This window comes from Rutilus rutilus (genome assembly GCF_951802725.1).
Source record: "Rutilus rutilus genome assembly, chromosome: 4".
NCBI classification, from domain to species: Eukaryota; Metazoa; Chordata; class Actinopteri; order Cypriniformes; family Leuciscidae; genus Rutilus; species Rutilus rutilus.
In genome coordinates, this window is record NC_140212.1 from 43,119,465 (window position 1) to 43,191,553 (window position 72,089).

At 39.6% G+C, this 72,089-nt stretch overlaps 1 protein-coding gene across 1 annotated transcript; it reads left to right on the forward strand.

Moving 5' to 3' along the window:
* The first annotated feature begins 42,032 nt into the window (after positions 1-42,032).
* LOC311289277 (tripartite motif-containing protein 16-like) lies at positions 42,033-53,065 on the forward strand. Its single transcript, XM_084407117.1, has 6 exons — positions 42,033-42,699; positions 48,150-48,245; positions 48,332-48,565; positions 49,012-49,171; positions 49,325-49,372; positions 51,741-53,065. The coding sequence occupies exons 1-6, from the start codon at positions 42,130-42,132 to the stop codon at positions 52,307-52,309; spliced, it is 1,677 nt and encodes a 558-aa protein (XP_084263243.1). The 5' UTR covers positions 42,033-42,129; the 3' UTR covers positions 52,310-53,065.
* Positions 53,066-72,089: the final 19,024 nt, after the last annotated feature.

A 72,089-nucleotide genomic window follows, 5' to 3' on the forward strand; every position in this document is an offset into this window, starting at 1 on the left:
AATCAATAAATAAAATGTAATAATATTTAATGTACTTACCAACTAAGCTGCTGTCACATAGCCGCAGTGAGCACGCTTCAGCCAGCAGATAGATCTCTCAACTGCGCATGCACGTCAATAACCAATCAGACAATCGCCCGCCATTTCAACTCGGCCTATGGAAACGCTCTCATCACTCCAGTGTGACTGTACATGTCTTCAAATGTACTGTTGTACTGTACTCTGACATTACAAACCAGGACAGATACTTAAAGTATTTGGTGTGCCTTTAAATATTGCTGCTCAAGGGACTGTATGGATGTGCAACTTATTAGATTTATGTATTTGTAAATATTTTTATGCAGTGTTTTTTCATTCTGTTTTTAAAATACTATACCTTCAACTCTGCAGATACAAGAAATGGAGAGTGGCTCGAGGCGACACAGGCTAAAGCCTATGCAAGACGCAGAAGACCACATTAAGTCAAGAACTGACAAGCCAAATCTTGAGCAGCAATACATCCCAAAATACTGTCCAACATGATGCTCATTCACATCACATGTTTTGGAGCACAGCGGTAGAGTTACACTCATGTGACATTGCAAATCTCCGCCATCATGAAAGCTTATTGTTTGCATGTGTTTTAAAGCCTTGCCAGTTAAACTCTTTATTCACACGCTGATCTAACATGCGCCTTAACTGTCAAATACCTGCAGGGTTTCCATAAACACCATAGTTTAATCTTAGTTAATCTTAATTGAATGTAAACAGTTACGTGTCAGTATATTAGATCACTGGGTTGTTCATCTATCTATCTATCTATCTATATATATATATATATATATATATATATATTTATATATTAGGGGTGTAACAATACACGTATTCGTATTGAACCGTTCGGTACGAGGCTTTCGGTTCGGTTTTCGGTATGCATTTTCAAACCAAACCGTTGGACCATTTTTTTCTGCAGACCAAAATTTCGTTATTTCAAATGTAGGCGCGTTGCGCGTGGCAAGCACGCTCATAATGTGAAAGATGCCGGCGCAACCACAACATTGCCAAACATCAAATGGCACACGTAATGCAAGCGGAACGAAACTGCTCGTTATTGTGTGGTTGACGGACCGTTTATCAGTTTGGACCAAAGCAGCGCGAGCCGATTGTGATCAAGCGACACTGTTACTACACAGCGCTAATAAGAGATCCAGTAAAGAAAGCATTTGAATTCGCCACAGAAGTAATAACATCGCTGCGAGATCTAGTGAGAAACATTCACATTTCTCTGTTATTAACGGATCAAACAGCGCGTGGAAACCAGGAAGAAACATTGTGCCATGAATGAACTATCCAGTGTCCTCAGATCTGCAACATTCACCATGGATTTACTGTAGTAACACTAACTGCAACCATGGAAGTTTGGCAGGAATAGTAGGCATAATGCCTTCAAGTAACATTACGTCGGTTTTATTTTGACATTATGAATACAATTGCTGCCCTCAAATGTTAATCTGAACTAAAATAAACCTTTGTTTACAACTACTACAATATTACATTTCATTTTTTCCAAGGAGCTGTTTTGTTTTATATGCTCCTAAGAAGAGTCAATTATAGCTCCAGAATTGCTCAAAGTAAAAAAAATCATACTTTATGATGTTCATTTTGTTGGTAGTTGTAGAACAGGTTACAGTGCAATGTTAAAATGGTAAGACAATGAGACTCTTATATTAAATATGTTTTTTCATCTTTCAGGACGAGGAGTGTTCACCAAGCAATTCATTTTAAAAGGGGATTTTGTGGTTGAGTATAAAGGCCTATTCACACAGGAACAAGAATCCTCTGGAGTGTTTCTTTTGACTTTCCATGGCAAGGAAAAATGAGTTGGTAATTCATTTTTATCCTTGATTGATACTTTGATAATGCATTCTAATATATGCATAACATAATGGCAAAAACTTGCAATATAGGCCCTGTCCCAAATGGCACACTTCATGCTCACATGTATCTTGAGGGCTTACAATGGCTGCCGCGTGTCCGTTAAGTCCACAAGACCGTAGGGTGTCCCATTCTTCATTTGCTTGTGAGTGCCCCCTATGCGTCCTCGATTTGCACTTCTGTTGAGCCTGTGAGCTCCACTGCAGACTTCTACCCAACAGTCAAAGCGGAATTACATCATGAAAGTGTGGACTCGGAGGAAGAACGCATGGGTTTAGGGTGCCATTTGGGACAGGGCCAATGTTAAACATGTTTAGAGTAGTTTTTTTTTAGAGATGCACCGATTGATCAGCTGGTGACCAGAATTGGCTGATTTTCACATGATCAGTCTGACATTTTCAGCATGCATGTTAATCACTGAGCGCATTCACACCACGAGCAGGAGCAGCGCATGAACGTCAAGCAGGAGCGTCGCGTAAGCAGCAGTGAAGTGGGGTTTCGGCACGAGTCTATTTGTGCTGCGCTTCTCACTCTCAATTAAAGTGAAAGCACACTTTTGATGGACAAAATACAGTGAGGAAAATAAGTATTTGAACACCCTGCTATTTTGCAAGTTCTCCCACTTGGAAATCATGGAGGGGTCTGAAATTGTCATCGTAGGTGCATGTCCACTGTGAGTGACAATCTAAAAAAAAAAAATCTAAATTTAATTTTTTTTTAAACTATTTATTTGTATGATACAGCTGCAAATAAGTATTTGAACACCTGTCTATCAGCTAGAATTCTGACCCTCAAAGACCTGTTAGTCTGCCTTTAAAATGTCCACCTCCACTCCATTTATAATCCTAAATTAGATGCACCTGTTTGAGGTCGTTAGCTGCATAAAGACACCTGTCCACCCCATACAATCAGTAAGAATCCAACTACTAACATGGTCAAGACCAAAGAGCTGTCCAAAGACACTAGAGACAAAATTGTACACCTCCACAAGGCTGGAAAGGGCTACGGGGAAATTGCCAAGCAGCTTGGTGAAAAAAGGTCCACTGTTGGAGCAATCATTAGAAAATGGAAGAAGCTAAACATAACTGTCAATCTCCGTCGGACTGGGGCTCCATGCAAGATCTCACCTCGTGGGGTCTCAATGATCCTAAGAAAGCTGAGAAATCAGCCCAGAACTACACGGGAGGAGCTGGTCAATGACCTTAAAAGAGCTGGGACCACCGTTTCCAAGGTTACTGTTGGTAATACACTAAGACGTCATGGTTTGAAATCATGCATGGCACGGAAGGTTCCCCTGCTTAAACCAGCACATGTCAAGGCCCGTCTTAAGTTTGCCAATGACCATTTGGATGATCCAGAGGAGTCATGGGAGAAAGTCATGTGGTCAGATGAGACCAAATTAGAACTTTTTGGTCATAATTCCACTAAACGTGTTTGGAGGAAGAAGAATGATGAGTACCATTCCAAGAACACCATCCCTACTGTGAAGCATGGGGGTGGTAGCATCATGCTTTGGGGGGGGGGTTTCTGCACATGGGACAGGGCGACTGCACTGTATTAAGGAGAGGATGACGGGCCATGTATTGCGAGATTTTTGGGAACAACCTCCTTCCCTCAGTTAGAGCATTGAAGATGGGTCGAGGCTGGGTCTTCCAACATGACAATGACCCGAAGCACACAGCCAGGATAACCAAGGAGTGGCTCTGTAAGAAGCATATCAAGGTTCTGGCGTGGCCTAGCCAGTCTCCAGACCTAAACCCAATAGAGAATCTTTGGAGGGAGCTCAAACTCCGTGTTTCTCAGCGACAGCCCAGAAACCTGACTGATCTAGAGAAGATCTGTGTGGAGGAGTGGGCCAAAATCCCTCCGGCAGTGTGTGCAAACCCGGTGAAAATTGTATCCGGCGACTCAAAACGGGGGTTGGAGGTAACGGAACAAAAAAAAATTACACTGCCTACGTAGCTTCTCTGCAGGGACAGCGCCAGAGAATTTTTAACGCATGTGCTGAGTGGGTGCTAGATCATTGACGGGGAGCTGCGCAAAACTTGGCCACTAAATATTTAATATTCAGTTATGTTAATGATCGCAATTAAAGTTTTAATTTTATTAAATTGAACAAGCGCAACATTCAGCATTCAATCAAATAGGCCTATTCTAAAAGATGTAGGCTATTATTAATAATCATGTTATTTCAACACAATATCTCGTTATTTCGAAATAATATGTGTGCGTGCATCTGTAAATCCGGTGACGCGTGTATTGATTTTATTAATAAACAAGTGTTTTCTCTAAAAGTGTCGACTCGGCTGCAAAGAAGAAGTTGACGATCGCCATCTCCGTGTGAACGCGCTTATAGAGAGAAATGCACATAAATAAGCCTAATGGATTACATAATCAGAGAGTAGCCTTTTTCTTTTTTCGTTTTGAATTATTTAGTTTAAAGACATTTCAAGTTTTGTGTATTTGATGTATTTGTCATGTCTGTGTGAGGCATACACTGGGTTTCGTTAAGTTAGGATGAGCTCTAGTTCACGTACAATGCAAGTGAGCGCGCGGGCGCCTCCGTTATATTTGTTTCGTAGGCCTATTCATTAAAGTCCCTGTAAAGTCAAAATTAAGTATGTGTTCTGAGTTTGTCATACCACCGAAAAATGTGTTATTAGCCACCCAGCCCAATTTCAATGATTAAAAAAGCCGCCAAGTAAATAAAATAAGCTATCAAAATCTCGAAAAAATGAGCAGTAGTCTCAGCTCTCAAACGCTGGGGGCGTGTCCGCTGGCTGCGCTGAAACCACGCCCACTCGCGGGAAATATGACTCGCGCACAGCTCGTGCATGTCGGCGCGACGGGAGGATGAAGGCCGAAGCGGACAGCGGGAGATAGTCGGTTCGGCCCCATTCACCAGTAACAGCGGATTATCAGTGAATTACAGTTGTCTCCAACGAAAGTAAACTATCCTGATCTCTACAGAGGCGGGTGTGGTGGTGATCATCAGCTCTCCATCAAGGTAACGTTAGCTCTTCACAAGATAAATCCACCTCTTCTTAATATGATCATTTTTCGGAAATTTAAATAAGGACACCGATCTGTTTTCTAAGTGATTGCATCCAGGGAATACGCATTTACATGACGAAGGCATAGCCAGAGCCGTGGGCATAGTAGCTAGCAAACTGTAGGCTGTCTGATAGTAACTCGCGATTGAGCGATAGGCTTAGTGACTCCGTGCGTCATCAAGTAGGGGCCCAATCAAGCTCAGGGGGTCGCAGTGCGTCATCGAGCCCCCGTTTTAGCCCCGCCCAAAAATTCCGGCTCACAGCAAGGGTGAAAAACTGTTAAACGGTCTAACTCCACAATTTAGTACTTCACAGTTCTCAGTCTTTGTAACATGTTTTAGCAATACATTTCTAGCACTTATAATGTGTTTAGAATTTTTTTGTAGAATTGCCTTTACAGGGACTTTAAATACAGGCAATTGGTTGATGAAAAATTTATTAAAATTAAGATACAATTTATACAAAACGAAATTCACTTTAAAGAAAGGCTTTCTACAAAACAACTTCAACTTCAACGGTCAAAATCATGTCTGACCCGCTCCATGTCTCATATTGCGCATCCTATCTTACTCGGTCGTGCTATTCACTTTTCATAAATCAACATAAATGGAAAAAAAAATAACATTATAATATTTTAACAAATATGAAACTAAATGCGCTTTTTTAATGGCTACAACAGTATAGTAGGCCTACATACTCTCTATTTGTACAAATTTCTGCACATTAATTTAATTCTGAATTTTGCACACACAAGTTGAAAGGCATTTGTTCAAATCAAGTTCACGGATAATTGTGCGTGCATTTATTAATCATTATGAAACTAAAATCCTAACAAATAGGCTATGCTATGTACAAAAAATCAGATGAGCCCATAATATGAACGCATTTACACGTTAAGCATTTTCCTCCCATAGAAAACCATTATAAGAACGCTTAATGTGGCTTAATGCAGATTAGAATGTCCCCTTATTATGTCGAAATAACGAGATATTATGTCGATACTAGGCTACTGTGTCCACCGTGGTCTCCTTTTTGATCAGCGGAAACGATTTTTGCTTGTTTGGGATCTGACTGGTCAGCGTATTTGAAAAAGTTAAGCAAACTTTCCTGTCTTTTTGACATTTTTCCCCTGAGTGAAACGATCGAGGCTAACAGCAATCTCAACTCGTACAACAAGCGCGCAAGTCATGTGTCACAAACATTGAACACTACACAAACAGTAATTTTATTTTTTTTCATTTAGGCAATTAATTTTAGTGACACAGGAGGTGCCGGATCCAATAAAAAAGGTTCCGGATCCAATATCGGAGGTGACGGAACATGTTCCGGCGTGTTCCGGCTCAAATTAAGCCCTGGGTAAAAGTATATGGTGGTTTATAAAAACAAAACAAAAAGGGAATTGGCTAAAATCGGCAGGTCAAACTCAATAAGGAATCGAAATCGGCCTAGAAAATTGTAATTGGTGCATCTCTAATTTTTTGTTTTTTTTTCTTTCTCCAGAAGATGAAGTTCGTACATGTTCATCTTCAAACATCATTGTCATGTTCTAATATTTGTCATTTTATTTATAATGATATGGACCTTTTTTATGCAGCATGGATGCATCTGAGGAGGATGTCAGCCTGGGAAGGCTAGTAAATGACAGTAACAAACCTAACTGCAAAATGAAGGTTGTAACTGTCAATAACAGCCCACACTTGTGCCTTTTTGCTATTTTGGATATTTTTCCTGGGGAAGAAGTCACCTACAACTACGGACCATCAGAATGGCCGTGGAGATCTCAGGCAAAGAATGTTCTCCCCCAATATGCAATAGAGCATTTTCTCAAAGTATTTTCAAAGAATCTAGACAATGTAGGATTGTTGTTGTGTACACATTTGTCTTTATATTCATTAGTTTGCAGAGTAACATTACTATCACAGCTTGGATGTCTGAATAACATTTACATGAAGAAAGATTTCCTTTACATCAAACTTTGCTTCAGTGGTCTGAAAGTTTGTTGATATTGATTTTTAGTGGACCTTGAATTTAAATTTTACTTCAAAAGTGATGTGCGCGCGCGCGTGTGTGTGCTCGCCTGTTTGGGAAGTCAGTTTAAGTTTCAATGGAGTAAAGCCTGTTTATGCCATAAAGAAAAGGAAAATCTGTCAAATAAATTTTGTTTTAAAGAAATGTTCATTTAGGCAAGGCAAGGCAAGTTTATTTATATAGCACATTTCATACACAGTGGCAATTCAAAGTGCTTTACATAGAAGAAATTAAAATAATAAAAAGAATAAGAATAATTAAAACAGTTTATACAGATAAAAATAAAATACAGTACAGTTCAAACAGTCGGACGAACATTGGCACAGTGCTCATTCATTAAATGCATAGCTAAACAGATGTGTTTTGAGTCTGGATTTGAATGTGATTACTGTAGGAGCACATCTGATCTCTTCCGGAAGCTGGTTCCAGCTGCGGCTGGCATAATAGCTAAAAGCGGACTCGCCATGCTTAGAGTGAACCCTTGGTATTTCTAGCTGATATGATCCTAGTGATCTGAGTGATCTGTTGGGTTTATATTCAGTGAGCATATCTGCAATGTATTGAGGTCCTAGGCCATTGAATGATTTATATACCAGTAATAATACTTTAAAATCAATCCTAAATCTAACTGGGAGCCAGTGTAAAGACCTGAGGACTGGTGTGATATGTTCATATTTTCTGGTTCTGCTCAGAATCCTGGCGGCAGCGTTCTGTATGAGCTGCAACTGTCTTTTTGGGAAGGCCAGTGAGGAGTCCATTACAGTAATCCACCCTGCTGGTGATGAAAGCATGAACAAGTTTCTCTAAGTCTTGTCTGGAAACAAAGCATCTAATTCTTGCAATATTTTTTAGATGATAGTATGCTGATTTAGTTATTGCTTTGACATGACTACTGAAACTAAGGTCTGACTCTATTGTCACACCAAGATTCCTGACTTGATGTTTAGTTGTTTGACCCCTAGAGTGAAGGTATGCGTTCACCTTGAGAACTTCATCTTTGTTTCCAAACGCAATGACTTCAGTTTTGTCTTTGTTTAACTGAAGAAAGTTTTGACACATCCAACTGTTGACTTCATCAATGCATTGGCACAGGGAGTCAATGGGGCTGTAGTCGTTAGGCGATAGGGCTAAGTAGAGCTGTGTGTCGTCTGCATAGCTGTGGTAAGAGATTTGGTTCTTTCTCATTATTTGGCTCATTGGGAGCATATACAGGTTGAACAGGAGTGGTGCAAGAATTGAGCCTTGAGGGACTCCGCATGTCATGGATGTCCACTCAGACTTATGGTCTCCTATACTCACATAATAACCTCTCCCATCTAAGTATGACCTGAACCATTTTAGAACTATCCCAGAAATCCCCACCCAGTTTTCCAGTCTGTCAAGAAGTATGTTATGATCGACAGTGTCAAATGCAGCACTGAGGTCGAGTAGCACCAGCACTGATAATTTGCCTGAATCCGTATTTAAGCGAATATCGTTTATTATCTTTATGAGCGCTGTCTCTGTGCTGTGGTGCGGTCGGAAACCAGATTGAAAATGGTCAAAGGATCCATTCAAGCTCAAGAATTTGTTCAGCTGATTGAAGACAACTTTTTCAATGATCTTGCCTATGAAAGGAAGATTTGAGATCGGTCTATAGTTGCTTAATATGGTCTTATCTAGATTGCTCTTTTTCAGGAGGGGCTTGACAACTGCAGTTTTCAGGGAGTTTGGAAAACTCCCAGAGAGAAGTGAGGCATTTACCACTTCTAGAAGATCTGCTTCTAAACTGTTTAACACACTTTTGAAAAACGATGTGGGAAGTGTGTCGAGAGCGCAGGTTGATGTTTTAAGGTGCTGTACGGTTTCTTCCAAAATGTTGCCATTAATTTCTTTGAAGTCAGACATAGTAACTACTTTCTCAGGTGGTCTGATCTGTCTGACCCCAGTGCAACTCAAGGATGTGCTGATCACCTTTCTGATATTATTGATTTTCTCAGAGAAGAAAGAAGCAAACTCACTGCACTTGCTGTCTGAGAGCATTTCACTGGGAATCTGGCTTGGGGGGTTTGTCAGTCTCTCTACAGTAGCAAAAAGAGTGCGTGTGTTGTTTAAATTGCTGTTTATAATATTTGAGAAGAAAGTCTGTCTAGCTTTGCCTAGTTCCATATTGAAAGCATGAAGGCTGTCTTTGTAGATGTTATAATGGACTACAAGTTTTGTCTTCCGCCACATGCGCTCTGCTTTTCTGCATTGTCTTTTCATATTTTGCACTGCTGTTGAGTTTCTCCAAGGTGCTTTTTGTCTGCCACTCTTCTTCCTGACTTTCACAGGAGCAATATCATCAATTACACCTTTAACTTTTGAGTTAAAAGAATCAAGGAGAAAATCAACAGAGTCAGCAGATATGCTTGGTGTTAAGGATATAGCCTTCATAAATAGGACACTAGTGTTCTCATTTAAGCATCTCTTCTTGACAGACACAGATCTAGCTTCAATGGCAGGAGAGATCAATATATCAAAGAAAATACAGAAATGATCAGACAGTGCTACATCCTTAATAACAATCAATGAAATGTTTAGACCCTTACTGATAAGTAAATCTAGAGTGTGTCCGCGATTGTGTGTGGGTCCATGTACATGCTGAGTCAGATCAAAAGTTTTTAAAACAGTTTTGATTTCTTTTGCCATATTGTTTTCTGCATTATCTATGTGAATGTTAAAATCTCCAGCAATGGTAAAACAGTCAAACTCTGAGGTAATTGCTGATAACAGTTCTGTAAAGTCCTCAGCGAAGGCTGGAGAGTATTTTGGAGGCCTGTAAATAATGATGAGTAAAATGCGTGGAGCACCTTTTAACACAATACCCAGATATTCGAAAGAAGGGTAATTCCCAAATGATATTTGCTTACATTGATAGATATCTTTAAAAAGAGCAGCTAGACCCCCACCTCTCTTAACAGCTCTGCAGACACTCATAAAAGTAAAGTTAGGAGGGGCTGCTTCATTGAGGATTGTTGCACTGTAGCTGTCTTCTAGCCAGGTTTCATTTAGAAGCATAAAATCTAGGTTGTTTGTGGTTATTAAGTCGTTAACTAGAAGTGATTTATTTTTAAGTGAACGAATGTTTAAAAGTGCTAACTTAACAGTCTTACTTTTTGTCCCCACATCAATCTTACTTTCACATGTAATAGGCAGCAGATTAGATGGGTTTGCTGTACGGCTATTGAAGGCCTTAGACTTTCTATCATGTAATAGAACAGCAATAGAGAAAGATACAGGCACACTGGGTTCCCGCTTGTTTTGTAAACATTTGAGAAAGTTACTGTTATCAGAGCGGGCACCCGACACATATCACTGAGAGCTGGTATCAGTTGTTTTTGGTTCACCTCGAGCAGAAGGAGGAGGGTGTGGGCCCTGGCGTTGTGGCAGAGGCCGAAGAGCTCTCACAGGAGGGGGAGGGCGAGCTGGGCCCGCAGGCTTTGGTGGTAGCGGTGCCTGTCGTTTTTTGGTTGTTATCTGGGGGCTTGCAGCAAAAGAGTGGGATAGTTTGGTTCCAGCATACACCAGTTCTTCCATTTTCTGTGAGAAGCACAGTAGTGGCGTTGCTGGAGAGAGGGAAAAGGTGTCTGGTGAAAGGGGCTGTTGCTCTGGTGTTATAGGAGGCTGTGATATGCTGTCCTGGCTTCCCTGGCTGTTTTCCAGGAAGTCGTCCTTGGGTGCTGAATCTTCGAGCAGCTCTAATATGTCTGTCTGTGGTGAGCTCTGTGGGCAGGGCTCAGCTGAGATTGAGTCCGTGAGCAGAGGTTGTTGTGGCGGAGTGGTGTTATCATTGTCCTTGTGTGATATGTCAACCGCATGTCCATTTTGCTGCTGAAGTGAAGTCCCATGGTCATTCATACTGTGTCCAGGTGTGTGTGTGCCGTTCACATTGAGTGGATTGGAACACATTGCAGAAGGATGATTGAGGGAGAAGTAGAAATTGTCCTTTAACACTCTTGAACCAAGTTTGTTTGGGTGGTGGCCATCCCGATGAAAAAGTTGTCTCTGACTCCAGAAAAGATTGAAATTGTCAATGAAGTTCACTGCTTTTATATTGCAGGTTTTTTGCAGCCATGTATTTAGCCCAAGCAACCGTGAACACCTGTTTGTTCCTCTTGCTGGGAGTGGTCCACTGATGAATGTTTGAACTTTCAGTCTTTTAAGTGTTTCAAAAAGTTCATTGAAATCCTTCTTAAGGAGTTCTGACTGCTCTTTATGAATATCATTCTTCCCCACATGTATGATGAGTCGATTAGCAGTCTTATGTTTCATCAGAATGTTCTGAAGTTCCCTGTTTATATCAGTTGTTGTTGCTTGTGGAAGGCAGCACGTAGTTGTATCCCTGCTGCTAATGTTTCTGATTATGGAGTCCCCCACTATCAGAGTCCTGGGCCCGGCTGCGCTCTGAGCTGAGTGCCGCTGTCTGCTCGACCTTGAGCGCCAGTTAGCATCAGTGTTAGCTACTGGCCCATTCAGTCTGTTTTTGATCACATTCATCACATTTGGGGATTCCTCATTTACATTCATTAGTACTTCAAATCTGTTCTCAAGATGTATAGGCGGTGGTAGGAGACCAGTGTTTGCAATTCTTGTCAGAGCTGTATCTGGGGTAGAGCATGCTACTGCGGCAATATGTGAGGCTTGTGACAATCTGATGTCTCGAGTGCCTTTGGGTTTCGCTCCCTGTATGTGCCATCTATTTGTAAGTCGATCGGCTTGTTTCTCTACCTGTCGAGGAGCACTAGTTTCATGGGACTCACCGGCTGTATGCTGAGGCTGTCCATGACGAAGCTCTGTTGTGTGCTCCGTCTGGTTTGGTGGTCCCGTAAGTAACTTTGTTTCAAGAACTGCAATCCTTTGTAAAAGTCTGTGGCAGTTAGTGCAGCAAGTAGATTCTTGAACCTGAAGAGGCATTTTCTCTCTTATCCTGAATGTAGGCAGTTGTGTTTTCCTTTCCCGGAATGTAAGCTGGTCGGGTAAAAGAATTCTGCGTTTTTGTAGTAATCCAAACTTTGTTCTCTGAGCACTGTGCTGTTTGCTGAAGATAAAATTAGGTGATAAAAGGAAATAAAATATAAAAATATAGGAGATAAAATGTAAAAGCGATAGAGCAAAGCGCGGAGCAGTAAGCAAGAGCGTCCGAACAGTAGCTGAGCAGGAAGCTTTTAGAAAATTTAAACATTTTTACATTTAAAAGCAGCGCTCATTAATCAGTGTATTATGTTACCATTAAAGATGCGCGATCCACCGTCGCCGAGTCCGCTGTTGAAGGTGACGATCATCCATTTATAATCACGCGTAACAACACATAATAATTGTAATTTGACCAACGGGTGCGGATTCTTAAATCAGAGAGAGTTATTGGGGTGGGTGGATGATTTGTTTTTGGCTGTGGATTTGGGTGACGTTGTATGACGAGTGGATAGTGCCACGGATAACTTACCGAAGTCGACAGTCGTGTACTTTTACGTGACAGAAGGGGTACGCCGCACCACAGACGCGTGGCACCAACGTGTGACTCCAACGTCGCACCACAGCACGTCGCATCACAGATGCGTGACACCAACGTGTGACTCCAACGTCGTATCACAATAAATTAATATCTATTTCCCCCCTAGCTTTTCTTATCTTTCCTTTGTTATCTTTCTAATCAATCATTCTTTTCTTGTGTTCTGATGACATTGAAAATATCATTGATACAAATTTTGTATTGTATACAAAGTTGTGTATGTCATTAATGTCATCTCTGAATGGTTTATGAACATAGTATTTTTTTTTTTAAATAATTCACTCATTTTCTACTGGATATGAGGACTATGCAAATTATACACCATCAAAGTCACAACTTTTTGCACAATTATTAACAACAACTTTAAAGTTGAACAGATAAATTCATTATCTATAAACATAATATTCTGGAATGTGTCATTCTGAGTTTTTACTTTTGAAGGTGGTAATAATTTTAATTAACACAGTTGACCATAATGGGCGAATACACAATATGAAACTATTCACGATATTGTTTACAGGAGAAGGTGACAAATTGACAAATTTGAATAGCCTATTTTCAAGAAATCAACAATGAAAAAATATAAGACAGGGAAATAGTCTTTTAGTCACAAAATGCAAAACAATGTAGGTTCATGTTCAAAATAGGGCTGTCAGTGTCGACTATTTTATTTATATATTTTTTGGTCATAAAGATAGATCTGAAGTGAACAATAGCCTTTAGTATGACTTAAATACATATTACAAATGAGGCAATATAATTGGTTCAAATAAAATAGGCTATTAAAAGTAATTAATTATTTTATTTTATTTAACAACACTATTAAAATACATGAAGAAATATATAAACAATGAACATATATTATGTACAAATGCCAACAGAGGGCGCAAGAGGGCTGACGATAATTGTTACACTTTACATCAAGAGCAGTAGGCTACTACGGTGCCACATACATATTATTTTTCCCCCTCAATTATGTCCTAATAACGAGATCTTATGTCGTTTTAACGTCATCTTTTCTCGTAATAACATGATCTTGTGTTTTTCGACATATTTTTCTCGTAATAACGAGATGTCGTTAAAACGACATTTGTTTTTTGCCTTTATAAGGACATGTGTAGTCATGTACAAAATATGCCTTTATCCACATAAATTTGACAGCCTATCGCGCCTTTATCACACTTCTACATTCAAAAAGCTTAAGCAAATAGTAGCAGCCCCCAATCAGGCAAAATTAATCAATGAGGCCATTTCTAAAAATGAAATCAACAAAATTAAGTAAAAATTATAGTAAACTGAAAAAGGTTATAAAAATATGTTCTTTGTTTAAAAACTGCAGTGATGTGTGAATATGACCATAGTCTGTTGGAAAGAAGTAAAGGTAAATTATCTGTAATACCAATTTGTAGCCACTAGATGCCTGTATATGTCTCTATATAAATAGATGCTGGACTGTTGGCTGAGCTTGTTCTCTTCTGTTTTCCGGTTTGTATTTTTCTTCAGCTCTCGCCATCATAAAGGTACGATCCTATGGTTTTATAGGTCTGACATGTTATGACATCCACTTAAAATATTACAATGCTCATGATCAGGGCCGGCCCAAGCCCTTATTTATTTGTGGGCCCCTCTGTGTCACCAATACACGATTGACTATTGTCAATTCTTGATAATTCGGACACCCATTATAATTTGTATTAATTGTAGCTGTGTTGCTTACATCATACCAATGTCTGCCTGTCATGTTTTTTCCTTCTACGGTTTCTAATTGTAACAGTAGCAACCCCACTAGAGTGGTCAGGTGTTCATATTCAAAGTCTTACAGTACTGCAGTTCAGACTGGGATATGTACAATTTTTCATTATTTTTTAAGTAGTCTCTTATGCTGAATATGCTCACTTTTCCCCAGGATTATTTGATGAATAGTTAAAAAGAACAACATTTATCTTAAATAGAAAGCTTTCAAAGAATCCTAAAAAATAATGTTTACACTGTTTTCAAAATTCAGCTTTGATCACAGGAATAAATGCCACAACCTGCCACATGAGCTGCAGATTCAGTTCTACTCAGCCATCATTGAGTCTGTTTTATCCACTTCTATCACTGTCTGGTTTGGTTCAGCTACTGAATCAGACATCAGGAGACTACAGTGGACAGTCCGGACTGCAGAGAGGATTATTGGTGCCCCCCTGCCAACCCTCCAGGACCTGTACTCTTCCAGAGTGAGGAAGAGAGCAGGTAAGATCCTCACAGACTCCACTCACCCTGGACACCACCTGTTTGAACTGTTACCGTCTCCGATCACTGGCCACAAGAACATCTAGGCACAGGAACAGCTTCTTTCCACAGGCCATTTCCCTTCTGAACAGTTAAATACCCCGCCAAGGCATATTCCTGTAAGTGCAATACTCCCACTGTTTAGTGCAATACCTCTAAACTCAGGTGATATTTATATTTATTCATACTATTCAAAATACTGTAATATGTTCATAATCTGTAAATGTTTATTCTGACTAAACCTTTTTATATGATATTCATATTTTATTCTTGGAATTTGTATTTTTATGTTTCTTGTTGTATTTGTATATGTGCACTGGAAGCTTCAGTACCAAGAAAAATGCCTTGTGTGTGCACTGTGCAAGCACACTTGGCAATAAAGCTATTTTCACATAGAAAACAGCTGCTTTACACTGGAATAATATTTCACAATATAACAGTTTTTACTGTATTTTTGATCAAATAAATGCAGCCTTGGTAAGCAGAAGAGGCTTCTTTTAAAAACAATAAATGTTGATTTCTTTCAAACATTAAACAGAGGTTTTATTTTGGCGAAAACACGCAGGAAGACCTTGAAGTGCTTCTCTTTGTTGACAACAACAGATTTATAAATTATTCTCATTATGAATTTGGGAAGATGTTTGACACATGTTGTGTTCCCAAATGATAATCGACTCAAGCATATCGCCACCTTGGAATATGTGAATAACTCAATTTTGACAAAAGGGGACGATAGGCTATAGCACTTGCAGAAAAACATTTACTGAGAAACTGAAAGCTATGATGTACTCCATCCAAAACATGCAGCACGTCAGATAAGATATTCGCTCTAAAATATCACATTCTCCTGATAACATTTGTTACCTACGCAATTAGTAAATCCACTTGACCAGTTGATTACCCTCAGCGATGCCACAGAAATATGGTCCCCATAATAATGTAGGGAAGTTTAAATTCAGGGAAATTAAGTTTAACAAAACTTTAATGTTTAACAAAAAAAAAATTACAATTTCCAGTAAAAAATAACATCCATCCAGCAGGAGAGCTATCAGCCACATGGCAAGAGTGATAAGGGTTGGTAGAATGGGTTTTTTAGGCTACCCCAAACATTGGCGATTGCATAACATGAAATGGCAAAACTCTTCATATTCCTGGCCAATCGGCAACTTCAAAGTAATGGTGCATCATGTGTTTGCTTCTGGGATCATCCGCCGGTTGCCATTTATGTTCTCATGGAGAAATGTGATATTTGGATTCTCTTTGAATCCAAATACGGGTATGGCAGATGCCCCAGAAGCAAACACAAGGACACTCTGTAGGGTGACTTTAATTGTGTCCCCACCATCCACCTCCACTGCTGCATCTCCATCTGCAACAGAAAAAGCAAAGCATCAGTTAAGAAAAAGAAAAAGTGACACAAAAGGATTCTAATCATAAATACCTCCAATCACTATAATAAATACTTGATTAGCTTTATACCATTGTTTGAACTAACTGCATGCAACAGTTGCTTACCTGGTGATGCAGTGTGCTTTGTGGCTTTCAAGAACATGCAATGCCACTTGTTGTTTGCAGTTCACGCATGTTTGCTGCAAAGATTCCCCCTCTCACACTGTCATCCTAAAATGCAAATCACACAGAGAATATAAGGGAGAACATATACATAATACACACAAAGAAGTAACTGATATAGCTTACCTTTTGAATATCCCCATGTAGGGGGAGATCAATCAATCAATCAATCAAAATTTATTTATATAGCGCCTTACAACAACCTGAAAGGTGCCCAGGGCGCTTTCCACTATAAAAGCAAGAAACACAGCAAACAGCAATAAATAAAAGCACAAATATACATAAAAATAGCAATCGAGTCAGTGACTACATATCGAAAGCTTGTCTGAAAAGATGTGTCTTCAACTGCGATTTAAAAACACACAAATCAGTGATGCTTCGCAGCTGTCCCGGAAGTGCGTTCCACAGCTTTGGGCCCTGAACGGCAAATGACCGGCCTCCAAACTTTTTATACTTGAACTTGGGTGTGACCAGCCTGGTGTGTTCAGAGGAGCGCAGAGTTCTGGCTGGTTGGTGGACCATTACCAACTCCGTGAGGTAAACAGGGGCCAGACCATTGATGGCCTTAAACACAAACATCAGGATCTTAAACTCCACCCTAAACCGCACTGGAAGCCAGTGGAGAGAGCGGAGGACAGGGCTGATGTGAGAGCGTTTAGAGGTATTGGAGAGGAGACGTGCTGCAGCGTTTTGTACCAGTTGCAGCCGATTGAGGAGTGATTGATTAAGTCCAGTGTAGAGGGCATTACAGTAGTCAATCCGCGAGCTGATGAAGGCATGGACAGCTTTTTCAAGGTCAGCTCGGGACAGGAATGGTTTGACCTTACTGAGTAGCCTTAGCTGGTAAAAGCTTGCTTTCACAACTGCACTTATCTGTTTTCCAAAAATCATACCACTGTCAAAAATAACACCCAGGTTGCGCACTGCCGTATCAAACCGAGGTGTTGGAGGACCAAAACTGGGGGAACTGTTGGGTGAGTCCGGGGTGAACAAAATGTACTCAGTCTTTTCTTCATTCAGGTGAAGGAAATTCTGAGAAAGCCATTGTCTGATGTTGTGAATACAGTTATGAAGAGGATCCAGTGCAGAACGGTTACTCAGAACCACAGGAAGGTAGATCTGAAGATCGTCTGCATAAAAGTGAAAACGGACATTGTAATTGGAGATGAGTTGACCAAGTGGCAGCATATAGAGTGAGAACAGTATAGGACCCAGAATGGATCCTTGAGGGACACCAGATGACAGAGGAGCGGCTGAAGAGGAGAAGTCATTAAGCATAACTGAAAAGGTTCTGTTTGTGAGGTATGATGAAAACCATTTGAGAACCAAGCCCTGCAGTCCGACAGTGTTTTGAAGTCGGGAGATGAGAATGGCATGATCTATGGTATCAAATGCAGCGGTCAGGTCTAATAACACCAAAACCACAGAGCTTTTACTGTCCAGGGCTCCAAGAATGTCATTATGGACCCTAAGTAATGCAGATTCCGTACTATGCCGAGACCTAAAACCAGACTGAAATTTATCGACAATGGCGTGCAGTTGAAGATGAGACTGAAGCTGGGTGACAACAATCTTCTCCATCAGCTTAGCCAGGACTGGCAAATGAGATATTGGGCGGAGGTTGGACAGTATGGAAGAATCGAGGTTTGGTTTCTTTAGCAGTGGTCGGACAATGGCATGCTTGAGGGCATTTGGAACAGTGCCCAAACTGAGACAACTGTTTATAAAGGAGACGAGGCAGGGGCCCATGATGTCAATAGCTTCCTTCATAATCCTTGCAGGGACAGCATCTAGAGGGCAGGTGGTAACCTTCAATTCATGGACAGCTTTTTTGAGATCCACAAGGGTAACTGCCTCAAAGTTCTCCAACACACATTGTGCCGCTTGTGAGGGTATGACAACAGCAGGGGCTTGTGTGATGGCTTGCCTAACAGACGAAACCTTGTCCAGAAAGTACTGTTTGAATGCACTACAAGAGTGTTCAGATACATTATTCAGACCAACAGACACCGGATTTATCACAGAGTTAATAGTGCTGAACAAGATTCCAGGGCGTTGACTATTGCTGTTGATGAGATTGGAGAGGTACTGTCCTTTAGCTTCCTTCACTGCTCTCTGATAGGTGGAAAGGCTGTCTCTAAATATCTCCAGTGACACCTGCAGCCTATCCTTCTTCCATTTACACTCAGCCTGTCTACACCGACGCCTAAGGGCCCGAGTTGTATCATTGAGCCAGGGGTCTGATGGGCTTTTGGTACCCATTACCTTGTAGGGGGCAACAGAGTCCATAATCTGAGAGCAAATGGTGTGAAAGGAGGAGAGGAAAAATTCAGGACACATAGGTACTGCCAAGTCAGCAGCAGAGCAGAGATCAGAGGCAGTAAAGGCAGCAACAAAGTCATTAACTGTAGAAGAGGTAATGATTCGCCGACGTTGGGGGGCAGTGGATGTGGGTGCAGATGGAGCAGCACGGATGTCAAAACGTATGAGAGAGTGATCAGATACAGGAAAATCCAGGACCTCACAGATTGACACTGTCACCCCACGCGAGATGATGAGATCAAGGATATGACCTAACCTATGAGTCGGGCAGGATATGGACTGGGTCAGATCCAGTGAGTGGAGGAGTGCATTAAAATCATTAGCAAATTTATCAGAGGGGCAACAAACATGAATGTTAAAGTCACCACAAATTAGGATATTGTCAAACTTTGGCATGAACTCTGACAAAAACTCTGAAAAATCATTAAAAAAGTCCTTGTTTAATTTAGGCGGCCGGTAGATTATTGCACATAAAATAGGACAGGACAATGTGAGCACAAATACTTGTAACTCAAAGCTAGAGAACCCTCTAGTGGTCAGCTGGCGACACTTCAGTGACTGTCTGTATGTGGTGGCTATCCCCCCGCCCCTACCCGTTTGTCGCGGGGTGTTGAGGTAGAGATAGCCAGAGGGGAGAAGTTCCGAAAAGGCACTAACGTCACCTGGGCAGAGCCAGGTTTCAGTGAGAAAAAACAAATCCAGATTATGAGAGGAAATGGCATCATTGAGGACAAATGTTTTGTTATTGAGCGATCTAGTGTTACAAAGTGCCATACGGAACGTGGCCGAGTTGACAGGCGGCGATGTCACGCGAGGAATTAGACGGAGATTACCTTGGACACAGCACCGGGTGACTGTTTTTCCGTGGCGGAGACACGCAGATGAAACGCCGGTGTCGGGGCTAACCAGCCGAAGCCATCGGTAACATTCCCGCGATCTTCTTACACTGCCAAGCTCCAGTCGATCTCCACACCTCAGCGGCGGAGAATCCAGGTGAGTCCTCAGCCTGACATGTAACCCGCCTCTCCGACCGCGTCTTCTGCGGCGCTTTCTGCCTGATAGCAGCCAGACAGGGCATCTCAGAAGAGGAGGAATTGGTGTCAACAGTGGCGATGGTAGTTTGAAGGACTGGGCTTTTAGGAGCCCGATTGATGCAAAACGCAATTCCAGCAGCGTAGTTCGATCATAAACTATAGCCGGTGAAACGACAGCTAAAACAAACAGTAGAGAACAGAGTAGCAAGTGGCAAGCCAAACACAGCGGCGCCATCTTGTTTTAGTTTAGATAATGGCAGACGCACACCATTGTTGTAGCGGGACAATGTAAGCCACAGCTTTGTTTAGACTACTTGTTTCCTTCAGATATTTTACAGAATACCCTTCTGGTGGCATAGCTATGTCTATAAGCTGTCTGCTCCTGCAGCAACGCATCAGTTTAAAGCCTCCAGCATGCCTCAGTAGAGGGAAAGACTCCTCAATTATCATAATACACTCTTGTGGTTTGCCTGGAGGCTCGTACTTTCCTCAAGACTGGGAATTTGTATTGTATTGACTATAGCACAGCAAAAAAATGTGTGCTCCCATGGCTGGGTGGCATTATTTATTTTTCTTGAACCTTTACTGTAAGGTTGAAACAGTCTGCTCAAAGAGGCCGTGACCTTGTTTGGTCGGTAAGCTGAAAACTGACACAGGGAGGGAAATGGGAGCCGAACAGTTGGAGGCACAACTGTTGGTGCTGAGGACAAAGCAGTGACAGATCCAGCAGCCGACCCCATCAGTCCGGTAGTCAGTCCATCAGTCGGTCCAGTTAGTCTGGCAGTCAGATCACCAGTCAGTCCAGTAAAGCTTGAGGGTGCTGAGGTTGCTGTCGATGGTCCATCTGTTTGGTTCCTTAGAAGTTGACCAAGCTCCATTATAAGTGCGGATGCCCTGTATCAATGGACAAATAAAAAACAGACAAAAATTAAATATAGCTGCGATCAGGCCGACATATCGGCCGATATTTGGCAATTTTTTTTTTTTTTTTTACATATCGGCCATCGGCCACCCTGCTCTCTAATACCCCTTTTCCACCAACAAGAACCAGGTGCTGGTTCGGAGCTAGAGCTAGTGCCGGTTCGGAGTTGGTTCGACTGACGAGCCTCCAAAGAACCGGTTTGCTTTTCCACAGGATAAAAGAGCCAATGCAGAGCCAGGTCTTACGTCACAGCTACGTCTCATCTTTCTCAGCAACGTTAGCGCGGCGGCGCCAAACACAAACACATCATCAACAATGGCGCACGTTGCTTTGCTATTGATGTTCATGGCTTTGCGGACCTACATCGGCATCCAAACACGGCGGATCCAACGTGTTCGCGCTGCTCGCCATTATTTGTACAGACGGAGATTACAAGCGAGAGTAACGACATGTACATAACATTTATTTTTAACAATAAGATGCCGACTTTAGCCTTAGATTTATATTTTAGATCGCGTCCATCGTGTTTAGCTGCTGTTAGCTCGATTAGCTGCTATTTGAAAATGGCGGTCACAAGTTTCTCTTCAGTCTTGTTGGCCACGGTAACCCCGCCCCCAGCCTCTGACGCAAGCGGTTCTTTCTTGGCTCCGTTCTAGACCCTGCAATGATTTGGTGCTACTTAAGAACCAGTTTTACTGGTTCGGAGCTGGTGCTTTGGCGGTGGAAAAACAAAGAACCGATTTGAAACTAGGCTCTGGCTCCGAACCAGCACCAGCTCTGCCTTGGTGGAAAAGGGGTATAAGATATCGGCATCGGCCATCAAAAAAACAATATCGGTCGACCACTAGTGGATAGAGTAGAAAAAAAGCCAAAGCAGCTACTTGAAGCTGAAAACATTGAAATTACTGAAATGGTCAGCCCATTTCAAGTCCTGACTGAAAATCATTGGTGATAAAGTTATGTCTGAGAGACCCACTACAGTCACCGAACTGTGGAAGAGACTGGAAGAAGTGTGGACCAAGGTCACAGCAGAGCAGTGTGAAAGACTATGTCCAGTGGCCGCAGATGTGAAGTCATTCAAAGCAAGTGGCTCTACACTTCCTACTACCTTTTGACTGCTGTAACCTTTTTTAGTTGTAATCTTTCTTTGTGCTACAATCATTGCTGTTGTCTTGGTTATTTTGTAAAACTAGCAGCATAGTATAGCCACAACTACAATTCCTTCAAATTGTGAACGATGAAGATTACATTACTTCTGAAAAATCAAATGTTTATACTTTGTTCTAATTTTGATCTGTAATGATCTCGTCTGTGTCAAACTATTTTCGTGTAAGTTCTGACTTTTTGTTTACGAGTAATAGACTTTGGCATGTACTTGGCCACACGCATTTTCAAAATGTCTCTGTTATAGCTAACCAAAGGCTTAAGTTCAACTTTATTTTGATTATTATTGACCTATATAGTCCAGACAATTGTACTGTCTGGTCGATTGAGGCGATACTCTGCCCACTTCTCGCCAAATTGGTACCTACAATCTGGCCGGTTTGATCTGTACGCTCAGTTTTACAGCAAAATAATAAGAACAATTACAATAGGCTTTGTGTTCCTCTTTGTATTTGGATGGCTCAATTTCTGCATTGACTATCAGCTTGAATATACAGTAAGTTTTTGGTTAAATCTGTAGATTACCAAACAGCTTTGTTGATATGTTGATATGTATTGTGATTTTCCTTTTCTTTAAAGGTCCCGTTCTACGTGATCCCATGTTTCAAACTTTAGTTAGTGTGTAATGTTGTTGTTAGAGTATAAATAATATCTGTAAAATTATAAAGCTCAAAGTTCAATGCCAAGCGAGATATTTTATTTAACAGAAGTTGACTACATAAAACGGCTCGATTGGACTACATCCCTCTACTTCCTTCATTAGTGACATCACCAGAACCGTGTTTAGACTAACCTCCGCCCACAGGAATGCTCCCTCAACTCTACTGGCTACTTGCGCACTTCTTATAACTTAGGCTACTGTGTTTACTCAGCTCTTACGGTGATTTTCTGAAGTAAAACTGACGCTTCATCTTTTGTGTGATGTACAATAAACTTTATTAAACTCATCAGTACATGTTTGATCATCATTCGGACCTGGTCCGAAACAGCAGACTTGTAGGCTGTTAATAAATAATGGATACATACAAGCAGATGACAATACGTTATAATAACCGTAATTAAACTACTAAACCATACCTGTTTCATCTCTATACAGCACTCTGACTCTGTAGGCATTATTGTCCGACTCGAAATGAACGCCGTTACTGAGAGTTTCTGATATTATCATCATTCCATGAGATGAATTTGTCCTGACAGACTGAGCGCAAGCTCATGAAGCTCCACCCCCTGTGTCGTCCAGCAGCAGCTTATTTGCATTTAAAGGGCACACACTGAAACAGCTCGTTTTTCTGAGCCCCAAAAAATGTCAATTTAAACATGCTGTAAAAAATGATCTGTTGGGTATTTTGAGCTCAAACTTCACATACACACTCTGGGGACATCAGAGACTTATTTTACATCTTGTGAAAAGGGGCATACAACGGGACCTTTAAACATGAGTAGCCTACGCCATGGAAAATCGTTGAATCAAAACAGTACTGCATTCTCTTTTGAAAGATTCAAGATTCAATGAAAAACACATTTTCAGTCATTTGGCGCAACCTAGTGGCGAAAAAATTATCAACACAGTCGTTATTTTAAGCGCCATTTTCAAAAGGTGATTTCTATTTAGTTTGGTACGTTACCGTGGACATCAGTTTTTATATTTGAACAATAAATCAGTCCTTATATTATAATTTAAACGTTTGTATAACAGGATGAAAAGACTGTAATGAAGCAGCTCCACACCTATTCCTACTATTTGCTCTCTCTGACTCTGTTTCAGCAACAGCACGATTTGAATGTTGCGATACGATTCGCCGTAACTTATGATTTATCCAGAATCGTGAAATCATTAGAAATAGAGATTATTAACGAAATGTATATCGTAGCACAATAAAATAATGATAATGTAAGATACAATGTAAGGAGGAGGATAACTCAGGCCAATGGAAATGTTAACCTGACTAACGATAGTCCAATCGTAGATATGTAATAATTAACGTTTGGAAAATGTAAACGGTGCATATAGTCTAATGCAGACGTTGTGAAAGCAAATTCAAGGTTATCAATCCCTCCTGTCTTCTATTAGCTGGTCAGTTCCAATTTCCAGATACTTTCACAAGGCTTAATTTACATAGTCAGAAATATATATCAGGAACATTACCTTTGTCGCTGGTCCGAAGACATTGTCCAGATTAAGGAGCCCGCGCCAATTGAATGGTTTTGGCGCAGAATCCACCATTTATGTGTAGGGGGCGTGCCATTTGCTGTCCTTCAAAGACATTGTGAAATCTTTATTGGCAATAACTTTTTTTATTATTAATTTTTTTTTTATATATATATATATATATTTCCAAAAAAAGTTACAACAGAACAAAACACACACATCTCTTAGAAATATAGAACAATTCTGAAGACACATTTTCACTTATCTTGAATCTCATTTGTCTTTATGCTACTTTATCAACTTTAAGCTTTGTCCTCCAATAAAGTGTTGTTTAATAAAGTATGGTGAATATTGTGTGGTGTTTGGTACAGTAAATATACATTTTTATTTGAGAAATTAAAGAAATTTATTTGAGAACTTTAAAAACAACTACATATAATTAATGGCCATGATTCTTTTACTTAGGACATACAAATTTAGATCTGGTTAATGATATTTGGGACAACAATGCAATGCAACATAAATTGCACATACTTGCATGCATGTCAGTTTTCAGTGAAATAAAGGGAAGCGATGTGAATAACAAGAGGCTGCAGTGGGCAATCTTTCTATAAACACTTCAAGCATAATAGAAGATGATCCATGTTGATCATTCTAGTACATCTACTACTGCTTTTCAAATGAAAGCATAGACATTACTGATGTCAGGCATATAAGCATCAATCAGAGGGGGTGAAAAGGAAATGTTGGCACTGTTTTTTTGGTTGTTTTACTGAATGGTGCATTATCCTTGTGTAATAGAAATAGTGTGTGTAGATCTGTGTAGACTATACTTTCATTCCACCCCCAGGGGCCCAGCAACGGCCCCCAGAAGAGAAAAAAAATGCACATTTCAAATGGCTGTAACTCAAAGTCCGGTTAGTGTATCAAAGAGAAAATGGGCAGGACAACTGCTTATGCTATGTTTAATAAATAATGTTGGCCACAGTTTTCAGACATATATGGAAAGTTGGCATAAAGGTTATTTCTTAAAGTGCTCACAGTAAAATATCAAATTTCAGCCTGTCCCTCATATATGTCATAAAGGTTTGCACAATGAACATATTTGGATATCCAGTTGTCCATTAAATATATTATTTATTTAACATTTATTGTTTCATTACTAAACGTTTTAAACTACATTTCCCAAATATCTCTGTCATTCTATCAGTGGAACAGGAAGCATGGTGCTGTAGTTCATTGAAATGTGCAGACATGCTTAGGGTTAGGGTTAGGATCTCAGTAAAGGAGTAATTTCTCACAACATAGAGACACTTTATAGTTAACTTAATGTATAACTAACGTAATAATAACACCAAAACATACTTTGTAACATGAAGCGCCATTTTATATGGGTTAAACGATTGTCCAATCACAGCGAGTTCTGCGGTAAAGTCACAGCCAATAACAACCCAGCTGAACAAATGCGTCACACTTACTTGCCCATTTATGGTAAACGATGACAGATCTCTTCTGGTTCCGGTTGCAGGGATAGATAGATATTTTATATTTATGCTGTTAAACATGTATTCCTTCTAATTAAATTATAAAACTCATATTTAAAAACAAAAAGACTCCTTTGTGTGGTTACCATCCAAAACGAGTTCACATGATCAATGACACAAATTTGCTTATTTTATTAGACTGATGCATGATCATTTGAAAGAGAAACTTTTTTCTAAGCAATGGCCTACAGCAGGGGTATTTCTGCAGTATTTTAAATAAAGATTATTACATGTACTAAAGTGCTTCTAACATTTACAGTGTATGTATAGTATATCAAAGGTATATCAATTATATTCAAATAAATGTAACAAAAGCACAATGAATGCACACAATTTTGAAAGCATATTCCAATATTTAATGCCAAACTGTTTAAAGACAAATGTAGCGCCAAAACTACTGCACAACAGTATAAAAATCAGTTAATTAAAAATATCCAGATACAGGGGCAATCTATTATAGCAGTAACGTTAAAAAAATTGCTATGATGAAGTTATATTTTTACAAACCAAGAGATGAGATTCAACTTTGTTATGTGAAAATACAGGGTGGGCCATTTATATGGATACACCGTAATAACATGGGAATGGTTGGTGATATTAAAGTCCTGTTTGTGGCACATTAGTATATGTGAGGGGGCAAACTCCTCAAGATGGGTGGTGACCATGGTGGCCATTTAGAAGTCAGCCATCTTGGATACAACTTTTGTTTTTTCAATAGGAAGAGGGCCATGTGACACATCAAACTTATTGGTAATGTCACAAGAAAAACAATGGCGTGCTTGGTTTCAATGTAACTTTATTCGTTCATGAGTTATTTACAAGTTTCTGACCACAACACAATGGGCAGCACATTGAACACATTTTATAAGTGGTCAGAAACTTGTAAATAACTCATGAACGAATAAAGTTACGTTGAAACCAAGCACACCATTGTTTTTCTTTGCTGAGCACTTTTTTTTTTTTTTGCATTGTGGCTGATTTGTTTTAGAGTGTCACCCCAATTCCCCTTCATTGCTGAGCACTTTTTTTTTTTCTGCATTGTGGCTGATTTGTAGATGTTTTAGAGTGTCACCCCAATTCCCCTTCATTGCTGAGCACTTTTTTTTTTTTTTTTTAGCAAAAATCACTGTGTCAGGTAACTTTGGGGAAGATTAATTCAAATTGTCCAATTCAGTTTTGAAAAATCATTTAGAGGAAGAGGGATTGTGCAACTTGTTCTTGGATGCGCAGAATGTTGAGGAGTATTTGCTGGAAATGGGGATGTGTTCGTTCAAGATGCAGAAGAGTGTAGTGATTGCAGTCAGCAAGGTGAACCATGATGAGGCTGAAGCTGAACCTGAAGTTGAAGATTTGCTTGGAGAAGCAGCCAATCTGTTTGAAGAAGGTCAGGAAGGTGAGATGGAAAGTCAGTTTGCTGAAATTGAAAGTGAGGTTTTGGTGGCTGAGACGGTGTTAGCTGAAGCTAATAGTTTGTTGGACAAACCTGTCTCAAGTGAAACCTGTCTGCCATCTGAAAGTGTGAAGCACTAAAATGGGGAGTGAACATGTTGATGGGATCCTTTACTTAAAACAGACTAAATTGCTGTTAACTTATTTACTGTCTTTTCATTTAGGATGTTTTTTTTTTTTCATTTCTTTTTATTTGGGGTCATAGAGCATATTACATTCAAGTAGAATACGTTTTAACCCCCCCCCCCCCCCCCCCCTTTTTTTTTTACATTAACAAAAAACAAACAAATAAAATAAAATAATACAAGTAATCAACAGCAATGCATAAAATAAATAAATAAATAAATAAATAATAAAAAAAAAAAAAAAAAAAATCATGTCTCACATACAAGTGTCATCACCACTAGATCCATTGAAGTGTTAAAGTTCCATTTTCAGAACGATCCACACCATCACAGGTACATTGTTAGCAATTATGTGGTCATGCAAGGTTAGTTATATGAAGAACCGGTCGCCAGATGTCCAGAAATCCAGGATGTTTTTTTTTTTTTTTTTTTTTTTTTTTCAGTTGAACAAATAAAATTTTAAATAAATAATTGTCAATTTGTCAAAGGGGGGCATTACTATCTGCTAAGTTTGTTTTGAACATGCTCATTTATAAACATTATCTTTTATTAATATACTTTATTTTCATAGAAGCATTTTTTTAATTTTAGTCAAAGTAATTGTGGAAATTGTAATGCCTTTTTTTATGCAAAAATGTTTGCATTTAACATGTTTAACATGTACAATTTTAGATTTCTTTTGAAAAAGGAGAACTTTTGAAGATGCATTTTTTAAAGGCCAATATAGTGTTTAATGTATTTATATTTTAAGGTGTTATTTTAATAAATTGTGGGCATTGTTGTTTTATTGAACTGCATTTTATAACAATTTAATTGTTTCAGTAAAAGTTCCTTTACAATGTTTGAGTGTTTGTGGTGTTTCCATAGTACCAGTATGAAGAGGGTGTAATGTTTGGGGGAAATACATGGAAGCAATTTATATAGTCTATCGTGTGTCTTGTAAGGCAGCGTACATGGCAATGATGTATGTAATCATAATGTAATGAGGTATGACGTTCCAATCGGCTTTTTTATATAGCTTTGCAAAATGCACTCATGTCAATGCTGCCGTGCAAAGGCAAAAGACCGTAACTTCGTTTTTGGTCGAAAATGAGTTATTTACATTTTTGGCACATTCAAGACCTTCTTTATCATGTGGATAATTATCTTGAATCAATTCCGTTGTTTTTTCGAGAAAATAATGATTTGTCTTAACAGTAACTTCCAAAAGCCCATGAGAAACCAAGGCAGAACACCGTAACATCAGTTACCGCTCTTTGGCTTTGTTTTGGAACGCTCAAATTGAGTTACGGTGCTCTGCCTTTGTTTAGCCGCGCGTCAATATGAAGTTACTGTGCCGGTGTTCTATCAAATAATGCTACCTACCAGACTGTACGGTGTTCTGCCTTTGTTTTACTGTCCATTAAAATTAAAATTATGGTGTAGCCTGTGTAGGGGAGACCGGGGACGGTTGTAACACTTTTTTCTTCAGCACCTAAAACAACCTTTTTTTTTAAGCTACACGTCTGAAACTTTTAGCCAAAGTACCCATATATGTCTACTACAAATGGCAAAAATTTAAATTTCTTCAAATATATCACAGACTTTGTGAGATGATCATGAATACAATGTGGTCTTTGTTACAACCTACCCCACTACTGGGGTAGGTTGTAACACATACTGGGGTAAGTTGTAACAGGTAGAAAAAATGCACAAAAACCAAGGGTTTTTATTAACAACATTTTTATTTTAAATGAATGGCTGCAACAATAAAATATGTGTGAATATGGGGAGTGTATGTGCATATTTTGTGTGTTTGTGCATGTATAAGTGTGCGTTTGTGTGTGCATGTCTGTACGTGTGTGTATGTGTGTGTGTTTGTGTGTGCATCTGTGTACGTGTGTGTGTACGTGTGTGTACGTGTGTGTATGTGTGTGTGTGTGTACACGTGTGTGTGTGTGTGTGTGTGTGTGTGTGTGTGTGTGTGTGTGTGTGTGTGTGTGTGTGTGTGTGTGTGTGTGTGTGTATGTAAACTAATTACATAAACACTTACCCTCATTCCACAGAACAAACAAATGAAATGCATTTTAAGTCACAATGGTGACAAGAACAAACAATGAAATGCATTTTAAGTCACAATGGTGACAAGAACAAACAAATGAAATGCATTTTAAGTCACAATGGTGACAAGAACAAACAAATGAAATGCATTTTAAGTCACAATGGTGACAAGAACAAACAATGAAATGCATTTTAAGTCACAATGGTGACAAGAACAAACAAATGAAATGCATTTTAAGTCACAATGGTGACAAGAACAAACAAATGAAATTAATTTTAAGTCACAATGGTGACAAGAACAAACAATGAAATGCATTTTAAGTCACAATGGTGACAAGAACAAACAAATGAAATGCATTTTAAGTCACAATGGTGACAAGAACAAACAAATGAAATTAATTTTAAGTCACAATGGTGACAAGAACAAACAATGAAATGCATTTTAAGTCACAATGGTGACAAGAACAAACAAATGAAATGCATTTTAAGTCACAATGGTGACAAGAACAAACAAATGAAATTCATTTTAAGTCACAATGGTGACAAGAACAAACAAATGAAATTCATTTTAAGTCACAATGGTGACAAGAACAAACAAATGAAATGCATTTTAAGTCACAATGGTGACAAGAACAAACAATGAAATGCATTTTAAGTCACAATGGTGACAAGAACAAACAAATGAAATGCATTTTAAGTCACAATGGTGACAAGAACAAACAAATGAAATGCATTTTTAATCAGAGTCACAATGGTGACAAATGAAGTTGGTCAGGCCTGGAGTGCATGCCTGGTGGGCCCAAAGGCTACATAAAACACACTTGACCCACACTTCTTTGGACCTTGAATTTCCATATGGTTCCATGCAGACGACACAGAAATCTTCCTCTTCTGAAGAGGAGTTGTCAGCCTTCACCTTTTTCCCGGCAGGTTTTTTTACCTTCTTGGTTTTGCTTTTCTCACTCCCCAAGATTTTTTTTCTGATGTTTTTCCCTTTTTGACGCTCCTCCTCTTCCAATGCAAGCTTCACTGGTGTATCAGTGAGGATTTCCGAGCGCCTCTTCTTCCTACCCCTACCCGTCTCTTTCCTTGGGCCTGCTTTTGGAAATGGCCTAATGAGTGATGGACTGAATAACTGACCTACGATGGACCCCGAGGTGCTCGGCATCTCATTGGAGTGCAGGTGCACAGCATGAGTGGCTGGAGAGGAGCCGGACGGCAGGTGAGCTGGAGAAGAGCCGGGCGGCAGGTGTGCTGGAGAAGAGCCGGGCGGCAGGTGAGCTGGAGAAGAGCCGGGCGGAGAGCCGGGCGGCAGGTGTGCTGGAGAAGAGCCGGGCGGCAGGTAAGCTGGAAAAGAGCCGGGCGGCAGGTGTGCTGGAGAAGAGCCGGGCGGCAGGTAAGCTGGAAAAGAGCCGGGCGGCAGGTGTGCTGGAGAAGAGCCGGGCGGCAGGTGAGCTGAAGAAGAGCCGGGCGGCAGGTGAGCTGGAGAAGAGCCGGGCGGCAGGTGAGCTGGAGAAGAGCCGGGCGGCAGGTGTGCTGGAGAAGAGCCGGGCGGCAGGTGAGCTGGAGAAGAGCCGGGCGGCAGGTGAGCTGGAGAAGAGCCGGGCGGCAGGTGAGCTGGAGAAGAGCCGGGCGGCAGGTGTGCTGGAGAAGAGCCGGGCGGCAGGTGAGCTGGAGAAGAGCCGGGCGGCAGGTGAGCTGGAGAAGAGCCAGGCGGCAGGTGAGCTGGAGAAGAGGTCTGTTGAAGAGCCCCAGATGGATCAGGACGATCTGTGACTTGAGAAGGCGCAAAGTCACAGTCCTGAAAAATGTTAGAATTGTAAGGCCATATGCCTGTACACGTGAAGCCCGCCTGTATGTTTTTCTGTGTTGCAGCTGTAGGCAGGGCGATCCTCACAATGCTTGGAATGTCGTAAATACTCATCGTTTTACCTGGATTCCCCCTCATCCAGTCATCGCTCGCCGAATTCACCATCCTTTTAAAAGGACCAAAGACACTACGATCAAGTGGTTGGAGTTTATGGCTGCAATGTGGTGGGAATGTAAGTAGTACAATTCCATGGCGTTTGCAAAAATCCACAGCTCTCACAGAGATGTGGGAAGAGTGGTTATCAAGCAAGAGCAAAACCTTTCTTTCTGGACTGACCTTTGTATGCTTCACAAAGTGAACAAGGAATGATAAGAAATCTTCTTCCTGCATCCAGCCTGAGGAATTAGCACTTCCTGCACTACCCAATGGCCCACTCTGGACAAAATGATCTTTAAAATTTTTACGAGGAAACACAAAGAATGGAGGAATGGTATTCCCCAGAGCTTGCACAGCATATGCAACTGAAACAAGTGTCCCCCTCTCCCCCGACGTCATGGCACCCACCTGCTTCACACCCCGACGTGCTACGACTCGGGATGGGGCCTGGACAGTTGTCACGCCTGTTTCATCAACATTCCATATGTCACTGCCATCGAACCCGTTTTTATCTATCACCTCCCTCAGTCGACTGAAGAAGAGTTCCACATTAACATGATTAAAACTGGTGGCTCTTGAAAGGCTAGTTGCCTGTGGACTCCTCACTGAAAGTCTGGGGTTCCGCTTCATAAACGAGCTAAACCAATCCGGCCCCGCCATTTTCTTCTCATCCCAGGTTTGTGGATGCTGTATATTGAATTCCACCGCAAGTTGATATGCAAACTTTCTGACCTAAAAGAAATCATAACACAATGTCTGAGTAGGGATTTTTTTAGCAATTGTCCAAATGTACAGTGCAAAAAATGCTTTTCTTACTTAGTATTTTTGTCTTGTTTCCAGTCCAAATATAAAAAAATTCTTAAATCAAGATGCATTTACTAAAGTAGTAAAATGCCATAAGATATTATGTCTTGTTTTCTGGAAAAATAAATCAAAATTAAGTGAATTGGCAGATAATTTTGCTTTTTTTAAGCAACAACTCACTTAATTTAAATGTATTTCTCCAGAAAACAAGACATAATGTCTTATGGCATTTTACTACTTTAGTAAATGCATCTTGATTTTAGATAAGACCCACCCTCTCCACTTTTTGAATAAGTTTGATTGATTCACCAGAATGATTGACAATTAGGAGGACCAATAGTATACACTGTCCACCCGGAAGTAAAAAAAATCCTCCGCTATACCTTTAAGATTTTTTTGACATTTGGACAAAAATACTAAGAAAAGCTTTTTTTTGCAGTGTATGTGTTGGTATTTATTTAATTGTGACCTGATTTTAAATATGTTATTTATCATTCACAAATTAAATTGAGTTTGCATAAAAGGTCCAATACAAATTAAGGTCTTGAATCTTGCCTTTTCTACCCGTTTCTTAAGACGCTTATCCATCATGCTCACCTCATGTGGAGTTAGACCATAGTATATATCAGCTGCCTGGCTTAAATACTGTGTGAAAATCTTCTCCTGCTCCCTGGTGAAGACCTGGTGAGGACTGTAGTATCCTACACGAGGAAGGTCTCTTGATCCCTGGTCTTTGAGTTCTTTATATTTCCTCCAATATCTGTTCAAGGTGACATGGCAGATTCCATGGGATTTTGCCACTCTCCTGACAGACCTTCCTTCCCTAACTTCCTCTGCTGCTCTTTTTAAAAGACTGGCATCAACTCCACGATCTGTCTTTCTCACCCGAGTTCTAGGCATTCTGTATAATTATTAAAATCAAAAAAAAAAAAATCAGTTGTATTTACGGGGATGGTTGTAACACTTTCAAAACACGTGTTACAACCTACCCCGCCACTGTCACCATTGTTTAACTAGCTGTATTAGCATGGTGTTTTGAAATTAGTAGGAGGTTGATACACCATTCTTTACTATAGAAACTACAGTTTGACCTGATATAACTCATACAACATTATCTACAACAGTAGAAGTACTAAACAAAATATTATCTTGCTATGTTTTTTTACTTTCTTACCTCAAAATTAGATTTTCTGCTGTAGCTTCAGGAGAGATTGCAACGCAGACTTGAAAACCTCCGTGTGCGATCGTAAAGGAAGCCTGAGGAAACTGAAACTGTCACATGACTCCTATCGTATCCCTGATTGGTGGAATTGGTAGTGTTACAACTAGCCCCGTGTTACAACCGTCCCCGGTCTCCCCTACTTTGTACAGCTGTCATCAGTCCCTCTAACTTCTGATGTCCTCAGAGCTTTGTCCTGCACAATTGCGGTCAGAACATTTAGTATGGTCTGAACCCGCTCCATCGACAAACGTGCGATATCGATCGCGAAGGATTATGCAGAGTTAACAGAAAAACGTTACACATTGCCGTATCAGATGAATACAACCAAGAATTAAAGCTTGGCAAACTAGCTGGCAGAGTGCCAAAACTTCGCCTTCAGCCCCGCCCTAAACGCGGTCGAGTCAACGCTGGACTAATATATCTATGGAGGTATTTTGTCATGTCAAATGTATTAATAATGCCATCAGAATGCAACCAAAGCACAGGATAGCAATAAGTAGATGGCTATAAATAATTGTAAATCATACAAAATAAATGCCATGATCACTAGATTTTATACAGGTGTTACTATAATGATTTTGTTAATGGTGATCAGCAACCAAATATTGATAATGTGGAAGTTACTGTACTGCCTTTTGCCTTGGCATGACTTCTCACTTTTTGCTGACAATACAAAGGCAGAGTACAGTAACTTTAAAATAGTGGTCAAAAGTCAAGTTTGAGCTCAATATTTTTTTATGTATATAATTTTCATTACTAAAACATCTATTTGCCAGATTTCCAGTGTCCTACCTATAATTAATTTGGCGGGACAACTAAAAATCTTTAAAGTCATTTTTCTCAGTTCCACACTCTAGCGACTTAAGGTCTTTTGCCTTTGTAGGGCAGAATGAACGTCTCACTTAACGTTCACTAACGTAGTTTTTATTCTGCTATCTATTCCATTCAATTTAAGACGCAGACGTCATGTAAATCACGTGTGGTGTGGCAGTGAAATTGAGTCAGATGTTACGTGTCATTCACTTGTGGCAGTGAAGTTATTAAAAAAATAATTTCTCTAACACGTACGGTATGGCAATACGCTAGTCAACACTAGTGTGTTGACCAATCAAAATTAGTGATTATGAATGTTTCAAATGTAGCAAGGAGACATTTTAATTGTTTATTAATAGAAACTAGTGTTCTCTGTGTCAATGTCGGCTTCAGTAGTGACCGCAGTGAACGCGCCTAGAGAGAAATGCACATTTCGGATTACATAAGTAGCCTAAACAGTAGTCTTTTTTTTCTTTGGAATTGTTTTGTTTAAAAGTAGACATTTCAAGCTTTCTATATATATATATATCTAGTGCTGCAAGGCAGCTTATAGCTACGCTGAGTTTCAGTTCATTTATGAGATGAACTCCAGTTCATGAGCAATCCAATCGCGCTGGCGCTTCCACGTCATGATTATATTGTCTGCTATATTTGCTTCTTATTTATTAAAAGCCAGGCAATTGGTTGATGAAACTATTATTAAAATTAAAATACAATTTATACAAAACGAAATTCACTTCAAAGAAAGGTTTTTTTTTCAAAACAAAACTTAATGAAGTGGTCAAATCATGTGTGACCCACATGTCTCCTGATATATTGCGGCATCTTGCAGTTGCAACACATCCCGCCTCGCTAAAACACATATGTGGGAGATGTGGAATGGATAAAAAATAATTCAAAAAATAAAAGAGGACTTGAATAAGTCCGTTAATGGCATGTTTGAGTCATGCTCTTACCGAACTATGTTTTATTTCCTCTTTCCATATTGTCAATAATAAATCTTCATCATTGTAATTCGCTTGTTACACCATGGAGCCTAACTTATTGTAATAATTATTTGACGTATAGCCTACTTTTATACACAGAATTATTCCTTGGCATCCTTTCATGTACTAAACTGTATTTTTTATTATTATTATTAAAAGGATATATGACAAGGATAAAGACTAAAGGCCATATTAACGTCTTCATAATGTAGACTGTTGTGGAAATTCTTTTCTCAACTTTTCTCAATAATTGTAAGACAGTAGGATATCTCAAAGGTTAACAAAGATCAGCTTTATTTCTTGCAAGAAAGGCTGTTCACACATCAGTCAGAGTCTGATATGAGAAGCGCGCCGACTTCTGCTTTTTGCCCAGCTTATATACACAAAACACATCCGTCTCAAAAGGTCTGTCTCAAAAGATCGCCTTAGTTACCTTAAAAGGAAATGTCTCTGTTCAACATAAATTCTATCTAGACAGAACAATATCACGTCTGCAGAAGTTTCCTGTTTTTAGCTGCAGCTTTTTCACACATTTTGCTTATCTCTATTTCTATCAAAGCTGCGCACATACTTTTCACACTTGGAGTACACAAAAGGACATTTGAAGTACAAAAGGTCACTTGAGTACTCATAGTCTCTTTGCTACCCAAAACATTTTGTTCCTGCAAGCTTATATGATTATATTTCTTTAAATGCTTATGAGTAAAAATAAATGTTCAACGTTGCACACATCTGAAAGTAAAAAACACATCTAAATGTAAAATTTCCATTACAAGACCAACTAAACCAAAACCCATAGACGCGTGCGCACACATACACCCTGACAAACATCTTGTTGTAGATGTAGGGGGTGGTGTGGCGCAATGGATAAGACACATGCCTTTGGTGTGATAGACCCGGGTTCGAATCCACTGTGAGACACCAATGTGTCCCTGAGCAAGACACTTAATCCCTAGTTGCTCCAGAGGCGTGCGACCTCTGACATATATAGCAATTGTAAGTCGCTTTGGATAAAAGCGTCAGCTAAATGAATAAATGTAAATGTAAGATATAGGCCTAGATATTTGAAATAAATTACTGATAACAAAAACATTTTGTTGTAGATATAGATGTTTGAAATAAATTACTGATAACAAAATGTATATTCCACATTTTGAGGTTTAATTATAATTATAACGTGTTTTTATATTTCCATCCACTAGAGGGCTTTCGGACCCAAATGGCTCTTGGAGCCTTATGCTGATTGAATTAGGATTGGCCAGACCCTCACAGTCTAGGGTGTTACCTTAACCTGTATACTCATTTACATGCTTTGTTTGAATTTGTCTCCACCTTCAATAGTCCCTCCTCCTAAAATGCCTATAAGACACCATGTAAATTTATATACTTTAGATCATGTTGGAAGTACTACAGCAACATACAGCGGAGTTCTCAATAAAGAATAACTTCAGTTGAACGCGATCCCAACTGTCTCCTGGTCTCTGCTTCGATGAAAGAAAACTTTACAACAGATGGTGCCCTGTGACCCGGATGGAGAAAAAGGAAACTCAAAGAATTTTAAGCTCAAAGAACTGAATCTTGAAACTTCAAGCTCAACAAAAAAAATCTGACAAAGATTGCCAGACTGAATCTTTCCAGCTTCCTCCAGATTGAAAACTTCAAGCTCCAAAAAGATCTCAATTCCTGACTTGAGTTCCAGACTGAATCTTGAAACTTTAAGCTCAAAGATCTTCACAAAGCTGACTGAGTTCTAGAACGAAATTATTCTGTACAACCAACGATTCGTTGAGTTTCACTCCATTCAAAGAACCAATGCAGACCAGTACAAATGTGTTTTTCCTCTGCATCGTTCAAAGAAGAAGTTAACAAACAGCTGTAGAGTTTGGTTAACTAAAGATAAGCCTCTAAAAAGTGTTTCTTTTAGAGATGAAATTCATCCTCTGTTGTTGGCAGGGAAGATTAACAGTTACATGTTAATATTGTGTTTATCCTCTTGCTAGAGAAGATCTATCCTCTGTAAGCTAGAGACGATTAGCGTCATGTGCTAATAAGATTGTACCCTCTGTTGAAGACAGTAGAGAGAAGTTTTAGTGTTTGTTTTTGTGGTAACATAGAAATTCACAAAATGTTTAGGAAAAGTACTAGACTGATTACACCTTTATGGTCAGATAGGGAATTCAAGTCTTTGTTATCAGAGCACATGGACTCAATCGTGACTGAGGAAGTCAGATTGAATTTAACAAATAAATTTGGCATTGATGCAGACAAAGTATGGTCAATTGAAGATTGCAAGAAAGTGTTGGGTGCATGTATCAGGAAGAAAAATGTGAAAGGCATTATCTGTTGTCACAGAGAATTTAGCTTATCCATTGCACAAGAACAAGCTCTGTGTATTGCTAAGTTAAACGATCAAGGCAAGGCAAGTTTATTTATATAGCACATTTCATACACAATGGCAATTCAAAGTGCTTTACATAGAAGAAATTAAAATAATAAAAAGAAATAAGAATAATTAAAACAGTTTAGAAAAATAAAAAATAAAATACAGTACAGTACAAACAGTCGGACGAGCATTGGCACAGTGCTCATTCATTAAATGCATAGCTAAACAGATGTGTTTTGAGTCTGATCAGAACAAACAATTGCAGACTCACATGTCCTGTCTCAAGACAAAGGTGGGCCATAACAAAGCCTCAACCAAATGTGATTTAGAAGACCAAAAGTCAGATGAAAGCTATCCTGATTTACAGTCTTTTGATAGAATAGAGAACAATGTCAATGCAGATGTAAATGCAGTTGAAGTGTGCAGAGCTAGACAAAAGCCTCAGGGAAAAGGTGTTGATACAGTTTCATTTGCAACCCCCATATTGCAGCCAAAAGCAGTCAAAACATCTTAAAAAAAAAAAAAAAAAAGCAGACATAAAAAATCATCTTAAGGCATGGAGTACTTTCCATAAGATCATCTCCCAATGCAAATCAAACCAGCTATTAGGCTAACTGAAATAAAGGCTATGTGATGATGTGGGGCTATTTTAATTCCAAAGGCCAAGGTAACTTTATCAGGATGCATAGTATCCTGGATCCATGAAGTAACTGGCCTTTAAAAATAAAAATCTGCCTGCCTCTATGGGAATTTAACATAGGGGTGTCCAGACTTATGCACCCTGTATTTTAAGGAAGAACATTTATTTATTTACGATACATTATTCATTCACAAAGAAAATTGGTGTTCTTAAAGGTTGGATTTTTCCTAATTTTTTTAATTAAGGCATTAAGTTCAGTTTCCAAAAGATGATTTTTTATTCCTCTTTTTAGTCAACTTTTAGCCTGGTAATACCAGACTCTGCTACTATACTTTGCTTCGTAGAAAGAGTCTGGAAGGGCATAATTGAAAAGTGTTTTCTTTCTCACGGGGGGCGCTTGTCTGAAGTTTAAAATCATTGGTTACCCGTAAGCCAATCACATAACGTTTGGTTATGGTGTGTGTTATGCGCATGCTCAGCCGCATCTAACTTCCACTGTAAACGCATGTATGATGCAAAAACTAAACCATCGAGCGAAATACCGGAGTGAACATGGCTGTGAACGACTTTTGCAGATTATGTGAAGTAAATCTACGCATCCACCACGGTACAATCAGCGTCTACGTCACGGCTCTCAGCCCGCCCTCTGTTTGTTGATTGGCCGGCCATCTGAAGGCCGGTGGAAAACTGAAAGATAGGCTGCTATCTCAGACTGACTACAGGAGCGAAATGAAATTAGCAGAAGTAGGAAGTCTGATGTAGTCAGGCTAGTCAACTTTAGCATGGGTGTCTAAACTTATGCATAGCACTGTATATTTCGTTTTTTTCGCCGTAGCACCACCTGAGATTTTTAATGCCATTTGTAGCACTGATTCTTGATCTTGATGGATTTGCAGATTATTGGCCATTTATCTCTAAATCCTCTCAAGACTGTCAGATTGAATGGATTGGAGTGAATGTTGAGCAGCCATTTTCAGGTTTGTGGCAAATAAGCTTAAGGTAAATAAGAATCATTAATTAAAACTTGTTATAACTAATTACAAATATTTGGATCAGTTAATAGAATTATCGTGATGTAGCAAAATTAATACCACAATCAACCAAACTGTTTGTCCAGCGAATGCTGAGTATTATTTTTTCATTCTAAGAAATGTTAATTTCCAGGGAATGGGAAATATTTTTCTTACTTTACTGTACAGTACTTCTCAGAGCATGTAGTCAAAATCTGAGTGATGATAGGACTCCAGGGACATTTAATTTAATATTCAACAACATTATTGATCTGCCTGCATTGACACCATTATATGAGAACTGAACTGAGCTGGACGATGACATCACGGTTTACTCCAGAGCGGCTATATATATTATAAATGAACTAAATAACTTTTTTACAACAAAACTGAAACATCACTGCACTTAAGCTGGACGGTGACGCTATTTTCTTCTGGTAACGAACTGTGTTGCATTATTTTCCTGTTTTCTCTGAGTAAGAGATTGGATTTCCTTATTCGTGCCTCATTTCAGCTTTATAAGCCATTAGCATTTGAATAAATAAGACTCAGCTGAGGGAGCTCCAGGAAAGATACCTAGCTCAAGTTTATTAAAGGGGACATATCATGCTAAATCCACTTTTTTAGCCCTTAAATGCATTTTGTTGTATATTTGGAGTGTTTAGAAGTACAGAAAAGTTGAAATAATTCTCTTCAGGTGCTTCGTTTAGATCTTTATATTCTGTTTTGGTTATATTTTTCAACCTGTTCCGATTTTTCTGTTATCTAGGATGTTTTTGAACTATTATGTCACAGTATTTGCAGCGGAACTGCCAAATAAGGACATTGACTTCCGGCCCAACACTTCGAGCAATCCGCCATTTTTATTTCTCGCTGCAATTTTGTAGTCCAAGCTAAAGGATGCAGAAGTTACGAGAGGGTAATTTAAAATGTTCGGTTGTTGGATGTAGTAACCCACACGCTTCATTACACCGTCTAATGTAGATAAACTGCTGCGCTTATGACAAGGGCGCATGTTTAACTGAAAGAACGAGCAGAGAGAGAGACCCGGTCGCGCGCACACTCTCTCTCTCTCTTCAGAGCCAGGCGAAAGTGTAAACAAGAAATCACCGTCTCCAAACTAGACGCTGTCTTGCTCTCTCTCCCTCGCACATATTAATCAAAATAAATCGACACGGTGGTAAAAGGTCGGAAGACCAAAGTTTCATGTGTAAATAAGTACACACCAGTGCGATACATCCATATGAAGACGTTGTTCTACAGGTTCGTCGTCTTCATTTTCATCTCGCTCCGGCTCCGATTCTGGCTCGAACATGTAAGGCTGGATGGACAAGTCTTCCGTTGTTGACATTTTGTTAATAACGTGTGAATAAAAAGTTTCTGTGCCGCTAGATAATCGTATCTCTGCTATCAAACTACAAAAATGGCCGAATGGGGTGGAGTTGAACCTCTGCAACCTGGAGAGGGGGCGGGGTATGAAGTGTCTCAATTGTATTTAAAGAGACCGCACAAAAACGAGTTTCTCTCAGACGCACATCAGAAAAGGGGCCTGTGGAGCTATAATAATGAGGAATTCAGATCCAAGCATTGCAGTTCCGCTTTATATAGACTACAAATGTATGACTTATATGTAAAAAGGAACGATTTAAAAGCATGATATGTCTCCTTTAAAGTCCAACTGAAATCAAAATTGACCCTATTTACTTTGTTAGCGCATATTACTAGTCTTGTGGTGAAAAATGAATCCGTGCAAGCAGAAAAAAATAGTTTGGCGTCGTAATCTTTAATCAAAGTCTGAAAAGTTACTGATGACGTAGGTTTGGCGGCTTGGTTTGGGAAACGCTTAATCACTCCCCTCAAACCATTAATCTGTTATGAGCAAGAGATGGAGAGGAGGAGCGCTAGAGTAAAACCCTGCAACAATGAAAAATACAGTAGATCAAGATAAAATCAATATTTGTTCCACCTAAATCACTTATTGAACATTGAATCAACATAGAACATTTTAAATCATGTACAGCAGGATTATATGTCAGTTAATTGTCTTTTTAATTTACTCCTTTCAATCAGAAACCATGAAGAGCTGCAATTAATATGGTTTTTAATCGAAAAATCACTAAACAACATCTTTCAGTTTACGTGCAATTGTATTTATTTATTTATTTTAAAAATGGCGTGGTGACTTTAAAACATAAAGAGCTTTTAATACAATTAATCATAGAATATAATAAAATGGATGACTTAAGAGAAACAGCAACAATTAATTCATTGCTTAGCTGGGTCTTCAGGATATGCAGTCAGTTAGTTCACCTCACCACCCAATCAGAGTCCTTCGTTCATCACATCACAGCCCCATAGGTTAAAGTTATGCAGTCTGTACTGAATACTGAAATTATTAATTCACCTCTCGAGTCTTCTCGTCCTCACAAGTTATGGAAAGAACCATCATGACAGAAATTCACAAATTTATAATTTGTAAGAAATTTGTAATGCATCATGCAACTGTATTTATTGCATTTGTTTGTAAGGAAGGTTAGGAATTATTAATTTCTGTATCCAATTCAGATGTCTTTTCACGTGACAAAAGAACGAAAGACTCAGACCCGAAGACGTCGAAGGTGAACCTATGCACGTGTGCTGTCAACGCAAAATTAACGAATCACTCTCTGAGACAACTCGTTGTTCCCGAGTCATTAAAGATTCGTTCAAAATGAAGAATCGTTCATGATCAACCCATCACAAAGTCAGGCTGGGTTGAGTAGGAGTGAGTAAAACGTGATGTTTCTGAGAGTGGTTTAAAAGTGATTTCTTTATGTGTAGAAGGATTTTTTTTCAGCCATGCGCTAATATATATATATATATATATATATATATATATATATATATACACACGTTTTTTTTCCTTACTTTGTTAATATTTAGTGCACACTTTTGGGACTACTGGATCACAAAGACTGTCAAAAAAAAACATTGCACTGAAGTGCTATTGTGACTAAGCCATCATTTTTTTGTACAGGACCGATATTACCATCATGCCTCGTCACACTGCTTTACAGGCACATCTGTTTTGCACACGGCACTCAAACACAGAACCAGGAAACAAGAAACAGTTTCAGTTCAGGGAAAGAGAAACTTAACTGTAGTTGAGCTGTTGTGTGTTTGTATCTCTGTATTCATGCAGTAAAATGGCAGAAGCGAGGTTTTCTCAAGATGAGTTCCTGTGTTCAGTGTGTCTGAATCTCCTGAAGGATCCAGTGACCATTCCCTGTGGACACAGTTACTGTAAGATCTGTATTACAGGCCACTGGGATCAGGAGGATCAGATGAGAGTCTACAGCTGCCCTCAGTGCAGACAGACCTTCAGTCCAAGACCTGCTTTAGCTAAAAACACCATTCTGGCTGAAGTGCTGGAGAAACTAAAGACTAAACTTCCTGCTGACTGTTACGCTGGAGCTGGAGATGTGCAGTGTGACGTCTGTACTGGAAGAAAACGCAAAGCTGTCAAGTCCTGTCTGGGGTGTCTGAACTCTTACTGTCTGAATCACCTTGAACAACATGAGAGTTTCTTTAAAAGAAAGAGACACAATCTGACTGATGCCACTGGACGACTGCAGGAGATGATCTGCCAGAAACACGACAAGCTCCTCGAGGTTTTCTGCCGCACTGATCAGAAGTGTATATGTGTGCTGTGTATGATGGCTGAACATAAAAACCACGACACTGTATCAGCTGCAGCTCAGAGGACAGAGAAACAGGTATGAACTTAAAGAGATCCCATTATGCTTATTTACAGGTTCATAATGTTGTTTACAGGGTCTACTAGAATACATTTACAGCATTTAATGTCTGTTTTCACCCTCTGTCTAAACACTGCTTTAGATTTTTTAAAACCTGCCTTCTGAAAATCGCTGTCTGTCTGATTGGTCAGGCGGTCCAGTCTGTTGTGACTGGTCTACTGCTTAACGTTTGTGTCTGAAATGTAACGCACCTTAAAATAAAGAAAACATAAACGGCGATGCGGAGGTGAAGGAATCAGTAAAGGCGGGCATACACTGTGCGATGTCTGTGCGGTTTCAGCAAGGAACCTACTCACACTGAACGAGTAGATCGCATTCGATGTAAAGCCAAAGCTCAGGATTTATGTGCTCACACTATACGGTCTGAACGTCGAGCTGCGACTTCACTGCTCACACTATACGTGTGAAATATGCGCGAATCAGCGCGATAAAATCCTGTGCCGGGTTGCGCCTATAGACGATATCATGTATCCAGAGATATTGTCAAAACAAGCATCAGCTATCAATATCAAGATGATTTAGCATTTCCAATTTATGTATTAAATTATTATTAGTATTATTGTATTATTATTATTATTATTAGGGAAGGCCTAGGCTACTTTTATTATTAAAGTGATAGGCTATTATAATTAAATTGCCACGCAACAATTTCATAGCGCATCACCGCATAACCAACGCGCTGTGAGGATAATAAAATATTACATAGAAGCTTACTTCTCCTCATTGAAAATTGTCTAAAACATTTAGGTCGATTACAATGAATTATATACATATAATGAATTATTAACAGTCTATGTCCGACCACTGCAATAATTCATCAATGAAAATTAAAAACAGCTTTATTTCAAAAACATTTTTTAACAATAAAAAAGTGTAGCCTACATCGCAGGTGGCTTGGAAGAAGTGGGTAATGGTTAATCCATTTTGCAACAGTAATTTGTAGCTTTGAACTACAGAGCTTAAATAGGCCTATCTCCCTTTTCTTTTCTTTTTTTTTTCTTTTTTTTTTGTTGTTGCTGCAGATGAAACTGTTTTCGCGCAGGCGCAGTGAGGGAAAAACACTGAGTTTAGGGCAATCGGTTCGTGGCTCTGCTTCAACTGTGCGATATAGTCACGAGGAGCGACCAAAATTTCTAACATGCCAGAAATTCATCCGACCATCCAATTGCCGGTCGTGAGAGGTTAATCGCCTCTCGTTTCCCCCTGTACACTGCACGAACACTGCACGACAAACGACGCACGACAAAGCTGAAAATCGGCCCGACCCGAAAAAGAGTCGCACGAGTCAGAATTCGGCTCAAAATCGGACGAAAATCGCACAGTGTATGCCCGCCTTAACGGTTTTTGGCACGGGCGAACCTGGCAAACGCCCGGGGCGGCATTTTTTGGGGGGTGGCACCTCCGGCACGAGCAGTAAAAAAAAAAAAAAATCTGCTTGCTGAGAAGATGCCGTGCACAGAAGCTGTTTGACAGGAGAGGGGAGGAGGCGCGGGGGCGGATGACAGTTCCCTTTTAAACCAGTAGGTCAGTAGTAAAAAAATATATATTTTCATCATTTACTCATGTTATTCAAAACTGGTATGACTTCTTTTTTTCTGAGGAACACAGAAGAAGGTCTCATCTGTCCATATATTGAAAGTCAATAGGGTCCAAAAGTTTCAATCTTAAAAAAGGACATTAAAGTAGCATAAAATAAATAATTTAAGTTCTAAAGTGATAAGAATAGGCTTATTCGACTTCATGTAGTGCTGCGCAGACCGATTGCCAACTGACTTGAAGCAGTGCATGCTGGTTAGAAATTTTGTCTGACTTAAGACAGTTGCGACGGCATCAAAGATTCAAGAGCAGCTGGTTGATTCATTTTGCACAGCTTCTCCAGAGCGACTGCACGAGCTCTGATGACGACACAGCTGTTCCACAATGACATTATTCTCACCCCTTCAGTTCCACTAATGCTCACAAATCTGGTTTTTATAACAGTAAAAGCTCTTTTTATATGTTATATTGTGTCATGTTTGTCAAAATAAAATTGATTAAATAACATAAACCCCACTACATAGGTATTTAAATTACCACCTGCGCTCCGTACCGGTCTCGTATCTCATGGAGGAGCTACGGAAGCATAAAAAGACGACAGTGAAGAACGAGAGAGGACCAGGCCTGGACTTTTACATTATGTGTGTTATGTGCTGCAGTTGTTCATTGAACGTTCCCTTCCCATAACAACTGACCTTGTTACACTGGTGCCGAAACCCAGAAGGAAGAAGGAACGCGCTGTCAAAGAGCCACCACCGCTGTGGGGAATCCGCGGTGTCATCGAGCATAGCTGAGCGGAGTCTTGTTTTGGAATTAAAGTTTTTTAAATGTTCGCCGGTTCCCGCCTCCTCCTTCCCATAACATCAAACCTTGTTACATTGACAAATATTGCATTTATTTTACTTCAGCTGTGATAAAGTATGCAAACACAGCGTCACTATGGGAAGCAGAAAGTGTCCGACTTGACGTTTGTTTTCAGTCTTCACAATATCTTCTTTTGTTTTCTGCAAGAGAAAATCAGTTTGGAAAGACATGAGGAGGAGTACACAATGAAAGAATTTACATTTCAGTGTAGCAAATTAGCTCAAAATAAATATTAATAATAAATCATAACTTGTAATAATTAATTATGAATATTTGGATCAGTTACTAGAATTAATTTAATGTAGTAAAATGAATATTACAATCAATCAACCTGTTTGTCCCGTGAACACTTAGTGTTAATTGTTTATTAAATCTTAGAAATGTTCATTTCTGGAAGAGGGAAACGTCTTTCTTCCTGTGAAGTACTACTAAGAGCCTGTAGTCAAAATCTAAGTCCTAAAATAAACTCTGTTGCAAGCAGAGAATCAGAACCAAATACGTATAGTGCACAAGTTTTATTAACTAATTCGCAAACATAACTAATCTAAACACACAACTAGGGTTGGGTATTGGCAAGGGCCTCACGATACGATACGTATCACGATACATGGGTCACGATACGATATATCACGATACGATACAATACATATTGCGATATATTGCAATACTTTTTTTTTTTTTTTTTTTAAATGTAAAAATAAAATAAAAATAGAGCTGAATATACAACTTGTTTTGTACCACCTGGGGTATTCTGGTATGTGTATCACATTATATTGATAACTCAGCAGACAAAAACTTAAATTCCAATTTATTCGCAAAAGGTATTTGCATTGTGTCGAGTGTGTCTGCGTGCACGAGCGACAGTACGCGAGAGACGGAGTGTGTCTGCGTGCGAGAGAGACTGAGAGTGCCCCAGCATTAGTAGCCTAATTGGTACATAATATTATATACTATAAGAGGCATGGAAGTTCGATTAATGGACAGCAATAATCAGTACTACAAACATCTTGTTTTGAACTATTGTTTATAATAATTTAATTGTTGTTTTTATTTATATTGTTGTCCATTAATTGAACGTCCATGCCTCTTATATAATAATTATATATAATATTACTATGTACCAAATAAGCCTACTAATGCTCGGACACCATGACTTGCACTGACAACATCCCGATGTTGGTGAATAAAATTCAGAATCATTGTTATTTGACGCGGTTGTGGTACAGTGTCAGTGATTAGTTATGGAATATTACTACATACATTCAATCTTATTTAATCCTCCATATGGAAGTTTATGTGCTCGAATTATCTATATTTATTAAACTATAGTTCAAAACAAGATGTTTGTACTGATTATTGTTGTCCATTAATCGAACTTCCATGCCTCTTATATAGTAATTATATTACCATATTTGTACCAATACTAATGCTCGGAAACCCTCGGTTTCTCTCGCGCGCAGACACACTCGGTTTCTCTCGCGCGCAGACACACTCGGTCTCTCTCGCGCGCTCACACCCTCGGTTTCTCTCGCGCGCAGACACACTCGGTCTCTCTCGCGCGCTCACACCCTCGGTCTCTCTCGCGCGCAGTTCACTTCGCTTTTGTCCAGTCCGGCGCCTCATACAACTGGACAGCGAGTCAGCGACAACTACAGCAGCGGCGGAGGCTGTTTGACGCACACAGAGGGATTTGATGTTTTTTTTTTTATATCGATACTAGAGGTTGAAATATCGATACACTATCGTGAAAAAAAAATATCGCGATAGTTAGCTGTATCGATATTTTTGCACAGCCCTACACACAACATACAATCACATTTACCTGGGTAAAATGGTAAGTGACAGAATGAAACCGGAAGCAGGAAATGGAACTATGGGAAATATCCATCTAACTATGAATTAGAACCATCAGCTTATTATTTTCAGAGCACCTCATTAAATGTATACTTGCATGGCCTTTGCAGTGAAAGCATTTCGTGAAGTTCCTGAAGAAGGATTGTGATGGTTCCATGAGTCTCAATCGATTTTTTCTGCGTTGAATGAAGAAATGGTGATGAACTTGCATGGTTTGTGGCCTGCCAGCCCTGGGCCGGAGAGGACACGCAGAGCAACCAGGAGAAGGGAGGAAGTTGGAAGAGTTGATGGTTGGATTTGCGATGAACTTCTTCTGCACTGAATGAAGAAATTGTGCCGAACTCCTGATGTTGTCCTTGATTCTTTTGTGGTTGAGAAGGTCCTCTCTCTCCTGAATAAGCACATGGCTGGTTGTGGGTCAAGGCCTGCTGCCCTGGGGCCTGGTGCGGCCCCGCAGGACAGCTATGCGAACGTACCGAGAAGGAAATTTAAAGCCTGAGAAAGGTCCCACCTCTCAGGGTTGGCTCGACCAATAAGAAAGGTGGAATATCCAAGTCGGAAATTCTTCTGTTGGGAGGATTTATGACTCAGTCTCAAGTGTGGTTAGTGCATTCTATGATGAGGTGATGTACATTAAAGTGTGAGTCATTAAATGAGGATTAATTAGATAGGAGACACGATATAGGTGGAGTTATACTACAACTAGTAGTTCTCTTAAAAAGCATGCATAAAATAAATATAAATGCAAGAGACAGTATACAAGACATACAATTATCAGACACAATGTTAATTTATAGATCAGTTTGTCTATAACTGAATGCAGGAAAGTCTGTTTTAAGGGCTGTAGGTCTTTCCTATGGCCTCAGTCTTGACCACATTTTTAACAGCAATAAAACCATCTTATCTGATGGTCGCCCTGGTGACTAAGGCCTTTTCTGCTCTCTTGCCTTTTTTGGTGGGATATTTCTTTGCAGAGGACAAATTCAAAGTATGGGTTACCAAACTTGGCCTTCACATGTCACTTCACTTCACTTTTTTCACTTACCACGTAAGATCTTTAACCCCTCAGTCTCACCACTTCACCGATATTGGATTCATATCTGTTTACCTGATGATTAATGTGATGTTTCTGCTGTCATTGGTTTGTCCTTTAGCACCAGTTGAAGGAGACGCAGAGGTTGTTCCAGCAGAGGATCCAGCAGAGAGAGAAAGATCTTCAGCAGCTGAGAAAGGCTGTCGCGTCTCATAAGGTGAGTCTGGAGAAGAAGAGAAGTTTGAGAAGTCTCAGTCAGGACTCACTGAAGCTCACTGTGTGATTGTGATGTGTGTGTAACAGCGCTCTGCACAGACAGCAGTGAAGGACAGTGAGAGGATCTTTACTGAGCTCATCCGCTCCATTGAGAGAAGCCGCTCTGAGGCGACACAGCGGATCAGAGATCAGGAAAAGACTGCAGTGAGTCGAGCTGAAGAACGATTGGAGCGACTGGAGCAGGAGATCAATGATCTGAGGAGGAGAGACGCTGAGCTGGAGCAGCTTTCACACACACAGGATCACATCTATTTCCTACAGGTAACAGAGATCTAGAAGAACAGGATCATAGTGGACTTGAGCAACAGACTCACAGAGTTGATCTGTGTGTTCGGTTATTATATCATCATCAGTCAGACTCAAACTCAATCTCTTAGGAAACAACAATGTGAAATACATGAACTTGATGGTGCCAGCTTCAACTCTGCCATGTGACTCCATTGATGGACTTGATCTGTTACATTTATGTTATTGCCAGTTGTTTGGTCATCCTAGAGTTTTCCTAAAAAGTTCACATATAGTGTAAGTGTCAAACACAATAACTTAGCTCTAACATGTTATAATGAATATGAGAAGAATGAAGCTGATGCTGTGAAAGAGCTGGTTTGAGAGTTACTAAAGATCAACAAGAGCCACACAAATCTGACAGTAGTGCAGGTTATTGATGAAGTGTGGAGGTGATGAGCTCTAATTTCTGTTTTCTGTAGAGTTTCCAGTCTCTCTCAGCTCCTCCTGAATCTACAGACGTAAATGACAATCCCTTCAGTTCTCTCTCTTCTTTTGATGGTGTGAGAGAATCTGTCCATCAGCTGAAAGACAAACTGGAGGATTTCTGCAAAGAGGAGCTGAAGAAGATCTCTGACAGAGGTAAAGTCCTGGAGATTCATCAGCTCTCAGAAATGATCCTCCATCATCTCATATCATGTAGAAGATCATATTAGAAATGTCTTAGGAACAGATGCAGGGATAATTTTCTCTTGACATGATAATCACACTCTTCATGTCTGTTGATTTCCACAGTCACTTTCACCAACATTGTTCCCAGGACCAGGAACGACTTCCTACAATGTAAGTCACTAAGAAAACAAGCAGAAAATCTGAGTGAGTTCTGAGTGAGTTCATGTTTTTTCTGTAGAGGGTGAAAGAAAACATGACAGAAGATATTTAGAGTTGATGATGTAAATTTGCGTTTGTCAACGGAGAACATCGGGGAGCAATGTTTTCAAAATGGGGTGTTCTAACAAAAAAAAATGGTCTGAAACATTCTAACATTCCACACAACATGAACATTCCAAATGCATTTGTCCATAGCGTAATTGAGTGAGTCAGAAATAGAACGTAGCGCGTTCAGTGTAGACAGAATCACTGATTATAATGGGTTCTGTGTTCTTTTACTGTCTGTGATTTGGCGTCCAGTGTAGATAGTGTCCAACCCCAATGCCTTTCTTCCCAGACGTGCATGAGGAGGTCACGAGGTCCTGGAAGGCACCCTTGGCCTGTCCTCCTCTCGACCAGGCGGTTGCCAAAGGGTACACTGGGGTTCCCCAGGTGGAGCGTTCTGTCGCGATACAACTTTGTTCGCAGAGCGCTTCCTCCCGTGGTGACCCAAAGCACCCCTCCAAAGCCTGTAGGTTTTCGTCTGGTGGTGAAATCCTTTAGAGCTGTGGAGCAGGCAGCCGCCTCCTTGCATGCCATGGCCACTCTGCAGGTCTACCAGGCCCAGATGCTCAGGGACATGCACGAGGGGAGGACTGACCCAGGGCTCTTTGATGAGCTCGCTCACCGGGCGACGAAAGTGGCCGCACGCTCCCTGGGTCAGGTGATGTCCACTAATGTGGTCCAGGAGAGACACCTGTGGCTCAACCTGGCTGATATGAGGGATGCAGAGTGGGATGCCCCTATCCCAGGCTGGCCTCTTCGGCAGCGCGGTCGAGGACTTTGCCCAACAGTTCTCGACCGCCCAGAAGCAGACTGAGGCAATAAAACATATTCTGACCTGACGGCTCGCTGCTGCCTCCATCCTGCCGTCAGTACAGAGTCCTCAGCCTGCTCGCCGCCGAGGGCGCCCTCCCGTGGCTCCCGCATGGCCCCAACAGCAGCCTTCACCCGGGCTGCATCGTGGATGAAGCTGCAGGAAGGCGCCCCAGCCCCACTAAACGCCAGGCTAAGCAGTGCTTCTGAGACAGACTGCTCAGAGATGGCACTCATTTCTTTCCAGGAGGTGGTAGCAGGGCCACTCCTTCCCCCGGTGGAGGGCCGGGGAGAATCTTTTGTTCTCCACTCCCTCGTCCATGGGCGGGCAACACCCTAATGTGGTTAAAGAAAGAATTGACACACCCATCTCTGAGCCCCCAGAGGTCCCGGATGATAGTGTGCGCCGCTCACGAGCCTCGCCACACTCGTCCCCCTCTGTCGCCAGAGCACGCCCCCGTAGAACGCTGGTCCTTCCCTGGCCTCCTCTGGCAGGACGCGGCTAATGACCGCCATCTTGCTTTGGTGTCAAAAAAACATCTTCCATTGTCCAAGACCATTGCTTCATGTTCCATGAAGATATTTTGTAATTTTCCTACCATAAACATATAAAAAAATTATTTATGTGAGTGGATGCAGCAAAATGGGATCCATTAATGCGCGATTAATGGACAACTTTATAGGCAATTTTCTCAATGTTGAGATTTTTTTGCACCCTCAGATTGCAGATTTTCAAATAGTTGTATCTCCGCCAAAATATTGTCCTATCCTAAGAAACCATACATTAATGGAAAGCTTATTTATTCAGCAATTTCAAATAATTTACCCTTGTGACTGGTTTTGTGGCCCAGGGTCACGTATAGTCAAAACTCAACTCCAAAATGTTTCTTTTTCGAAGTGTACAGTATCTATATCTAACACACAGTATACAAGGACTCTAATAACAGTGATAATCATAAAACAGAGCAACAAGCAGCAGCAATCGAGCAAACAGCAGAGTGAGCAAAAAGCTGGCGACACAGAGGAGATGCAGGTGTTTAAACAGGGGAACGTGACGTGAACTGGGGCGTCATCTTCCCTGGTGAAGAATGACAGGCTGTGGCTCCAATGAAAGCTGAAACACATAAAACAGTCTAACCACACATACACATATACAACATGCATTCCTCTGTATAGCGTACGTAACAAAGGTTTTTAATGTTTATGAAAGAACTCTCTTCTGCTCACTAAGGCTGGATTTATTTATTATCCAAAATACAGTAAAAACAGGAATATTGTGAAATATCCCTTGATTTTAAAATGTAAAATAAAAAAGGTGGAATGTGTGGAGGTGTTTTTCATCTGGAATTTTTTATCAGCAGAAGATTTAAATATGAAATGAAAAATACAAATGTGGGTTATTTTTATTGGAAAATATTTTAAATATTTCATAATTCCTGATTCTAATGTGTTTTCTCTCCATCAGATTCTCATCAGTTCACTCTGGATACGAACACAGTGAATAAACTCCTCTGTCTGTCTGAGAGGAACAGAGTGATTTCTAACACTGGCACAGAGCAGTCGTATCCTGATCATCCAGACAGATTTGATGATGTGTGGCAGGTGTTGTGTAGAGAGAGTGTGTGTGGACGCTGTTACTGGGAGATTGAGTGGGGTGGGAGATGTGTGTGTATATCAGTGTCATATAAGAGCATCAGCAGGAAGGGACGAAGTAATGAGTGTCGGTTTGGATATAATGATCAGTCCTGGAGTTTGTTCTGCTCTTCCTCCAGTTACTCATTCAAGCACAATAACATAAAGACTAAACTCCCTGGAAAGCCCATCAGCAGTGGAAAAGGAGTGTGTATGGATCACAGGAGAATAGGAGTGTATGTGGATCACAGTGCAGGAACTCTGTCCTTCTACAGCGTCTCTGACACACTGAGCCTCATACACACAGTCCAGACCACATTTACTCACACACTCTATCCTGGCTTTAGTGTTTATCCTGGATTGTTATCTCTTTATAATATACCATCAGTGAAACTCTGTTGATGAATGAGAACAGACTGTAGAGATTCTACCCATAATGCTTTGAGCTGCATGATAAATCAGTAACAGTGAGATGTTATAGAGTCTCTTACTTTCTCTTCATTACATTAATAACACAGCTGAACTTCTGTCAGTGAAATAACATGTCATAATAAATGTGTGTAATGAATCCTCAAACAGACCGTAAGATCAGTGTGTGTTTGTGAGTCATGATGAGTGACGTATCTGTGCGTACGTTTCAACTGAAATTATCACACACAGGATTCATTAAAAATTTGTTTTTCAATAAAAAAAAAATTTGTGTGTGTGTGTGTGTGTGTGGGGGGGGGGGGGGTATTTAACCCTCTGATTATCTTCATTTGGGACGACAATAGTAGGCCTAGCTATATTATAGTCTTGTTATATTAATTAGATAAGATTATTTGGATTGCTCTGGATTTTTGGATCTGGACTGGATTGCTTTTTCATTCGGATTGCCCTTTTGGATTTGTTTGCTTTTTGTGACCTCCTGGTAATGGAGCCAGCAAGAAAGAGGAAATCCTCCCCTGTCTGGGCTCAACAGAAGCATCAGTGTCCTCATTTATATCAGCTGGCACTGGCATTTTTATGTTCCCCTGCATCCTCTGTTCCTTGTGAAAGGATCTTTTTTCCAAGGCTGGAGAGATTTTGTCCGAGAAGAGGAATCGTCTAAACCTCAACACACTTGAAATAATTATTTTTCTCAATAAAAATCTATTGTAATCCTTCCTTCCTGCACTCAACACAGTGTCACTGTTGTTGTTCTGTCATGATTCTGCCATCTAGTCCTTGTCGTTCTTTAATTCTTGACAGACCCATGTTTTCTGTGGAAGCACATGGCCTTTTGTTTGGGCCATGTGCTTGTGTTGTCTCGTTCTCTTGCCCCGCCCCCTTGTTATCCTCGTTTTGTCATTATTGCTTTACCGGTGTCACCTGTTGAACCTGTTTATCATTAGTCTCTCTATTTACTCCCCTTGTGTTTGCTGTCTTGTGCCTGTTCATTGTGATTCTCAGTGTGTGTATCCTGTGATACATTACCTGTGTGTAGACCTTCCCGTGAGTACCTTGTGAAGAACTGTCTTGTAAAGTCCTGATCTTGTTAGATATTTGTCTAGTTATCTGTCAAGTCTTAGGGTGTATTCACACCAGGAAAGTCCGATAGGTCAATTGCTTTGGTCCGGACCAAAGCTTTTTGGTACGGTTCGCTTTCACACTGCTCTTTTTGCAAGTGAACCAAAATTTGTAAACAAAACCACACGTGTGGTAAGGTCATCCATTCATTGGACAGGAATTCTCAAGTAGGGAAAAGCAGGAAGTGCAAAAACAGGCTCAACATGAAGATATTTCGTAATGCAATATTTATTCTTTTACTGATTTGGTGTTATTCTCTACAAACGCAATATGAAGAAACTAATGAGCATCATATGACACAGTGTCATCTATACGATGTTGTAATTAGGATTTTGAGACGACGACGATCTGCTGCAAGACAGTTCCGGCTGAGAGAACATGCTCTTAAACCATTTAAGCGCGGTAAGACAAAAGAGAACGCTCTGTCTGTTAATGTCCTGATGCACACACGACGCGCAGAAAGACACGCAACAGTATCGCGTGCACAGACCTCGCGCTGGAATCGAATTCTCTTTCACGCTTGAACGAACAATAACACACACCATTATGCCAAAATGTCCGTTTTGTTAAGTATCCTCATAAGAGCAGTCAAATAAAAAGGCGCAGTTTTCTGCAGTTGGGTCGGTTCATGTTCACACCATAAACGAACCCTACCAGAGTTCGTTTGGAACCGTACCGAGACCACCTCTTTAGCTGGGTCTCGGTTCGGTTGTTTGGTCCGCACCCGAGTGCGATTGCTGTATTCACACCTGCCCAAAAGATCCGCACCAAGGGGGGGAACGAACTTGAGTTCAATTCAATCGAACCAAACAAGGCAGGTGTGAATACACCCTTAGTCTAGCGTAGTTAGTCTTTGTTTTTGCCCACCAGCCTTGTTTTCCGTGTTTTGTCTGAATAAAACTGTTAATTGCATACTGTCTGCTCTGGTTCAGAATGAATTAATTTGTCTGCTATTTCTTTGCACATTAGCTAGGTGTCACTAGTGAGCAATGCTGAATGAAGCTTTGAGTAATGAAACTTTAACTGAAGCAATGGGCTGCAAGGTCTCAGTGGTTCAGGAAGCCTCATTTTGCCATCACTAACCGGAGCACAGAAAACAGGAGAATCTGAGACACTGGACAGAGACCAAACAGTAAGCACAAGACCAAACCAACAAGGAATGAACAAACACTGACTCAATATATAGCAAAGGCTGATGAGCCGCAGCTGAAGCTGATTGCTTATCAGCGATCAAGGTTGCCAGCAACACAGGTGACACACAAACACACACACATAATTCACACACAAACACACACACATAATTCACAGAAGACAAGAAAGAATCTACAGACCTGCGAACCGTGACAAATAGGTTTACTTAAAAAAACATCCTCCTACAATCAGTCCAGATTAATCATTACTGTAAATGTCCAGATTTGTTGGTCATCATGTAGTGTTTCGTAAGAGTGTTGTGGAAAATAATGTCAGTGTTTTCTTTCTAAATCTATTGTTTAGACGGTATTGATTATGAAAAAGTAAAAGCCGCTTTACGACACAATTCTAATACTTCATACGAAGGCTTTTGTCGAAACGCCTCAATACTAAATTCCAGTATTTTATATCCCTTTCCCCGATACTCAAGATAAAACTGCCAATAAAACGCCTGCACCAGCAAAATGAGAGAAAAAGACGTATACATACAATAGGACGAACTTGTTACCATAACATGTCACAATCCATTACGATAGGACGAGACCTCATTTGTTACGACCTGTTCAATAAAGAAAGGGCTTGACGTGAACTTTTCCAGTTGGTAAAAAGGAAACCAGCCCCAGCCGACAGATCACCAAAGACACAAATCTTTGTTCCACAAAAAATATAATTTATTAAGGTGGGAAAAAAAAGTAATTAAATTAAGGAGCCATGGCTTCAGGATGCCCCAACGCCAAAATAGAAAAACAAAATAGACTAATAAATAAAACATGTATAAATTTACCTATGGCTAAGCCACGCCCCCTCCACTCGGACAAACAGTCAACATTCGGTGACAGGCGCTATGGCATCCGTCACAGTAGGAGACATTTCACAGGAGGCAATTAATGATTTTTGGAGACAGAAAGATTATATATCATCTCGAAGTCACCAAAAGGGCCTTAACTATGCGTTTGAGGGTTATATTAATCATTTTATTGTTGAGAAGGTCGATGAAAAGCTTCAGCTCCAGGCAAAAATGTACAGGTCACAGTGTAAACGTGATAAACCGCATCTCGTTGCCATCACCATCTCAGACAACATGATAGAGGATCAGCATTGTTCATGCACTGCAAGTGTGATTTACTTTCAATTTATTAATGTATTATTATTACTTTCAATTTATTAATCTAACTTGACGTGACTTGTACAATATTTTATGGTAATTGCTACTAGCTTATTTTTTATCTAAACCTATCTTAAAGCTCTGTATTAGCATAGCTAGATTTTTCTTCTGCTAAAGCAGCGTTTTGTAATATACTAGGCTTTGCTAAACATTTGTTAAAAGTAACAAGTTCCATGTCATTGATCTGACACATCATTGGGATTGAATCCATAGGGAACCGGGTTACTGCTCCAATATTATTGGTCTGTTCACTATGTTGAACGGCTGCGGGGGAGAGATCAGCTGTCCTGTACAAGTCAGGCCCAGCAGGTAAGCAGATCACGAGCACCCCAACCTATCACATCTGTCATTGTTGCCAAAGCAAAGGCTAAACGGATAAAGAAGCCAGTCATCTGCTCCTACAACCCAAACAGGTAATCATAGGATGAGGTCATGTGCAGTACACAGTGGTGGGCAAAGTACTTATTCTGCAGTTAAACAGTCTGTGTGTTTTATTTTCATTCTCTTCATGAACTCAGAGAAACAGCATGTTTTTATCTTTGTGATGCTGCATTTACTGTACAATATCCAAGTATGACTAACATTGTGAGGTGACTATGAAGCTCATGGTTTGCAATTCATTACCTAAAACAACCTTGCTGCCTTTTTTAGGAAAGAGTCAGGTGTGAGAGCAGAAGTATATGATGTCATAAAAAACATGACCGGGGCCCCAATAAGTTACCTAGTCAATCAGACAGCTGCTAGGGTGACAGTACAGGGAAAGGAACGTCTAATCGGATGTGGTTTGAGTTACCAGGTAAATAATACACTAACACACTGCACAGTATTTGGAGGAAAGATGGTTCAAATATTAATATCTACATAAGTAGACTATGACAGCTAACAGTTGATCAATTTATTTTTATTTACATTTGAAAACATTCAAGCAATGTGCATTCCTCTACATCATTTACATACCTCCCCCACAGGTCATGTGCAACACTTACAGCTAATCACAGTAGATTATCAACAAATACAACTATTCCAGTCACAAAAAAATCTTTACACATATATATACACACATACAATACAATTATTTCAGATGAGCCATCTTTTTGACATTTTAAATCCCTTGCTCAAAACAGAGAAATACAGGATAACTAGCCTATAATATGTGAGGCTGAAAATTTGAGAGCATGCTTACAACATGCCCAACCTGATGTTGGGTATTCTCCCTGATACAATTTAGAAATTTCTTTATTTTGGCAATAGCTCTCTCCACATGAACTCTGTGAGCAGCTCTTTTTTGTTTTGTGTACATCAGCGGCAGACATCTGTTTGTTTGACTGAGCAAAAGGGGGGATATTTACTCTCAGTCCAATTTCTTCCAATTCTTTCTCAATGAGAAATCCTTTGTCAACCATTACACCATCACCTTTGTTGAGGTAGCTATGAGACATGAGTGTTTTCAGCAACTCTAGGAATTTGCTTTTCTGAACAATTTCCTTGTCAGACAATGATCCAGTAAAAAGAGTCGATGTAAACATGATAGTGCCACGTGGATCACATGCAATCAGTGATTTCAGAGTGTTGGTTGACTTGTAGCTTGAGAAACTTTGACTTTGCAGTACTAACAAACTTGGCCTCTCAATCTTTACTTCTGTGCACTCAAGTATTGCTAGAGTTGTTCCAAAGTTGATCTTATATTTATCTGGCATTTGGGAGATGATGGTGTCTCAATGTGGCCATTCAGGTAATTCATCAAGTACATCAAACATGTAATCGAGCCAGGAGTTGAAAAGAGTGCATGCGCTTCGTTCTGGTATCTGAAATCTGTAAGCCAGATCCTTTAAGTCTACATTTTGGCGCAACTTCATGAGAACCAGCAAAAGTTGGTGACGTAGTGGCATTTTATTTAATTCTCAATCAACCCTCTTATATGTTAATGGGACAAAGCTTTGTGGAGCTGTATAAGTATTTGGCACAGCAAACACAGAGCACAAGTTGTTAAACTGATCGTAACTGAAGCCAGTGCAGGAGTTCTGGTGTCAGTGTTGTTAAGAGTCTGATTTTTTTTTAAATCTTCAATTTCAGCATCCTTCTGAGCCAGCATAGTCCTTAATGTCAGCAGCTCTTGCTCCACGTCCCCTGAGGGCAGCTCCAGTGGTGGATGCTGGTCCAGATTTTCTGGCACTTCCCCTGGCTGCTGTTGCACGGGTGGTTGCTCATCCTCTAGCGCAGGGAACGACAACTGGTGGCCCACCAGCAATATTTTCTGGCCTGCCGGATTATTTTGGAAGTCCTAAATGCTGCAGCCGTAGTCGCGCGGCGATTTCACTTTTCGTTTTTTTTTTATTTTATTTCAGGAAATAAATAATGGAAAAACAAGTCGTTTTTCATCTTTTTATTTTTGGTTTTAATTTAAAAAAAAAAAAAAAAACGATTGAATGAATGATCCACGGACGGTGACGGACCCATCATATTCCGTGATTATAGGCTAAGAGTATTTAATTTGTATCCATAGGCCTACTCTGTGTAGCTGGCCCGCCATCTACTGGCTAAAAAAAATATTGGCCTGCGGCCAAAGTTACTTGCCGACCCCTGCTCTAGCGGCACTGAAAATATAAATTTATAAATATTTAAAATGAATGAAGGAAAACAAAGATGTTCTGGTACAAGCCAAATGTCACAAACCAACCAACATATCAGTAAAATTATTCAAACTAAAGTGTACACTTGATAGAGCAAGTAGCAAAATTGTCATGATTTAATAATTTAGAAAAAATAAATGCCTTCTGAAATGAAGTGATGGGTTTTTGTAAGAAAAAATATCCATATTTAAAGTTTTAAGAACAATAATCATAAATGATGCTTTATAAAAAATAACCTTTTTGTGTTCATTTTTCCTCAGAGGGAGCTTCATCACCTCTTACTCTAAGCCAGGTTTTGGCATTTGCTTCAGGATCCACCTCCATTCCTAGACTGAGTTTCCCTGTAGAAGCAACATTAGAGTTTCTGCATCCGCAGGAAAATGAGCCAGCCGAGATATTCCCTGAAGCAAACACTTGCAGCATTGTTTTAAGGCTGCCAGTGCATCATCAATATGAAGACTTTGGGGAATATATGAAGGATGGCATTTTACAGGCACCCACCTTTAGGGTAATGTAGTTGATTGTCTGCCTCACCCATACATAAACCTTGCATGTTGTTGCCATTTTATTTCTTATTTTACCATTTGTTGTGTCTGTTTTCCTTTAAAAAAGGACTAAATTGATACATTCTGAATATTGGCATTTTATTAGCACCTAATGTAGTTGACATAGCCTATACCCTATTCCACTTACATCCAAGTTCTCGGATCTGTTGTTGCCATGTTATGTTTGATTTAATGGCCATTTGTAGTGTCGGTTTATGTTTTCCTTTGAAAAAGGACTAAACTGATTCTATCTGGATCTTACATGTATTTGTCATAATACTGATGAATAAAATTCTTTGTTCATAGCTTTGGTTGCTGCTGTGAAAGTGAAAAGTTCTGCCACTGAAACGGTTGATTTTGCTAATGTAAATGCAAACCTGTTCAGTGTTGGGAAAGTTCACTTTCTACATGAACTAGTTCAAAGTTCAGTTCACAAATTTTAAAATGAACTAGTTCAGTTCATAGTTCATATCCTCAAAATTTTGAACTAAGTTCACAGTTCCAAAAATGAACTAGTTCATAGTTCTTTTTTTCCATGTTGTTGCGAGATATTATTTTTCAAAATGATTACCACAGCCCCCACAGACAATTATTTTATCAGTTTTAACACTGATGCGTCAGATTTTTTCCCATCTTCACCGACCTTATCATAAAACTCGTTTAAATGATCATACGACGCCTCCTTGCTGCTTTTTGTTTTGATTTGTAACGTAAGTGATGAGTCGTTCATGAAAGACTCGAGGTGAAGTAATTATTTATGTTCCCTGTAAACAATTTTTGACTGCATTATAATGATTTCTTAATTCAGAATATGATCAAGATTGCGTAGGTGGATGTGTTCGGGGAATTTGCCAGTTAATAGTAACATTTAAAGCCCCTTAAATGAACGAAATGACTCGAAAAAAGATTTGTTCATTTTGATGAACGAGATCGAACAAGAGGTCGAACACGGGTGGCTGGTGTTGCCAGATTGGGTGTTTTTTCAGCTACATATTAAGGGCGGTTTACGGTGGGTTTTAGGTGGGTTTTCGCCTGGAAGGCTTTATAGAAATCTGGCATCCTACTGAACGAAGTTAAACTGAGAGAGCGTGGCGTTCACAGACACCAGAATGAACGAGTTCACAGTAACGTTCATCAGGCAGTAATGCGGTACGTTCAGTTCACGTTCGCCCAAAATATGAACGAGTTCATGAACTATCGTTCAATGAACGCGTTCAGGCACAACACTGAACCTGTTACATAGCAGATCACACAGATCAGATAAAGCTTCAGTTGTGGGAGACACAACTGGGAGCGCTGGTGAGTGGTCAATCCTATGACATCACCATGTCCACCAGGGATCTGTACCTGACCACGACCCGTACAAGTGAAATGAAAGAGGTGGCAGCTCTGACTGGTCAGAGCATGGATGTTTTGTTCACAGTCGATGAATGCGAAGCAAAAACGCTGACTGGTCATGTGACTGGTGCGGAGGTTAGTGTACGGTGAAGTGCTCTGCCTGGCAGGCGGACTTTGATGGAAAATGCCAGTTTCATCGTTGTGAGAGGTGTGGGCTTCTACAGAGGTTTTCAGCCCACTGTAACTGCCAAAGTCTCCCTGTCAGGCGATTTTGGTTTAGAAAATTTCAAAGAGTCCAATTCAGTGTTGAACCTGTAGCTGAAGGACGATTCGCTTGGAGAAGCTGAAGCAATTGAGATGGAGAGTTGGTTTGAGGAAGGTGATCATTTGTTGGATGAGCCCTCGCCAACTGGAAGTTGGAAGAAGTAAAACTTTGCTGAGCAGGTTGATTTATTCATGTTAATGGAATAGGTCACTTAAAATGGAAAATATGCTGATAATATATTTATTGTCTTGCCATGTAAGATATAGGTGAGTCTTTCTTTAGTAGAACATTAAAGAACTTTTTTTTTTTTTGGTAATTCATATCATTGAAGTTAACAGTGTTGTTCTATACATCATTTTTTGTTTTTATCTTTAGTTTATCCTCATAAAAGGCTTTTTTTATGTGTCTGGAGGAATATTTTGTCAAATACAAATATGAAGAATATATTATTATGTGACTAGTGTAGCAACTTAGAACTTGTGTACCAAGTAAGACTTGTTGCTGAGGTGAGAGATCAGTGCAATGTTGTTTTGACTGTTAAAGGATTTCTTTTCATTTGTTTTCCCCCTGTAGGCAGGTTGGCGCCATTTAATTTGAATGACTTATTTTTCTCCTGTTTATATTTAGAGAGTAAGTTAGGTTTAGTATTGTCTTTGTTTACATCGTTATTTTGGTGTTTAGGTTATTTAGTTTATTAAAACAGACTTGTTTTGTTTGTTATTTTGGCATTAGCCTCCTCCTGAAGTTAAATGCTTCCTTGTAAAATCTTGACTTTTCTTGGTCACTGTTATTGTATGTTCCCTAAATAAATGTATTTTTTTTATTTGGAAAATGGTTCTAGTGTTGAATCAGTGCTTGGACGGGAGACAGGGGCTTTGAAGATGTTTATTTCGTTGCATTGATTTGGGGGATTCTTTAAATGATTTATTTCTGTTCGTTCTCCTCTACCCTAGACAGGGGAGCTTGTAACAATGACCAACATAAGAATTTTCACCGGAAAATATCATCTAAACCAGTAAGTAACATCCACTTTTGTTTTGACCAACTAAAGGGAAAAAAGCATTGCAGTAAATGGCGCTGATTAAATCGCTTGTCATATCACGTCAAACCAAGCAAATTATACTTTGTTCTCAAATTGTGAATGTTAACAACATCAGCATTGCGGGACAAAATTATCCCTGTTTTCGCATGGGCCGGTTGCAGTCTTTTTTTTTTTTCTCTAGACACTCAGAATTCCGAACGAAGTCTTTTGCATTACAACGGGTGAATCTCCAGTTGTCCCTGGTGATTGTCGTTTGAACCTTTCTGGATGCACCATCAAATTGATAAGTTTAAATATATCAGGTGCAGTGAGAAAAGGCTATAAATCTCCAACTCCAACATCCTCACACTCATAGCCTACTAGCCGAGACTCTTCTTTATGTGGACAGATGTGACGCAATGACGCAAAGACATGCTCGAATTTCCCACAGAAATCCACCAGTACCACTGGAATTAAAACATTATTTAAAGCTTACCGTTTTGAATCGAGCTAAAGCAAGCAGAGAGTTTTGAACACTGGCTGGTTATGTGCTTGCTCAAATTTATTTTGGATAATTTTACCCAAAAAAGTAACGGACTGGAGCTTTAAAGGGATAGTTCACTCAAAAATTTTAATTAGCCCATGATTTACTCACCCTGAAGCCATCCTATGTGTATATGACATTCTACTTTCAGACAAATACAATCAGAGTTATATATAATAAAAAAAAAAGAAAAATGGGCTCTTCCAAGCTTTATAGTGGGAGTCAATGGGTATATTTTCAAACCCTATCCATCCGTGATAAAAGTAATCCACACGTTAAACTTTTCTGGACCGGCAGAATGAAATGGCCTAGAAGCCTATCTATGTAGGAGTGAGCCAGCTCTCAGATTTCATCAAAAATGTGTTAATTTGTGTTCCGAAGATGAACGAAAGTCTTACGGGGTTGGAACAACATGAGGTTGAGTTATTACTGAATTTTCATTTTTGGGTGAACTAACCCTTTAAGTTGAAATTTCAAAATAAATGTTTACACATATCCTAATTAAATCACTTGTGAATGTGCAGGGAACTTTTATTTTATTTCATAAACCTTTCACACTCGCAACTGCCATTTCTTTCCCTGATGATTTTGTAAATGTTTGAGATCTCTTTGATATGTGTACTTCTCACACTGAAGACATGTGAAGCCTCATGTGAGTGTAAAGGTTTCCTTTAAATCTGAAACTCTTTCCACATTGATTGCACGGGTAAGGCTTCTCTCCGGAGTGAATTCTCATGTGCGTCTGAAGCAGGGCCGTGCAGAGACCTCTGGAGGGGCAGGTGCTCAAAGTATAAAAGGGGGGCACATGGAACAAGGCTTTAAATGGGGCTGTGTTTTTCCTGGCTTAAAATGAAGCGGAGGTGGTAAAATCCTAATAATGTATTTTAATAATAAGATAATAAAATGTGTATTTTTTTGTAGATCATCATATAGCCTAATGTGTTTCCCACATCATTTTTGTGGGTGGAGCTTGGTACCTCTAGGGGGGTCCGGGGACATGCCCCCCCGTAAGAAAATTTTGTACATTTTAAAGATAAATTCATTAATCTGGTGCACTTTGAGTCACCCGAATCTGCCCGAATCCACTGTTAAAAATAAATAATCCACCCGCAAACCGCCCATATTCTTTGATTTAGATATCTGCATCTGATCATCACATTACAATTATTCAAATTCTTAGTGTTAAGCATGATAGTATGGTAACATATCACACTGAAGTAGGCTAATTTAAAATGAACATTTATATACAATAAAAGTTCTTCTTTTGGCAAAATTACATTTCCTTAATAGCCTAAACAGAGGCTTTACTCCCTTCAAACTTAAATTGTCAATGTTTCATTACATCACTGTTTGAAATCTCTAATTTTTTGTATCTTTTATAAAGGGCATCTTTCCCCTAATTTTATTAAATGTATGCTCCAACTTTCATTTCAAATTCTTAAATTTGATCAATATATTATAGTTATTATATTATAGTTACCAATCACATTAAATAATTTACATTGAAAAATTATAACTGTATTAAATTAGATTATTTTAAATATTTTTGAATATACAAAAATAAGGAATGTTGAAAAGATGATACTTTATGAAACTAAACCGCCAGTAGGAGGCGGCAGGCGACCGTTTTAATGAGCGAGTCATTGAGTCATTCATTCAAACGATTCGTTCAATCGGCTGATTTATTCAGAATGAGGCAGTTTGTGAATGGGTAATTGAATCTTTGACTCAACCGATTCGTTCAAAATGCTGAATCATTCAGTAATGAAACTGGTGTTGCTGTGGTTGCGCTATGGTTCTGCGGTGATATTTGTTTGGAACTATTTTCGCTGCTGAAACAGAACAAAAACAGTCATTGCGTCTAAAATGTAAGTGACTTAATTTGAACTATTTGTTTATTGACCTGTTATGAAATCAGTCTCGGTTTTAATCTTGATGGCATTCAGGAAAACAGTTACTTCTACAGCCTACACACTGCAATATAAACAACATCTCTGCATGCTCTCTTCACGTCGTCCTTGTAGTAAAATAATAATAATAAGTAAACAAACATCAAAATCACTTTGCTGAAAATGAAACGCCACTTACCAGCAGCCGCAGATTTTAAGATATCTTCTGGTAGTGCGCGTAGCCGCGCGAAATTAAAGCGTGCGTGCAGCGTGAGGAATCGTTCCGGATGAGTTCGTCAGGTGAAAGGTCATCATGTGGATCATTTCATTTACGGCTAAATTATTATTTATTAATTTTACTAATAGTTAGGTTGGGCAGGCATCCACAAAAGGGCCTTTAATTACAAAAAAAGGAGAGAAAATTTTGCCTTGACAAAAGGGCACTTTGGGCACCAAGGGGCAAAGGGGCAGGTGCTCGAGCACCCAACGAATTTGAAACTCTTTCCACAGTGATGGCACATGTTAGGCTTCTCTCTAGTGTGAGTTGTTACATGTTTCTTAAGGTGATTCTTGTCTGTGAAACTCTTTCCACACTGACGACATATAAAACAGTTTTCCCTTAAGTGAATATTCATGTGGTACCCAAGTCTTTCTTTACATCTGAAACTCTTTCCACACTGAACACATGTGATTGGCTTCTCTCCATTGTGAATTATCATGTGAGCCTTAAGATTTCCTTTTAATGTGAAACTCTTCCCACACTGTTTGCAGGTGTAAGGGCTCTCTCCAGTGTGGAGACTCATGTGGGAATTAAGGTTACCTTCACGTGTGAAACTCTTTCCACACTGAACACATGTGAACGGCTTCTCTCCAGTGTGACTGCTCATGTGTCTCTTCATATTTCCTTTTTGTGAGTAGCTCTTCCCACACAGTTTGCAGGTGAAAGGCCTCTCCCCTGTGTGAACTTTCATGTGAGCAGTAAGGTTTCTATTGAATGTGAAACTCTTTCCACACTGAACACATGTGAATGGCTTCTCTTTTGTGCAAATTCTCACGTGAGTCAAAGGCTCCTTTCCAGTGTGAACTCTTCTGTGGATTTCAAGGTTTTGTTTTTGTGTTAGATTAGAACTGTTGGATTTGGTGTGGGTTTGCTTATAGAGCTGGTAAGTCCCGCCCCCTTCGCTAACCCCGCTGGACCTCTAGGTTGAAAAATCGTCAATGCAAGTGAATGGGAGAAAATAATTATTTTCTGGTCCCGTTTGATTTGTGCCATGAATGTGAACATATGTTGTCTGTGAATTTTTTATATAATCTTTAGTGTGAAGAATGCTACAATTTAGCGGGTAGAAGTTTGATACGGTTAGACTTTGTGTGAGAGCACTTTGTGGACTACAACTCTTCGCTGCTTTCGAAGCGTTTTTTATGTATTGTTATGGGTAAAATCTCAGTTCTCTGGTTTGAAGAGATTAGAACTCTGGTTTATTCAGTGGTCCTTGAGGAGGAGGGGTGTTTGGAATGTTGTGGGGTTTAGACCTTCCAATCTGAGGTTGGAAGGTGGATAGTTCCTGCAGAAAAGAGGTTCTGTTCATCTCTCATGGGACCTTGGTTAAGAAAGATGGGGTCTGTTAGTCGCAGGGGTCAGCAGTACCATCTCTGAACCGATTCGTCTTGCAAAACTATCACACGTTGACAACATTCTTCCTGTTCGTTTGGCCATAAAAAGTTCTTAGTTGGGGGTTTTCGTTGGTTGGCGGAGACTGGCTAGAGCCTGATTTTATGGCTCTGAGTTGCTGATTTGAGTTTGGAATGTGAAGACTCTTTGTGGGATTATGTATGAACAAAATCACCTAAAAGCTTCAATTGTGTTTGGTTAATTCTCGTAGTTGTTACATGGGCTTCCCACAAGGTTGATCTCTCTGATGGCCTTGTCGGGTATAACAAAGTACTCCGAAAGACCAGGAAGCGGCTCTTCTGATTATTCTTTTCACTCCTCTATCAGAAATCTTGCGAGGAGCACTGGTCGAGGCAAATTTATGGTGAAATGATTGTCTTTCCACTTCCGTATTATGGCCCCAAAAGTGCTCACTGGACCATTCAGAAGCTTAGAATGGCGCCTATAACCAATGCCATCATTATGTTTTGCAACAATTAGGTTGTGAAGGTCTTGAGACAGCTCCTCGCTTTTACCCATCATGAGATGTGTCTTGTGTGACCCCTTGGCAATGAGACCTTTTTGTAGGCCATCATTTGGGACTGAACCAGCTGTTATTAATTTCCACTGACAGGGGGCTGGATTGCTTTTTAATTACTGTAAGTTTTCAGCAGTTGTCTTGGCTTTCCATGCCTTTTTGCGCCTCCCTTTCTTCATGTGTTCAATACTTTTTCCCTGTGTCATTTCACATTTTACACATAACCTAATTTCTGAACTTATTTTTGTTTGTTTCTTTGTATGTATTACAAACTTGCTTACTTGGGTTGTTACAAACATCTGGTGAAAATTTCATGTCAATACACAGTAAAATCAGCAGTGTAAAATTTGGAGTGTAAAATTACATATACACTTAAAGAGTTTCTTTTAATCATGCAAGTGTAAAATAACCCAAAGAGTAAGAGTCAATCATCAGAGTACCAGCCACTTTGCTCTGAAGAAAGTATGTTGGTAACCACGCCTCCGAAAACGGCCAACGGCTCTGCGCGCGACTCTACTGATTTCAAATTTTCCTGTTGGATTTTCTGTCTGCCACGGAGTTACAGATGCACGGGATTTACGGTGAGTTTGATGAAAATATTTTGTGTAAGCCAATTGTTGTTTGGAAAATTGACCACAAGGCATGATTTATTTTTAAAAAATGACATAGGTTGGATTACGTTGTTAATAATTTAGTTCTTAGGTTTTGTTGCTTTTGTTCGCGCTTAAAATAGTTAGCTAGCACTAGCTTGGCTAGTCCATGATAACGTTAACTAGCACCTATTTTAGGCGCGAATGTTAGCAAACGTTACTAACTTTCTATACTCTTTAGTGTGACGGAACTTATTTCGAAAGCAAACGGGCTGCCGAAATTATAAGAGATGTCCGTTGATAACGTTAAAGTAAACCATTTTTTAAACCAATCATGGTTGCAAGATGTCACGTAAGGTCAACGTGAGGCATATAGGCTTACAAACACATCGCCTAATTGTGTATCATTTGATTTGCTCTACAGGACTAACCCAAGAGGATGCTGATAAAAGTCAGATTCAAGACTGAACAAAAGTTTGTTCGTGTTACAGAGCCGAAGCTTAGAATTTTTCTGAATGATGGTATGTGTTTAACTATAAATCCTTGATGCGCGTACTTAATGTTGTGTGTAAGCACGGTTGCCTTCTTATGTAACGTTAGTCTGTTGCTTTGCTTCGCCCTTGATAATAACATGCAATGCAAACTTGGCATGTGAACCTTGACGGTGTGTTCCGAGTAACGTTAATTGATTCATTTCTTAAACGTAGACATTGTAACGTTAATTCTTCAATGTATGCGGAAGTTATACTCAACTTTAGAATGGCTAATTTAGTCCACACACACGTATCATGTGATGGACTGAATTGACCCTTCGCAGGGAGCTTGATTGACAGGCGATCTAACCAATCATAATCCGCCATTTTGTCCGACAAAGCAGGCAGGAGAGATAGCAGTTAAAGAGCCACAAAACGGTATGTATCGTTTCAATTTCTTTTAAAAAATGACCAAATTTGAAAGGTGAGACTTTGTTTAATATGTTTAATATCAAATGTAACCGAAAAGTAACCTGGTCTGTCCTGTCTGTCAGCATGCTGTCAGTCTCCTCTCTGCTCCGCGATGTATTTTTCACTGCGTGAGAACACGGTGTGGCGTGAGAGCAGCGTAGCTTGTCGGACATAGCGACAGTAACTAAGGTTGACGGGTCTTTGCGAAGGGTCAATTAGACGACAATGGACGAAATTCGCAAGGAGCATCAACATATAACGCTCCTTGTAGAATAGATGGAAAGCTAAATGGACAAGTTTAACACTTTACCCAGTTAGTAATTAGCACTTAAGGTTGCAGACTGACATGTAGAATTAAATGATTGAGCTGATTTATATTACTCGTGAGGGATTTGTGTATGTGTGTCTTGTTGCAATAATGATTCTTGCATTTCCTTTTGGTCTCAGCTTTCCTGAAGTTTGGAATTAATGATGCTCCTTGCCATATGGCAAAATTGCTCGACCAAACAGGCACAGAATTGGATGAAGATGTGTTTGAGGAGGTACTGAAGCAGCCAGATGTTGGTGTCCTCTTACTGAAGTTGGATGATTATGGACAAGGTAAATGTGGCTCTGTTTAGTGTAATATTATTTAACTACTGATTAGATTAAGTGCACACTAAAGACCAAATTACTGTACTATTGTCCTAGAATTTGAAAGCGAAGAACCATCCAACAGCAGTTTCAACAGATCATCTGACTCTATTGTCATAGAAAGTCCACCACGCCCTAGACAACATCCTGGAGAGGATGCCAAAGCTGTAAGTCTCTGTCACATGTGTAACAGTGTTGTCTCTGCGTTGTGTTGTGTTGAAATCAGATGGACACCAAATCGCACTTTAAGATGTTTATTCTGTTGACAATGAATATAGAACAGCGGTGATCAGTTTCAGGAATCACCCTCGTGCATTCTATTGGGAGTGAACATTAAACTTGATATTACAATACATATAACAGTGACACAAACCCAAATCATACAACATACTTCTAAACACACGTATAACTCAGTATTAGCCCATAAAATGGTTATATAATTACTAAAATATATTTAACACATGGAGCACTCACTCACCGCGGCCATTCTCACTCTCGACTGGCGCGAGTCTAAATGACTCTACCGGAACCAGTTCATCATTCTACCAGATCTGGGCGGAGAGTGCAATTAAAGGAGCCATACATGAAAATAACTGTAGCAAGTGGAAGCACATATTTGACCTGCCCTGCCCTTTTTATTCCTGGAGAGAAAGTACCCTTTTTTCTCGGGTGCTTTTTTTTTTTTTTTTTTTTTTTAAAGATAATATATATTCTTTTTTGCGCACAGCTTCCCTGTCAAACAAATATATATTTTGAATAATAGTTTAAAAGGGAGTTTATTGATTTAAACCCGATTGTATTGCTTCCGCTAAAGAGAATAGTAGGCTACGCTCCGTCTCTACGGTAGAATCCTGTGAGTCCATAGCAACGCTCTGTTTTTCATGGCAACGGTCTGTTATACTCCGCACAGCGGTCTGTTATCAAGAAATAACAGACCGCATTCTACATTGGAATTCAATCAAGCCATGTAATAAAATAAGTTAGTAATAAAATATGCATATATCACCACCAGGTGATATGCTTTAGTTATTTTGTTTATCCTATTTACCTGCATTGCCCTGTCAATTAGATGCAAATGTGCGCATTTTAACTAGTTGATGCCTAATTCGCCCTCAAGTTGTTTCAACCCTTTTTTCTGCTGAACACAAAAGAAGATATTTTGAAAAATGTCGGTAACCAAACAGTTGATGGACCCCATTGACTTCCATAGTAGGAAAAAATAATACTATGTTCAGCAGAAAAAAGAAATTCATACAGGGTTGAAACAACTTGAGGGTGAGTAAATGATGACATAATTTTCATTTTTTGGAAAACTATCCCTTTAATTACGGAGCCCCCCTAGTCCCACTTTGTCAAAAAAAAAAAATTATAACTATCTCATGGCCTCAAGATAGTAACTCGTGGCCTCAAGATAGTAACTCGTGGCCTCAAGATAGTAACTCGTGGCCTCAAGATAGTAACTCGTGGCCTCAAGATAGTAACTCTAGATAGTAACTCTAAGATTTACAAGATTTACAGTACTAGTAAATAAATAGAATAATAAATAACTATATTGCACACTGAATATTAAAACAGAGAATATTGCACAGAATGTGAAGTATTGCACTACAGGGTCCAGTTTAATAACAAAGGGTCCATGTGTCAGACACTTTACTATCTTGAGGCCACGAGTTACTATCTTGAGGCCACGAGTTAGTATCTTGAGGCCACGAGTTAGTATCTTGAGGCCACGAGTTAGTATCTTGAGGCCACGAGTTAGTATCTTGATGCCACGAGTTACTATCTTGAGGCCACGAGATAGTTATAATTTATTTATTTTTTTGACAAAGTGGGACTAGGGGGGCTCCGTATTTAATAAATAAAACTGAGTAGAAATAAGTTAGCATTAAACAATAATGTATATAAAAATAACAATATTTATAAATTAACTTTTTATTTATGAGTAATTAATAAATTAGCAGATTTTGCTATCTGTAACAAAATAGCAGCAACAGCCCTCTTCAGTTTAGAGTGAATATTTGTGTTGATTTTAAAGTGTTATGTATTCTGATAACACCAAAGTAATTAAAATGATGTAGTGCCTTGTGCAAAAATAAACAAATTATTAGTAAAACACGCCCCTCTGCTTGATGCAGTTATTTAGGTTATTCTAAATATATACTTGAAACTAGTAGCATAGGAAATGTTTTTAAAACATGCACATTGTGGAATGGTTTCCTTTGCTGATCTATAAACCTAGTGAATACTAAGGAGACCATCGTTTCTGGGTAACCCTTCCTTTTACAGTCCCCTAATTACTAGGTATTTACCTGGTAAATATATGGTAAGTTATAGTTGGTTATTGGTAATTACCACAGGTAACAAGTATGTAAATGCAGAGAAACTACAAACTAATTACTAAGTATTTACCTGGTAAGCATATGGTAAATTATAGTATTTTAGTGTGTAATTACTTAAGGTGATTAGTATGCAATTACAGAGAAACTACCAGGGAAAAAAACACCACTGTTAAATATCAACTCAACAAAGTACTGTGTACTTGTTACCTGTTTAGGTTGGTAATAACTCAGATTTAATTGTGTACTTCCTCAGAATGTAGGCAGCCAATTTTTATAAACACCTCCAGTATTACCCATCAATTCAAGTTAGGTTTGTAGTTATCCTATGGTTATGTTGGTAACAGTCCATGTTTATTTATTACTATCTTGAAATTAAGACGGTAGTTTCCAATAAATGACCTTGTCTTACATAGTTGTTGTTCATTGCTACACCCATTTATAGAGGGTTTGTCAAATAATTTACCTTACACTTACCTGGTAACTACCCCGCAGGAACAGTTTTCCCTAATGTCATGGCACATCTTAAATACTGGGTATGTTCTTGTTGCACTTTACTTACTTGCTTGGTAACGTTGCAGGACATACGAGGTAAAAAATTGTGACTATATGGAAAAGGGAATGATCAGGTTATATGGTACAATTCCGGTAATACCATGGAAATAAACAAGGCTTCCTTTTACAGTACAGTTGCACTTTACTTGCTGAGTAAATTGTAAAAACATCTGCAAGAACAACCTGTTATACAAATCCTTCAGGTGCGGGAAAGATAAAACGTCCTACATTACGTGCTTCGGAATAGCGGATTTTATAAAAAGAGAACTAATTTCCAAAATCACGGGAACGTTCGTGCTGATGTTCGACGAAAGTCTGAATCGCACCGCCATAACGAAACAGCTGGACCTGCACATATGTTGTTGGGAGGGCGGGCAGGTGCAGTCAAGATACCTGGGATCCCAGTTCATGGGGCATGCAACAGCCGAGGACTTAATGAAACATGTGAAAGTAAGTAAATGTTTTATTTTAACAAATAGTTTTACTGTTAAGACTTTGTTTATATATAGCTGAGTATTAGAAAGGACAACTGTGTTGTAGGATACATAATATAGGCCTAGATACATGGTTCCATGGGGCATAGTAAATATTTATGAACATAGAATATTTACACAATTAATAGAAAAGGAAGGGGGCCAGCTTTTACGGTATAATGCATCTCTACTCATTTCTTGGTTAATTTTAAACAACACCACAAATAACAGAATATCTCTGTCTAAATGAATGAATAGGAATTGAAATTAAGTTTGTTTGTTTTTTCCTCAGGAGTGTGTAGACCCCCTTGACCTAAGGAGACTGG

Excerpts from the sequence above, each read along its gene's own strand:
- LOC311289277 (XM_084407117.1), top strand. The coding sequence starts at position 42,130 with ATGGCAGAAGCGAGGTTTTCTCAAGATGAGTTCCTGTGTTCAGTGTGT. Across the intron at positions 48,566-49,011 it reads ATCACATCTATTTCCTACAG|AGTTTCCAGTCTCTCTCAGC; the intron begins GTAACAGAGATC and ends TGTTTTCTGTAG. Across the intron at positions 49,172-49,324 it reads GAAGAAGATCTCTGACAGAG|TCACTTTCACCAACATTGTT; the intron begins GTAAAGTCCTGG and ends TGATTTCCACAG.